Raw genomic sequence first — 72,089 nt, forward strand, 5'->3', positions numbered from 1 at the left:
GATATGAGTAGTATATTTTAGGATTCTATAGTCTATTTAATATAAGCTATATATCATTTAATCTAGTTGGAGTTTTAAAAATTTACTTGAAGCTAAAAGTATCCTGATATTCACTGATTTAAAATATCTTTGTAACATGCTAAATTCTTGCTTTTAAAATTCTTGAGTCTGTTTCTAAACTCCCTCATTTCATCCCATCTTACTTCATTCCACCCCATTCTGTTCCATTGTATTACATTCCATTGGTGTATTTGTCTTTCTGTTCCATACCAGAGCATCTACTTTAATTACTGTGGGGTTTTAACTCACTTTCACAAATGGTGAGTCACGTTCATTCTCAATTCTCTTTGGACAAATTATTTCTTAAAATCATTTTATTAAATGTTAAAAATGCTCTGAGATTATGACTGGGATTCTTTGACATTTAGTTATTTCGGTGCAAATTAACATTTTAAAAGATTAAGTCTCCCAATGCAGAAACATGAATTGTTACTCTAAAAATCCAAATCTTCATCTTTTTTATAAAACTTAAAGTGTTTAGTTTTCCACCTCACACCGGTCACAATGGCCATCATTAAAAAGTCTACAAATAACAAAATCTGGAGAAGGTGGGGATAAAAGGTAACCCTCCTACACTGCTGGTGGGAATGTAAGTTGGTACAGCCACTGTGGAAAACAGTATGGAGGTTCCTCAGAAAACTAAAAATAGAATTACCATATGATCCAGCAATCCCACTCCTGGGTATATACCCAGACAAAACAATAATTCAAAAAGATATATGCACCCCTACATTCACAGCAGCACTATTCACAACAGCCAAAATACGGAAACAACCTAAATGTCCATCAATAGATGAAGGGATAAAGAATATGTGGTACACATATACAATGGAATACTACTCAGCCATAAAAAAGAATGAAATAATGCCATTTGCAGCAACATGGATGCAACTAGAGATTAGCATACTAAGTGAAGAAAGTCAGAAAGAGAAAGACAAATACCATATGATATCACTTATGTCTGGAATCTATAATATGGCACAAATGAACCTGTCTGTAAAACAGAAACAGACTCACAGACATAGAGATCAGACTTTTCTTTTAAACCTCTTTATTGGAGTATAATTGCTTTACAATGGTGTGTTACATTCTGCTTTATAGCAAAGTGAATCAGCTATACATATACATATATCCCCATATCTCTCCCCTCTTGCGTCTCCCTCCCACCCTCCCTATCCCACACCTCTAGGTGGACACAAGCACTGAGCTGATCTCCCTGTGCCATGTGGCTGCTTCCCACTAGCCATCTATTTTACATTTGGTAGTATATATATGTCTACGCCACTCTCTCATTTTGTCCCAGCTTACCCTTCCCACTCCCTGTGTCCTCAAGTCCATTCTCTACATCTGCGTCTTTATTCTTGTCCTGTCCCTAGGTTCTTCAGAACCATTTCTTTTTTTTTTTTTAGATTCTATATATATGCGTTAGCATATGGTATTTGTTTTTCTCTTTCTCACTTACTTCACTCTGTATGACAGACTCTAGGTCCATCCACCTCACTACAAATAACTCAATTTCGTTTCTTTATATGGCTGAGTAATATTTCATTGTATATATGTGCCACATCTTCTTTATCCATTCATCTGTCAATGGACACTTAGGTTGCTTCCATGTCCTGGCTACTGTAAATAGTGCTGCATGAACATTGTGGTACATGACTCTTTTTGAATTATGGTTTTCTCAGGGTATAGGCCCAGTAGTGGGATTGCTGTGTCATATGGTAGTTCTATTTTTAGTTTTTTAAGGAATCTTCATACTGTTCTCCATAGTGGCTGTATCAATTTACATTCCCATCAACAGTGCAAGAGGGTTCCCTTTTCTCCACACCCTCTCCAGCATTTATTGTTAGTAGATTTTTTGATGATGGCCATTCTGACCAGTGTGAGGTGACACCTCATTGTAGTTTTGATTTGCATTTCTCTAATGATTAGTGATGTTGAATAACCTTTCATGTGTTTGTTGGCAATCAGTATATCTTCTTTGGAGAAATGTCTATTTAGGTCTTCTGACCATTTTTGGATTGGGTTGTTTTCTTGTAAATTTTGGAGGTTAATCCTTTGTCAGTTGCTTCATTTGCAAATATTTTCTCCCATTCTGAGGGTTGTCTTTTCATCTTGTTTATGATTTCCTTTGCTGTGCAAAAGCTTTTTAAGTTTCATTAGGTCCCATTTGTTTATTTTTTGTTAATTTCCATTTCTCTAGGAGGTGGGTCAAAAAGGATCTTGCTGTGATTTATGTCACAGAGTGTTCTGCCTATGTTTTCCTTTAAGAGTTTTATAGTGTCTGGACTTACATTTATGTCTTTAATCCACTTTGAGTTTATTTTTGTGTATGGTGTTAAGGAGTGTTCTAATTTCATTTTTTATATGTAGCTGTCCAGTTTTCCCAGCACTACTTATTGAAGAGGCTGTCTTTTCTCCATTGTATACTCTTGCCTCCTTTATCAAAGATAAGGTGACCGTATGTGTGTGGGTTTATCTCTGGGCTTTCTATCCTATTCCACTGATCTATATTTCTGTTTTTGTGCCAGTACAGTACTGTCTTGATTACTGTAGCTTTGTAGTATAGTCTGAAGTCCGGGAGCCTGATTCCTCCAGCTCCGTTTTTCGTTCTCAAGATTGCTTTGGCTATTCGGGGTTTTTTGTGTTTCCATACAAATTGTGACATTTTTTGTTCTAGTTCTGTGAAAAATGCCATTGGTAGTTTGATAGGGATTGCACTGAATCTGTAGATTGCTTTGGGTAGTATAGTCATTTTCACAGTGTTGATTCTTCCAATCCAAGAACATGGTATATCTCTCCATCTGTTTGTATCATCTTTAATTTCTTTCATAAGTGTCTTATAGTTTTCTGCATACAGGTATTTTGTCTCCTTAGGTAGGTTTATTCCAAGGTATTTTATTCTTTTTGTTGCAGTGGTAAATGGGTATGTTTCCTTAATTTCTCTTTCAGATTTTTCATCATTAGTGTATAGGAATGCAAGAGATTTCTGTGCATTAATTTTGTATCCTGCTACTTTACCAAATTCATTGATTAGCTCTAGTAGTTTTCTGGTAGCATCTTTAGGATTCTCTATGTATAGCATCATCTCAACTGCAAACAGTGACACTTTTACTTCTTTTCCGATTTGGATTCCTTTTATTTCTTTTTCTTCTCTGATTGCTGTGGCTAAAACTTCCAAAACTATGTTGAATAATAGTGGTGAGAGTGGGCAACCTTGTCTTGTTCCTGATCTTAGTGGAAATGGTTTCAGTTTTTCACCATTGAGAACGATGTTGAATGTGGGTTTGTCATATATGGCCTTTATTATGTTGAGGTAAGTTCCCTCTATGCCTACTTTCTGGAGAGTTTTTATCATAAATGGGTGTTGAATTTTGTCGAAAGCTTTTTCTGCATCTATTGAGATTATCATATAGTTTTTATCCTTCAATTTGTTAATATGGTGTGCATACTGATTGATTTGCATACATTGAAGAATCCTTGTATTCCTGGGATAAATCCCACTTGATTATGGTGTATGATCCTTTTAACGTGCTGCTGGATTCGGTTTGTTAGTATTTTGTTGAGGATTTTTGCATTTATGTTCATCAGTGATATTGGCCTGTAGTTTTCTTTTTTTGCAACATCTTTGTCTGGCTTTGGTATCAGGGTGATGGTGGCCTCATAGAATGAGTTTGCGAGTGTTCCTCCCTCTGCTACATTTTGGAAGAGTTTGAGAAGGACAGGTGTTAGCTCTTCTCTAAATGTTTGATAGAATTCGCCTGTGAAGCCATCTGGTCCTGGGCTTTTGTATGTTGGAAGATTTTTTATCACAGTTTCAATATCAGTGCTTGTGATTGGACTCTATATTTTCTGTTTCTTCCTGGTTCAGTCTCGGAAGGTTGTGCTTTTTTAAGAATTTGTCCATTTCTTCCAGGTTGTCCATTTTGTTGGCATATTTTGCTTGTAGTAATCTCTCATGATCTTTTGTATTTCTGCAGTGTCAGTTTTTACTTCTCCTTTTTCATTTCTAATTCCATGGATTTGAGTCTTCTCCTTTTTTTTCTTGATGAGTCTGGCTAATGGTTTATCAATTTTGTTTATCTTCTCAAAGAACCAGCTTTTAGTTTTATTGTTCTTTGCTATTGTTTCCTTCATTTCTTTTTTATTTATTTCTGATTTTTATGATTTCTTTCCTTCGCTAACTTTGGGGTTTTTTTTTTGTTCTTCTTTCTCTAATTGCTTTAGGTGTAAGGTTAGGTTGTTTATTTGAGATTTTTCTCGTTTCTTGAGGTAGGATTGTATTGCTATAAACTTCCCTCTTAGAACTGCTTTTGCTGCATCCCATAGGTTTTGGGCCATCGTGTTTTCATTGTCATTTGTTTCTAGGTATTTTTTGATTTCCTCCTTGATTTCTTCAGTGATCTCTTGGTTATCTAGTAGCATATTGTTTAGCTTCCATGTGTTTGTATTTTTTACAGTTTTTTTCCTGTAATTGATATCTAGTCTCATAGCATTGTGGTCGGAAAAGATACTTGATACAATCTCAATTTTCTTAAATTTAGCAAGGCTTGATTTGTGACCCAAGACATGATCTATCCTGGAGAATGTTCCATGAGACTTGAGAAGAAAGTGTATTCTGTTGTTTTTGGATGGAATGTTCTATAAATATAAATTAAGTCCATCTTGTTTAATGTATCATTTAAAGCTTGTGTTTCCTTATTTATTTTCATTTTGGTTGATCTGTCCATTGGTGAAAGTGGGGTGTTAAAGTCCCCTACTATTATTGTGTTACTGTTGATTTCCCCTTTTATGGCTGTTAGCATTTGCCTCGTGTATTGAGGTGCTCCTATGTTGGGTGCATAAATACTTACAATTGTTATACAGTCTTCTTGGATTGATCCCTTGATCATTATGTAGTGTCTTTCTTTGTCTCTTGTAATAGTGTTTATTTTAGTCTACTTTGCCTGATATGAGGATTGCTACTCCAGCTTTCTTTTGATTTCCATTTGCATGGAATATCTTTTTCCATCCCCTCACTTTGTCTGTATGTGTCCCTAGGTCTGAAGTGGGTCCCTTCTAGACAGCATATATACGGGTCTTGTTTTTGTATCCATTCAGCCAGTCTATGTCTTTTGGTTGGAGCATTTAATCCATTTGCATTTAAGGTAATTATTGGTATGTTCCTATTACCATTTTCTTAATTGTTTTAGGTTTGTTATTGTATGTCTTTTCCTTCTCTTGTGTTTCCTGTCTAGAGAAGTTCCTTTAGCATTTGTTGTAAAGCTTGTTTGGTGGTGCTGAATTCTCTTAGCTTTTGCTTGTCTGTAAAGGTTTTAATTTCTTCGTCAAAGCTGAATGAGATCCTTGCTGGGTAGAGTAATCTTGGTTGTAGATTTTTCTCTTTCATCACTTTAAATATGTCCTGCCACTCCCTTCTGGCTTGCACACTTTCTGCTGAAAGATCAGCTGTTAAATTTATGGGGATTCCCTTGTATGTTATTTGTTGCTTTTCCCTTTCTGCTTTTAATATTTTTTCTTTGTATTTAATTTTTGATAGTTTGATTAATATGTGTCTTGGCGTGTTTCTCCTTGGATTTATCCTGTATGGAACTCTGTGTGCTTCCTGGCCTTGATTAACTATTTCCTTTCCCATATTAGGGAACTTTTCAACTATAATCTCTTCAAACATTTTCTCAGTCCCTTTCTTTTTCTCTTCTTCTTCTGGGACCCCTATAATTTGAATGTTGGTGCATTTAATGTTGTCCCAGAGGTCTCTGAGACTGTCCTCAATTCTTTTCATTCTTTTTCTTTATTCTGCTCTGTGGTAGTTATTTCCACTATTTTATCTTCCAGGTCACTTATCCGTTCTTCTGCCTCAGTTATTCTGCTGTTGATTCCTTCTAGAGAAATTTTAATTTCATTTATTGTGTTGTTCATCATTGTTTGTTTGCTCTTTAGTTCTTCTAGGTCGTTGTTAAACGTTTCTTGTATTTTCTCCATTCTGTTTCCAAGATTTTGGATCATCTTTACTACCATTACTCTGAATTCTTTTTCAGGTAGACTGCCTATTTCCTCTTCATTTGTTTGGTCTGGTGGGTTTTTACCTTGTTTCTTCATCTGCTGCATATTTCTCTGTCTTCTCATTTTGCTTAACTCACTGTGTTTGGGGTCTCCTTTTTGCAGGCTGCAGGTTCGTGTTCCCGTTGTTTTTGCTGTCTGCCCCCAGTGGGTAAGGTTGGTTCAGTGAGTTGTGTAGGCTTCCTGGTGGAGGGGACTGGTGCCTGTGTTCTGGTAGATGAGGCTGGATCTTGTCTTTCTGGTGGACAGGACCGCGTCTGGTGATGTGTTTTGGGGTGTCTGTGAATTTACTATGATTTTAGGAAGCCTGTCTGCTAATGGGTGGGGTTGTGTTCGTGTCTTGCTAGTTGTTTGGCATGGGGTGTCTAGCACTGGAGCTTGCTGGTTGTTGAGTGGAGCTGGGTCTTAGCATTGAGATGGAGATCTCTGGGAGAGCTCTCGCCAACAGATATTACGTGGGGCCAGGAGGTCTCTGGTGGTCCAATGTCCTGAACTCGGCTCTCCCACCTCAGAGGCTCAGGCCTGATACCTGGCTGGAGCACCAAGACCCTGTCAGCCACACGGCTTGGAGGGCTTGTACCCAAACAGCATTACAACAGCAACTTTAAAGTCCTCTCTGCTTAGATAGCCTTTGTTATCTTCATTGCATGCTTTAAATACTTCTTGTCCTCTGAGAGGCTGGCTTCCCCCACCCGTAGCCGGGCCCTGGAGAAAAACATCGTGACCACCACACAGGAGTCAGGATGCCTGAACTCGTCACCTCTGTAGCCTGAGCCCTGCTTGCAGTGACTGCCTACCAAGCTTCCCCGAGATCAGACTTGTGGTTGCCAAGAGGGAGGGGGGAGGGAGAGGGATGCACTGGGAGTTTGGGGTTGGTAGATGCAAACTATTATATATAGGATGGATAAACAACAAGGTCCTACTGTATAGCACAGGGAACTATATTCATTCTCCTGGGATAAACCATAATGGAAAAGAATGTGAAAAAAAGAATGTCTATATGTGTATAAATGAGTCACTTTGCTGTGAGGCAGAGATTGGCACAGCATTGTTTATCAACTATACTTCAGTTAAAAAAAGTGTTTAGTTTCTACATAGGGCTCTTATTCTTTCTTTTTCATCCTATTTCTAGACATCATATATATTTTTGTTGCTCTTGTCAATGTGATATTCTTTCCCACATCATTGGATATTGTTGGTATGTAGCAAAACTAAATTTTCTTTAATGTGATTACAGTGAAAATACCCACAGGACTTTTTCATTAAAAATGACAAAACCATTCTATAATTCATATGGAAGAGCAAAGAGCTGAAAATAGCTAAGACAATTTAGAAGAAGAATAAGAAGACTGGGAGTATTATGGTACCAGATGACAAGATTTAAAAAGTTATAATTATTTAAACAGTGTGATAACATGCAGTAATAGATAAGCTGACCCACAAAACCAGAATAGAGGACCTAGACTCTCACATAGATGGAAAATTTAGGTATGACAGAGATTAATTTATTGCAGATTAATAAATGGCGCTTGGACAATCTGTTTTCCATATGAAACAAAAATGAAATTGGATCCTTTTTTCATAGCATATATCTAAAAACTTAAATGAAAAGAGCAAGACTTATTTTGATTGTGATGTTTTGCATTTGTATCCATAAATTCGATTGGCTTCCAGTTTTCCTCTTTCATAGTTTTTCTTACTTTGATATCAAGTTTATACTAGTTTTATAAAATTAATCGTGGCATGTTCCCTCAATTTATATTCTCTGGAAAAGTTTTCGTTTGGATTAAATGTTCCTCACAGATTTTTTCTCATAAGTTGATCTTGCTGGTAAAACTATCTGGTCCAGGTGGGATTATGTATCAATATGTGCACACACACACATATGTAATTATTATCTCCATTTACAAATTATTTATATTGTAACAGAATTATTATCTCCATTTACAAATGATGAACCTGAGGCACGGAAAGATTAGGTAAGTTGCTCAAGGTCACACAGCTGGGAAGTGGTAATCTGGGACTGGAACTCAGCCCTCTGGTTTAACAAGCACTTCCGAATTTGAATGACTAATTCCATTTATTTAATGGTTATGGGTTTCTTATGCTGGGGTCACTAAAAGCAAAACCTGAGACAGGGATTTGGTCTCCTGCAATTTATTTGAGGAAAAACCTCAAAGGATGGTTGGGAAGCAGGATTGGGAAGGAGAAGAACCTGGCAAGGAGGTGATCTCAGATGAAGTCCAGCCTTGCCTTGATCCCCAGAGGAGGGGTATAGAGAGAATAATATTCTCCATAGAATTGCCCCCCCTTTTTTTTTTTTTTTTTTTTTTAAGAATTGTCCCTCCTTGATGCAAGGGGCTGGCCTTTTGTATCCTTGCTTCAGTCAGTTATAGGCTACAGGCAGAGGAGGAAGGGCTATGTTTTCTGACCCTGATCTGGGAGTGATTCTGGGAGGCGGAGGGAAGCTGTAAAAATTTAGCAGTTAACAGAGCAGCAGGCGATGAGTGCACTGGTCAGGGAAAAGGAATCTGGGCACCGAAACAGTTTCTGTCCAGTTGAAGCTATTCAGATTTTATACTTCTTCTTGAGTCAGATTTGGAAGGTTATGTTTTTCTAAGAAATTATCCAGTTTTTCCCCTAAATTTATAAATTTTTTGGCGTAGGATTATTCGTATTATTTTTGTTTATTATTTTAAAAACAGCTTATTGAGATATAATTAGCATATGATACATTGTATATAAAGTATACACTTGGATAATTTTGACATACGTGTAACACCTGTGAATCATCACCACATCAAGAGAATAAACATTTTTACCACCACCAAGTTTGCCCACATCCTTTGTAATCTCTCCCCTCAGTCCCTGGCAACCACTGATTTGCTTTTTATGACTACACATTAATTTGCATTTTCTAGAGTTTTATATAAATGAAGTTACAGAGTATGTACTCTTTTGTGTCCACCCCCTTTCCCTCAGCATAACCATTTAGAGAGTCATCCAGGTTGTTTCTTGTATCCATACTTCATCCCTTTTTATTGCTGAGTAGTAGTCCACTGTGTGGATATACCGTAATTGTTTATCCACTCATCTGTTTGAGGTACATTTGAGTTATTTCTAGTTTCTAGTACAAAGAAAGCTGCTACAAACATTCACGTACAAGCTTTTGTACAGTCACATACTTCCTTTTTTCGTTTGTAAATACCTGGGAGTGGGGTGTCTGAATCATATGGTAGGTATACGTTTAAATTTTTAAGAACCTACCAAACTGTTTTCCAAAGTGATTGTACTATTTTACATTCCTATAAAGTGTATGAGAGTTACAGTTTTTCCATCTTTTCACCAACTCTTAGTCAGTCATTTTAATTTTAGTTATTCTAATAGGTGTGTAGTGGTATTTAGTGGTATCTCATTGTGGTTTTAATCTGGACTTTCCTAAGGACTTAATAATGCTGAGCATCTCTTCATGTGCTTCTTGACATCCATATATCTTCTTGGTGAAGTATCTGTTCAAATCTTTTGCCCATCTGAAAAATTAGGTTGCTTTCTTATTGTTGAATTTTGAGAGTTCTTCATTTATTCTGGATACATCCTTTATCAGTATATGCTTTGTAAAGATTTTCTCCCAGTGGCTTATTTTTCACTCTCTTAACAGAGTCTTTTGAAGAATCTTTTAAAATTTAAAAAAACTTTTGTGAAGTCAAATTTATCAATTTATTCTTTTATTACAGATTGTAGGATCTAATTTAAGAAATCTCTGCCTAATCTAAGGTCATAAAGATTTTGCCCTGTGTTTTCCTTTTGACCTTTATGTTTTGCATTTAGGTGTACAATTCATTTGAGTTATTTTGGTATATGGTGTGAGATTGGATCCACGTCCTTTAAAACAAGGTGTTTTCTTTTGCATATGAATATCCAATTTTTCCAGCACCATTTATTGAAAAAGCTGTCATTTCTCCATTGAATTACTGCCTTTGTGCCTTTGTAGTAAATCAGCTGCCCATATATATGGTTAGGCTAATTTCTGCAGGTTTTTAAAAAATTAATTAATATTATTTTTTGGCTGCGTTGGGTCTTCATTGTTGCTCACAGGCTTTCTGTAGTTGCAGTGAGAGGGGGCTACTCTTTGTTGCGGTGTGCGGGTATCTCATTGCGGTGGCTGCTCTTGTTGCGGAGCACGGGCTCTAGGCACACAGGCTTCAGTACTTGTGGCATGTGGGCTCAGTAGTTGTGGCTCATGGGCTCTAGAGCACAGGCTCAGTAGTTGTGGCGCACGGGCTTAGTTGCTCTGCGGCATGTGGGATCTTCCTGAACCAGGGCTCAAACCCGTGTCCCCTGCATTGGCAGGCGGATTCTTCACTGCACCACCAGGGAAGTCCCTGCAGGCGTCTTTATAGAAATTAACAAACTGATTCTAAAATTCATTTGGAGGGACTGCCCTGGTGGTCCAGTGGTTAAGACTCCGTGCTTCCACTGCAGGGGGCACGGGTTTGATCCCTGGTCGGGGAACTAAGATCCTGCATGCAACTCGGTGCAGCCAAAAAAAAAAAAAAGTCAATTGATTAGTAACTGTAATTCCATTGGCAAACTTAATTATTCTTTGCCATGTAACAAAATATAAAAAATAAAATAAATTTCACTTGGAAATGCAAAGGACCTATAATAGCCAATACAACGTCTTTTTCTTAATATTTATTTATTTATTTATTGTCTGCTTTGGGTCTTAGTTGTAGCATGCGGGATCTTCATTGAGGCATGTGGGATCTTCCATTGCAGCACGTGGGCTCTTCGTTGTGGTGCGTGGACTTCTCTCTAGTTGTGGCATGCAGGCTTCTCTCTAGTTGTGGCATGTGGGTTTTCTCTCTCTAGTTGTGGCACGTGGGCTCCAGGGAGCATGGGCTCTGTAGTTTGCGGTATGCAGGCTCTCTCATTGAGGTGCGAGAGCTCAGTAGTTGTGGCGCATGGGCTTAGTTGCTCTGCAGCATGTGGGATCTTAGTTCCCTGACCAGGAATCGAACACGCGCCCCCTGCATTGGAAGGCAGATTCTTCACCACTGGACCACCAGGGAAGTCCCACCAATACAACTCTGAAAAAGAACAGCAGAGTTGGAGGACTGGCATGACGTGATTTCAAGATTTTTTCTAAAGTCACAGCAATCAAGACAGCATGATATTGGCACAAATAAGGACAAACAGATCAATGGAACCAATTAGAGAGATCAGAAATCAACCCATGCATATGTGGACTAGAATATTGCTCAGCAATAAAAAGGAATGAACTACTGACATACACTTCAGCATGAATGCATCCTAAAATAATTGTGTTGAGTTTAAGAAGCTACACTAAAAAGAGTGCTTTTGTATGATTTCACTTATATAAAATTCTAGAAAATGCTAATGAATGTATTGTGATAGAAAGCAAATCAGTGGTTATGGGGATGAATGGGGAGGTTAGGGAGGTATGAGAGGGATGGATTAAAAAGGGCATGAGAAAACTTTTGGGGGAGATGGATATGTTCACTATCATGATTACGACAATGGTTTCACAGGTGTATACATATGTGACAACTTATCAAACTGTACACTTTAAATAGATGCAGGCTGTTGTATGTCAGTTATACCTCAATTTTTAGCAAAGTTCCATAAGGAGCTCTCCTGATATAGAAGAATAAAAGAATGATTATATAAAGTGAGAAGGTAAGACAACACAGGCTGTAAGAGGAGTGTATTAGTCAGGTTCTCCAGAGACGCAGAACCAATAGGATATTGTACATACACACAAACACACACATATGGAATTATATATATTATATATATCAATAGTATATATATATAAACATGGAATGTATAGGATATATGATATACATGAGGCATATATGAGATATCTATCTATCTAAAGATTTATTATAAGGAATTGAAGTATGGAGGCTGGCAAGTCCACAATCTGCAGGGTGGGCTGGCAGGCTGGAGAACCAGCAGAGTGGACGTTCCAGTTCAAGTCTGAAAGCTGTCTGCTGGAAAATTCCTCTCGTTCAGGGGAAGGTCAACCACTTGGTCTATTCAGGCCTTCAACTGATTGAACGAGGCCCACTCACATCCTGGAGCGTAATTGGCTCTATTTAAACTGCACTGATCCCAACGTTAATTTCATGCAAACGCATGTTACAGGAACACCCAGAATAATGTCTGACCAAATATCTGGGTGCCCCATGGCCCAGCCACATTGACTCATTACAAGTAGGTAGAGGTTTTGTGGATGGTGTGTGGGACAGGGTCCCCAGATAGAGCTGGCAGACCCTTCCAGGTGTACAAACAACACAAGCAAATCACAGAGTTGGAAATGACTGTCACAGGACATGGGCTCCAAACAGAGACTAGCACAGAGGTGATGGTCCGGACCAACTGGTATAATTAGGATCAGGAGGGAGGGTGATATTTCTGTGAAGCCAATTGCATGTGGTCGGTGTGGGTGATGCCTGGCAGCTTCTGAGAAAGAAAGTGATATCATGCGCCCCCAACACCCCTCTTCAGGCTCTGTTTTCTGCCCACTCTTCCTGTGTGACTGTAAACATTCAAATTAAACATTTTCAGAATTGGCAAATGCCCTCATGGGAAAAGTAGCATTTGGGAACGTCTCTGTCTCCAGGTGACTATTTTCCCTTCAATTTTGGCTTGATAATTCTTTACAATCTTGTCAGCTCTTTGATGCTTTCTAGAAAACATTTAAAGTTGTATTTTTAGTTGTTTTCGGGGGAACTTAGGTTCAAATGATCTAACCTGCCTTTACCAGACACTGAGTCTTTGTTATGTTTTTTTATTATTTTTTACTGTAATGCAATAGATATAGATAGTATTCACTCATATTCAGTCCTCCTCTCCTTCTGGACACATGGGAGACAAATCTTCCCATTCACCTTGTCATTGAGCAAGGCCGTGAGATAACTGAGGAAAACAGGCTGTGAGTGGGATTAGTGTATGTGTCTCTTCTGTGCTACAAACACCAAAAAATTTGAGAAAAGCTATTTCAAAGCATCCTCCTGATCCTATGCTTCCAGAACACACAATTATACAGCCAGTTTATTGATAATCATACAAAGATTATTTTATTCTAAGCATTGCCTTCAAAAGCACTTCATGGAATTTCCCTTTCCCATTCCTTCTTGACATTTTAGGTAAATCCTATAGCTTTCTAGCTGCCTTGGGGTAATGAAGAATCCAGTCCCATTCTACTTCAGTTTAAAAAATCTCAAACTCTATAGAGCCAATGCGAAGAATGGAAATTGACTCATAAAAGGGGCAAGACTTAAGAAAGGCTAAGTGGCCAAGTTCACTGCCAAAATCATGTCATAGGAAACTTCCGCTCAGGATGAACTTCTGCTCCTGGGCACTTACTTGCTCTCACACCCCTGGAGTCTCCATCCTACCACTGCCATCAATAATCTTTGACGTCTCCATGTCTTCAGATACCCCCTCAAGATTTCAGATGCAAGAGCCTCTGGTTGGCGGAGCCTGGGTCACATGCCCACATGTCTTGGGACCTAAAAGCAGGGAGAGAGGGAATATCTGGCCCTTTTGGTGCTGTGACGCGAGGTGTTGTGTGTCGTCTTTCTCTGGTTTGTTTGGGGAAAGCCTGGTATTGGCTATAGTTCCGTGGCAACATAAGTGGTTTGCAAACTTTCTATTTGCCTCAGTCAGTCCACAGTGACTACATTGCTTTCTTTCCTCACCATCAATTACATGTAGAAGGCATGGATAAAAATGGATTTTGTTTCAAAATGCTAAGAGCATGCTGGGCAGTGGTCCTGTTGTATGCAACCATGAAAAATCCTGCTTCAGGGGACAGATGGGTCCACCTTACAATGCCTATGTCATTATAAGACACTTACTCTCTTTTTAAACCTTTTAAATTGTGAAAGAAAACACACACACAGAACATAAGTGTGCAATTCAACAAAGAGTCACAATGGGAACATTTCTGAGTCCGTCCCTTGGGTACCCCTCATATTCTGACTTTCATATTTCCTATTCTTATCCTTGTATTTCTTTTTCTTGCCTTATTTTACTGCTTAGAATTTCTGGAACAATGTTAAATAGCAGGCTTTCATGTCGTATTTCCAATTTCAAAGGGAAGGATTTTATTGTTTAGTCATTAACCATGAGGTTGGCTCTTATTTTTTAATAGATATTTTTATAGACATTGAAGGAAGTTATCTATTATTTCTGGTTTGCTAAGAGTTTTTATTGTGAGTGGATGTCATGCTTTTTTTATCATGCTTTTTCGGAATCTATTAAGATATTCATTTTTAATTTACTGTTTTAAAAGGCCTTTACAAAAGGCAGCCATGAAAGTGGACAGGTAATGGTTTTGCTTTTGTTTTCCAAGTTTCCCTACTTTTGGAAGTTTCTACCATATATCATGGAAAACAAAGCTTGGAAGGAAGCTTAAAGGTCATCAACCATTACACTCCATCGCTCAGTTCACAAATCTTCTCTACAACATTCCAAGAGGTTGGCTGTTTATACAGTCTCTGCTTAAATATTTTAAGGGATGAAAGAAATTATCTCTGCTCATCAATTTTTGGAAAGCTCTGGTTGCCAGAAAGTCATTTCTTATGTTAGCTGAAATGTACCTCAATGTCAGATTCATCCCAAGTCTGGCAGATGGAATATGCAGGACAGATGTACCCCGAGGAATGGGTAGAGCAGTGTGTGTGGTGAAAAGCGCGTGGCCTTTAGAATTAGGCAGACCTGGGTTCAATTGCTAGCTTAGCCATCAACAAGCTGAGCGAATTTGGGCACTATGGCAGATTGTGTAATGATCACAGATTCCCGCCACCCTAGTATGCTTCTCCTTTGAATGTGACTTTGCAGCTCCTCCAATCCAGAGACGGATGGAGTCTATTTCTTCACCTCGAATCTGGGCTGGCCTTGGGACGTGCTTTGACCAACAGAATGTGGCAAAAGTGATATTGGTCAAATTCTGGAACGTAGTGAGCAGTGGGGGGGGGGGGGGTGCAGGGAGGGCACGGGGAGAAGGGCCAGGCTGTGTCAGGCTCTCTTGAGATGCTGCCCTGAGCCTGCCATATAAGGAAATCATCTAGCCTACAGGAGGTGAGAGGATGCATGGAGAATTAAGGTGCCCCAGTCAACAGACTATACCAGTTGCCAGACATGTAGGTGGGACCATCTTGGATTTCCCAGCCCTGAAGCCCAAGCAAAACCAGCTAAAGAACTGCGCAGCCGACCTACAAAATCATGAGAAATTATGTCATTGTTCATTTAAGCCACTGAGTAGTTACACGGCAAAGGCTTACTGAGACAAATGTTATTCAAACAGCCAGAGTTTGTTTCTTCATTGTTACAAGGGAAAACAATAATAATTCTTTCCATGGTTGTGAGTGAGGATTAATTAGTGTAAAATATGTAAAAGTGTATAAGGAGCCAGCACTGTGCTGGTTCATTGTAACTGCTAAATAAGGGTAGCTGCTACGATTGCTGTTATGCAAACTTTTAAAGCTAACACTCTCTTCCTTCTTAGTTTCTACTCTTCCAGGTTAAATACTGTTTCCTTTGACTTTACCTTGTTTGAGAAGCCTTCCTGGCAATTTATTATACTGCTCCCCTCCTAATTACCTCCTATACCCCCTATTTTATTAATGTCCCTCTTAAAACAGAACAATAGATGTGATCTGATCATTGCCTGTTACTGGGCAGGCAGTTCCTTTTAGTAATAGTGACTTCCACACAATAGGTGCTAAAACAATGCTGTTTTTTTAATTAACTCAGCCCAAGTCAGGGCTCCTTTTTTAGTTCATCCGTTTCCACTGTCTTTTATTCAGCTAACTGTTGATTATCAGTCTTCAACTGCTCTGACTTGAGCTACTGCCAAGCCAAGTTTCTCGTCCCTGAGAGTATGCAGGTATTTTCTTGGAACTAAATGTAGGATTTAACATTTAACCTGGTGAAATTTCTTTTGTTAACCTTAGCTGAGTACTCCAGCTGGCCAAGGTAATCTTGGTCTTACATCTGTCATTTGTTTCTCTTGGAACTAAATGTAGGATTTAACATTTAACCTGGTGAAATTTCTTTTGTTAACCTTAGCTGAGTACTCCAGCTGGCCAAGGTAATCTTGGTCTTACATCTGTCATTTGTTTCTCCACTTGGTGCATCAAGATTAGATGATTACTACTTACATGTTTTCTACCAGTTACTGAAAAATAATGTTTAACAGGACAGAGCCATGGAAAGAACCTCAAAGCACACTATATACCTTGCTAAGTCTGGTACAGAGCCAGTAAATATTAATAATTACATTATGCATGCATGTTATTTAACAGCCAACAGACTGCTTTCATATCAATTAGCACCTTAATCCAACATCAAGTATGCCCAGTGACAGGACACTTCGGTCTTATCCACGTGGAGACCTATATAGGCAGTAAAATTATTTGCTAAAATCAAGATACACCTCACCTAATGATGTTCTGAAAAAAATTCTTTACTGAGTAGCGAGACTACAATCGTTTTTTTCTTTTTGTCTTTACTTGATCATAGTGAATATAAAACGCTGTAGTAATGATTATATAAAGTATCTTCTTAGGTCAATGGTAATAGATAAGACAGTAAATTAATTTATCTGCTTTCAGCGCTTTTGAGAAGTCAAAGGGAAAAAAAAATTGTTTTGTCCCAGAAGAACCTTCAACTTATCCTGACAACCAAGAGATACCTGAAATCCCTGAGTGAGAGACCTGTATTCATATCTTCAGGAAGCTTCAGGAAGCTTTATGTGTGAGCATGCCTGCCAGTTTTCCCCAGATGTAATTCTGGGGTTTTACTTACTCTCACCAACCACCCCCCTGCCCCGTGGCATACTTTTTCACTTTGGGAAGGGGATGGGAATGAGAAAGGGGGTGTTAATTGGGTCCCCAGAGTTTGCATATCTTTCCTCTAGCCTTCCTTGCTACTGTGGATAGTAAGTTTGGGCACACCCAGTTCTAGACCAGGAGACTGATTCTCCAGAGAAGCGCGAGACAAGTTACAGAGCCAGTCAGAAGCAGAGCCTGTACCTTGTAAAACCCCATGGGCTTCGAGCTGCTGCGGCCAGAGAGGATGGACTGCGTGGACCTGGGCCAATTCCGGGGAATACTCAAGCCTGCGGGTCCCAGAGGATGCAGAAAACGTCTGTCGGGGATGTTGGCAGAGGGCCCTTCCGGGGAGGTTCGCACTCGGGGGTGGCCGTCCCGCCTCACCTTCGCCGAGACGCCCCAGAAGAACAGCGCGGGGCGGGGGAGGGGGCGTGTCCCCTTCGCCAGCCCAGCCAGCGCGCAGGCGCAGCGGGCAGAAGGGGCGGGGGGAGGCCGCGGTGCTGTCTGGCCTCGGTCCCGGGACCACCCCCGAGCGCGCGGCTGCGCGCTGAGCTTCCCGCCCTCCCGGAAGCGCAGCGCCCGGTTAGCGCCACGTCTGTCTCTGCGTCTTATCCCTGGTCCCCCAGCCACCGTCCCACCCGCGAGGAGCGCACGCCCGAGCCGCGGCCCACGGGGCTGGACCGGGAGCATCATGGGCAGCGTGGCCTCGCGCTCCGCCTGCGCGCTGCCCCTTCTGCTGCTGCTGCTGCTGCTTCTCCAGGCGGAGCGGCTGCGGGGCGCGGAGCTCACCTTCGAGCTACCTGACAACGCCAAGCAGTGTTTCCACGAGGACGTGGAGCAGGGCGTGAAGTTCTCCCTGGATTACCAGGTGAGGCCCTGGCGCCCGGCAGCGCCTCCTCTCCCCCTTCCAGGTCTCCATTGGTCACTGGTGCGCCCCAGGCTGGAGTGGCTGGAATTAGCCAAAGAGGCTGAAGGGGGCGGGAATGACCAGAGACCAGCTGACTTCCCCGCGAGGAAGTCAGAGCCCACTCGAGACAGGCCCGACTAACCAGGGAGGGAGGTAGCGCCGCAGGTGTGGATGCCGGGGGGCGGGTCCTCCATCCTGGGGAGTTGTCCTCAGTGACCTGCAGGCCCCTTGACTCTAAGGAATGCCATGTCTGATTAGCTGGACACAGGCTCTCTGCCCCAAGTTTTTTGGACCAGTTTGTCCCCGCCTGTACTGAAAAATGGCAGCGAGAGGAAATGGGTTCTTGGTTTTATTTTTCCCTCTCTCCAGTGTTTGAAGTCAGGTTGGGGTGAGCGCGGCAAGTGATGAGAAATGGCGCTTTGGAAAGGTGTCAGCGCAGGCTCTGAGCCCTGGCAGTGTTTCCAAGGAGTGGTGTTGTGGCTGCTGCCATATGACTCAGAAAAGCTCCTAGCTCCTGCACTCCTGGCTCCTTTGAGAGATCTCATGGCTCACAGTTCAGGGGAGCAGGTCTTGAGTGAGAGATCTGCTCCTAAGGTTTAGTGAGCAGATCTAAGAGTAGGGAGCTGGGTGGGAATCATACCCAGACCCGCGTCTGCTTGTGGACACATACGGACAGGCATTACAGAGATGAGTTGGCACGGGAAGCAGGCGTAGGGGCAGGCCATATGGTGGGCGCTCTCTGATCAAAGCCACTAAAAGAGGCGTGTGCTTGGGGACAGCACTATGTGCGGTGACCTCCGAGTCACTGATGTGGCCACTTTCACATGTCCGTGGACAGTGTGGAAATTGCAGCTGGGCTAACAGGGGTAACCTAGATACAGTCACCAAAACGTGGTCGTTGTGAGGATGGAGGGGCCTGAGAGGTCATCTGGTCCCTGCCAGGTCAGGAACCCCTGTTAGAGCAGGTTCAGCATAAGTTTACACACCCCCAGCATTAGGAAGCTCACTAATCACAAAGCAAATTCTTCCATCTGGACCAAAGGAAATTTTAACATTCGGAAGCAGATGGCGGCCATTGACTGTGTTCTTTGACGGACCTTAGTTGTAGTCATTGACCACCTCTGTGACTTTTGCCCTTTGCAGGTCTTGTCTTTCCTGTGTTGACACAGAGAGTTTGAACTAATGATTCCTGAGGACTCTCCCACCTCTGGTAATCACTGATTCTGTGAAGGCTTCAGTCTATATGTGCTTTCCCCTTGCATTCCATCAGCAATAATATTAACGTTTACCAGACACGTTCAGCAGTTTACTTAAGCTTGGAGCCTCAGTTACCTCTTCTGTAAAATGGGAAGGATTAGGCTCTTTGCACTCTTGCAGAGCAAAACTTTTGGAGTCAGGCAGACATGGATTCGAGTCTTAGCTCTGTCGCTTTCAAGCGGCATGACCATGGCCAGTGAACTTCAACTCTCTCAGCCTCAGTGTCATCCTCTGTTAATTGGGGAGTGTCAGCCTTTAGAAGCCTGTGAAGATTAAATGAAAAAAATGTTGGTGACGTGTAATCACAGTGCCTGGTCGGCCTTTGGTAAGTGGTGTTTGCCCCTCTGGTAACAGCACACTGTGGGTGTCTTTTGCGGTTGTCAGGTCATCACTGGAGGCCACTACGACGTTGACTGCTATGTGGAGGACCCCCTGGGGAACACCATCTACAGGGAGACCAAGAAGCAGTATGACAGCTTCACACACCAGGCTGAGGTCAAGGGCATTTATCAGTTTTGCTTCAGTAATGAGTTTTCCACCTTCTCTCACAAGACCGTCTACTTTGACTTTCAAGTGGGCGACGAGCCCCCCATTCTCCCAGACATGGGGAACAGAGTCACGGCTCTCACCCAGGTGAGTGGACACTAACAGGCTGAGATGAACCCCCTCCCCCCAGCCTGCTCCTTCCCGTCTGTGCCCGTCTTGGCTGATGAGTAGTCGCCAGCTATCCAGCTCCAGTCTGAAGTCTCAGTATCGACTCTGCCCCTCTGTTCACATCCAGTCCTACAAGACCCTATGTTCTCCTTTTGGTCTTCCTCTCCATTCTTTAACTGGATCCCTGCAATACTTTCCTCTGGTATTCCTGCGTTCCCATTTAGTCTTTGACACAGCACCAGTTTCAAAGTACACATAGCATATGCCTCTCTGCTGATATGATGTATCTACATGAGAAAGACTAGTCCTACTTTGTGTGGTATATATTAGTTAGGGTAACAACGGCTGGTTGCTATAACAAGTAAATCCCAAATATCAATGGCTTAGCACAATGAAAGTTTTTTTTTTTCTCACTCAAATAATAATCCAGAGAGTGGGGATAGGGGTGGAGGACTTTCCTCCATGGAGTGACTCAGGAAACCAGGCTCCTTCTTTCTGATGTCCCTTAGGGCTTCAGAGTCCTCTGTTTCTAGCCACCAAAAGAAGGAGAGAATGATAAAGTCCCATCTGCTTCTTAAAAGCCCTGGCCCAGAAGTGACGCCATCACACCCACTCATATCTCATTGTTGAGAAATGGTCCTGTGAACAGTCTGGATGAAACGAAGGCGGCACATACAGTTCAGTTGGGCAGTCACCTCCTAGCAACAAACTTCACAATCTGGAAGAGAAACGGTGACACTTTTGGAGGACAGATCGTCATCTCTGTCACCCATGGCTGTCACAGTTAACTATCATCCGACCCCAGCCTCCTCCATCAGTCTTCCCTCCTGCTATTTAAGCTTCTCCCTCCCTCCCATATGCAGGCTCTGAGGCTAGGACTCTATATTACCTCTGAATCCCCAGCGCCCCAGTGTCTGGGGTGTGGCATAGAATAAGAGCTCACCAAATAGTTGTCAAGTGACTGAGTGGCAGGACCCAGGGAAACCTGCAAGACAGGAATGACCCTCTGTGGCTGCACCTGTTCCAGAACCAAAGCCAGAGCATCTGCCTCTCCAGCAATGCCAGATTAACTTCTGGGCTGCCCTCCAAGGTGACCACAGGCTCCATTCCTCTGTGGCTTTGACCATGCGCTCATTCTCTGAGCAGTTGGAGGTTAGCACTGCACTGTCCAGTCAGTAACAGCTATCTACATATGGCTGTTGACAATTAATTGAAATTAAATTAAAAATTCCCTTCCTTGTTTGCTCTATACCAACATTTGTAGTGCTCAGTAGTCACAAGTGGCTGGTGCCCACGCATGGAGAGTTCCACTGGACAGCAGTGCGTTTGAACTTAGCGGCGTGACTGCTGATAGGAGGTCCAGCCCAGGGTGTGTCTTATGTGTAAGATCTTTCATAACCTGTCCTCTCAGGAGGTCTGTTGGTCATTGATGAAATAGCTTCTGTTTTGAAGATTTTGTGAGTCTCCTGAAGCTGAGCTGAAGGATTTCTCTCTCTAAGCAGTGGAAAAGAAACCAGTAGAGAAAAGGCTTTGTGGATTAGCGCACTAGAGACGTTCTTTCCTGGAGCCTTAGAATTAGAGTTTGGTTTTGTTGCAGGAAGGAGTGATTGCACTTCCCCTCTTCTGCATCTGGGAACCTCATCCTTCCTTCTGCCCGGCCGCAAAAGAGCTCTTTCCTTCTCCTTCTGTACCTCTGACCCCCCTGCCTGGTCTGTGCCTGTCGCAGACGCCTCCCGCTCGCCTGTGGTGGGCCCGCGCTCAGTCTGTACACTGTACCCGGTGGTGGGAGTATGAGGAGGTCAGAGGGCGCTGTCCCGGCTGTCAGGAGCCCTGCGTGGAATGCGACCCTGTAAACCAGGGAGCTCCAGGATGCTCTGATCAGAGCTGAGATTTAAGGATGAGGGTTGTCAGGGGATGGACCAATTGACTCTTCCAGGAGGGTCAGGGAAGTCTTCACAGGGAGAGTTTTAGCTTAAAGCGACACTGTGGGTGCTTGCCTAGGAGTGTGTCTGGCACGGGAGGAGGAAAGGCCTCCTGGGTGGGGAGAACAGCATGTGCAGGTATTCAGGGCATCACTTTACTTTCCTCACCGGCCCTGATCTTATTTTGCTTGGCATGGATCCCCTTTCTACCTGCAGCTGTCTTCTCTCTTCCCCTGAGGCTTCGTCCGGCTCAGTGCTGGGCCAGAGGCTGTGTGTTCTGGCACCAGTAGCAGCCCTAGGGTGAAAGAATAGGATGCAGAGTGACCGAGTCCCGGGCCAGGGCTCCAGGCCAGAGGGACTTGTCTTTGGCCTGAGTTCCAGCATGACCAGGCTCCTGGCAGAGGACATGGGCTAGGGATGCTGCTGAGGGAGGCCAAGCTTGAGGTGCCCTGGGCGTCCTGGGAGTCTGGGCAGATCCTAGCGGAGGCTGAAGGTTCCTGACAGAGGTCCAAGGTCCGGGGCTGACTCAGTGGTGGTCGAGGGAAGATTAAAGGTTTTCCTAACTCTACTCTGAGGCCAGCTCCTGCGACGCTGCCTTTGAGCTCTTGAAGAATTTAAAGAGCCAAGTGCGGACTTCCCTGGCAGTGCAGTGGTTAAGACTCCGCGCTTCCCTTGCAGGGGGTGCGAGTTCGATCCCTGGTTGGGGGAACTAAGATCCCGTGTGCTGCACGGCCAAAAAATAAAATAAAGAGCCAAGTGCTTCTATCCGTGGAGGTCCTGATGAGGTGAGGCTGCAGGAATTTGCTGGTGGTTACAGAGTGAAGACCTGGGCATCAGCAGGTGGTAGAGACGGGATGGGATGTGGGCATGGGATGGAGGAAAGGGATGGTCCTGGGAGGGAGACAGGTCAGGGTGTCTCCAGAGACTACCTGTCATGATGGAGCGGTGCCCACAATCCCCGTGGGGCTCCCGGACACTGGGAACCAGCCAGAGATGGAGGTCTCAGTGGGGTGAAGGTCGCACTGCAGGAGAGCTGGGGACCCATGGCCCTGTGAAAACAGGGCTCTTTGCAACAGAAGGGCCTCTGCTGGCTTCCTGCTGGGTAGGAAGCAGGCTGGCTGGGTTGCCTAACTGAAATTTTGTGGGAACAAGCTGAAGTGGTATTTTAGACTAATGCCAACGGCAGATCCCAGTGGACGGGGAAGTAGCATGTTTTTATGGTAAGGGGATGCTTCCAGGTGTCTGAATCTTGGTGATGTGTTGCCCTGGGGTCTCCTGTGAGGCCCGTGCCAGGTTCTAAAGGTGTCTTCTGGTTTTAGACGCCAGGAAAGCCGTAGAGTACCACCTCCTGCTCTGTTACCTCCTGAGAACTGGCTTCCTTCCCTGTCACTGATCGGATCTGAGGTTGTTCCTGTAAAGACCTCAGGCCCTCTTCATAGATGTGCAGTGCTGGTCTCTGGCTGGTGACATCTGATTCACGTCTTTGAAGTGATGCCTTACATGGCATATCTGATGTGTCCTTTGCCCGGGGTGTCAGCACCCATGGTTTCTGTGTCCTCCTCCGTTTCTCTTCCCCTCCACCCCCCCACCCCCACCCCGACTCCTTCTCCAGTGATTCTGGACCCTGGGAGGAGGCTGGAGGTACCAGCCTGTACTGCTGAACGCCTGGGCTAGGGCTCAGGGGTCCCAGGAGCTCCCAGTTCAAGTGAATGTAATGTACATCTTGAGTTTCTGAATGAGCTTGTGATGGAAATAAACACGGAGGGTGGAATTCTAGCCTGGAATACCAGTGAGCCCTTCCCTAGTGTTTAAAAACAAAGCCTCTGTGTATTTATACATTCTGAACATGTGTGTATGTATGTCTATGTGTATACATGCATATGCATGCATATACACACGGGCATGCACGTGCATGTATACACATGTATATGTGTATCTCTGTCCATCCCACTAATTTTAAGAATGATCTTCTCTACCTTGTTACCAAGTCCCCTAAATCGCTCCCAGATCCGCTCTTCGTCCTCCACTTGGTGACCTTCTTAATTGAGGGTCTCGTCTTTTCTTCCCAGCAGAATTGCAGCCACCAAAGTGGTTTCCCCGCCACCAATCCCCCTCTGCATCATGGCTGGCAGGGAGGTTCTCTTAAAGTGGGATCCTTGCCTTGCCATTCTTATGCTCACAGAGCTTCGTGTTAAAGTCTTGACTCAAGGCCTTTACCGTGAGCTTCCACCTACCCATGACTTGCTTTCCACATATCCCCGATGGGATGCACATACTGGGCCCTGCATGTGCTCTTTGCCATGCTTTTCTTTCCTTTTTTTAAAAAATAAATTTATTTATTTAATTTTGGCTGCGTTGGGTCTTCGTTGCTGCGCGCGGGCTTTCTCTAGTTGCAGCGAGTGGGGGCTACTCTTCCTGGTGGTGCGCGGGCTTCTCATTGCAGTGGATTCTCTTGTTCCGGAGCACGGGCTGTAGGCACGCAGGCTTCAGTAGTTGTGGCATGCAGGCTCAGTAGTTGTGGCTCACGGGCTGTAGAGCGCAGGCTCAGTAGTTGTGGTGCACAGACTTAGTTGCTCTGCAGCATGTGGGATCTTCCCCGACCAGGGCTCGAACCCGTGTCCGCTGCATTGGCAGGCAGATACTTAACCATTGTGCCACCAGGGAAGCCCTGCCATGCTTTTCCTATGTGGAATGCGTTCCCCTCATCCTCTGCCTGGTGACATGCTGCCCATCTGTCAAGGTTCAGTTTGTCTCTTCCCTGTGTCAGGTACGCCTCCATCTCTGGCAGGATTAGCAGCTTTCTCTGAGGTGTTCCCATAACTCCGCTCACCCCTCTGTTGTTAGCTCTTTTGGCATTGCATGAAGCTGATTACATTCTCTAAATTATGACCTTCTTGAGACCCCGGACTGTGTCTGACTCTGATTTCATCTCTCAGTTCCCAGGACCCAACACAATGTCTGGAAGGCGAGTAGGCACTTAATAAATAAACATTTGAAAGAATGAATTAGTGTAGTTTGGGCTCTCAAAGAAAATCGAGTATGATTTGGAATTCCTGTAGTGTCATTTTGAGAGGTGTCTCTCCTGAGTTCCCCAGCCCTACCTTCAATAGCCGTGGTCTTCTGAAGATCACCAGGGTGCTGTAAATATAGAACTAATTGGACTTAGCAGATCTTCCTGTGTCCTGGTCATGGGGAGTGACCGGAAGGGCACAGTAGGGAAGCGTCTAGGAAGGCCATACCTTGCTTCCACTTTGGCACAGGTTTGCGTAGGTTAAGCCTGACTCCACTCTGTGACCTCTTTCCTAGTTCCTTCACAGTTTAGTCCCCTTTCTTCCTCTGTGACAGTTGACATGCCTTCATCAACTCTGGAAGCATTACCAGGAGAGCTAGGGGGAGCAAGCCTACAAATGCCACCATCGTGTCCAGTGCAGAGGTCTGTGCCCTGAGAGGTCTCCTCTGGTGGTTGGCATCTGAAGTCAGTTGTCACTTAGGAGTCCCCTTTGGAATCAACTTCTTGATGTCAGGAACCCTTCTCAGGATCATTTGTCTATTTCTCAACATCACACATCTGTAGGTACAGACATACCTTGTTTTACTGCACTTCACAGGTGCTGTATTTTTTACAATTGAAGGTTTTTGGCAACGCTGTGTTGTCAGATGATGGATAGCATTTTTTAGCAATAAAGTATTTTCTAATTAAGGTATGTACATTGATTTTTTTTTTAGACATAATGCTATTATACTCTTAATACACTACAGTATAGTGTAAACGTAACTTTTATATGCACTGGGAAACCAAAAAATCCCTGTGACTCACTTTATCGTGACATTTGCTTTATTGTGGTGGTCTGGAACCACACCCGCAGTATCTCCGAGGTATCCCTCTACACCCTACCTACCAGACATGGGGAAGGTGAAGAAGCCCCATGCTAACTCCAGTCGCCAGAGAAGACCGTAATATAGCCCAAATAATAGGGCACGCGGGTGTCACTGAGAAAGCAGGATCAAGATTCCCCTTGGGGGAAAAAGTGAAGCACAAATGACCTTGTTCTTTACAGCGGATTCTGCCCCTTGACACTAATTCCATCTCGTACACGGTAACCTTGTCAATTTTCCCTCCACGTGACATTTCACCACCTCTTCCCTATAGATCAGAATGAGGGGGTCATCCAGCATGTGCAGAGGAAACCCACACCCCTAGGAGGTAGACCAGTTGTCAGACAGAAGATGCTGCCTTGTCAACACAGAGGCTAAAGGGAAGCTTTTCTCTTTCCTCATGTAGTCTAGTTTAGCTCCTAGAACAGCCCAGAGTCAAGAATATCTATGAAGCAAGTAAGGGCAACATCTTTTTTTGGTCATGGTCTCCCCTTTGCTTTCCAGAAACTGTTCAATTTGTGAGAGAAATGAGGGTTTCACGGGGGTCCATCAAGGTGGTGACACAATGGTTTGGTCCCTTCTAGCTTCTTATGTTGAGCTTTATAAGTAGTTCACCTTTGGAATTTGGGAAACAAACGTCTGTTGGATGCTTATGAACTTCCATAGCGCAAGAACTTATTGTTGGGATAGAATTTGCTGGGTTGTGGATAAAATGATTGCTTTAGAGGTTGCCTGTGAGTAAGAACACATGTTCTTTCACAGGCATAATATCTTAGTTTTCTATTGCTGAGTCAATAATTACTACTAATGGCTGAAAACAACAGCCATTCATTATCTCACAGTTCTGTAGGCTCTGAGCCTGGGCCAGCTCGGCTGGATTCTCTGCTCAGGGTCTCAAGGCTGAAATCAGGTTGGGTTGGCCTCTTCTCTTGCGGCTCTGGGGAGGAATCTGCTCTCACACTCTTTCAGGTGGTTGGCAGAATTTATTTCCTTGTAGCTGTAGGACTGAGGTTCCCGTTTCCTTGTTGGCTGTTGTGCTGTCCACTCCTAGAGGCCTTTTTCTGGTCCTTGCATGTGACCTTCTCTATCTTGAGAGCCAGCAACGGTGCACTGAATTCTTTTGAATCCAGCCTCTCTGACTTTTCCTTCAGCCACCAGCTGGAGAAAGCTCCCTGCTCTGAAGGGCTCCTGTGATTCGGTCAGGCCCACTGGATGGTCTCCCTCTCTTAAGGCCAACTGTGACATATAACATAATCACAGGAGTGGCAGCTCATCATATTCACAGCTTCCTGGGACTGGAGTAGGGGACCTTGGTAGTGGGGGTGGGACATATTCAGAATTCGGCAAGCTACACATAATATTTTAGCAGGTAAAGGAAGTTGTGAAGTAGTATGCGTTATGTGTGAGTATATGCATGTGTGTGCACATTCATGTGCACGCATGTCTGTCTTTGCACATGTTTGTGTGTGTGGGTCTATGTACATGAGAAATGTATGTCTTCATGTGTTTGTGTATACATAGAAGTGTAGGCAGCAAATTTAATAGAATGAACAGTAGATTCAGAGTCCAACACAATTGTGGTTTACTTCACGCCCTGCCGTTCATTAGCTGTGTGACCTTGGGCAAGTCATGTAGCCTCTCTGAGCCTCAATTTCCTCGTCAGTATATGCAGTAAGCAGTCAATCCTCCTTAAAATTGGGAGTAATGATCCCTGCCTGTCAGGGGTATGGTGAGTATTAAATAAGAACACAGGGCAGTATTTGAAAGCATAGGCTCAGGACTCAGACAGTTGAGGTTAAATCCTGACTCTGCCATCTACTAACTGTGTGACTCCGAACAAGTTACTTAACCTCTCTGAGCCTCAGTTAGGCTTATTATGAATACAACCGTGTCAAATCCTTAGCATAGACACATAGTTAGCATTCAGTAGAAATTACCTAGGATGTTGAAGATCACATTTGCTGTGTGTGTGCTGGATCCTGTTCTTCTTTTCTGAGGGTTCACAATGACTGCTTTTCTCTTCCTGCCTAGATGGAGTCCGCCTGTGTGACCATCCACGAGGCTCTGAAGACGGTGATTGACTCTCAGACGCATTACCGGCTCCGGGAGGCCCAGGACAGAGCCCGGGCCGAAGATCTGAATAGCCGAGTCTCTTACTGGTCTGTTGGTGAGACGATCGCGCTGTTCGTGGTCAGCTTCAGCCAGGTGCTGCTGCTTAAAAGCTTCTTCACAGAAAAACGACCCGTCAGCAGGATGGTCCACTCCTAGTTGGGGCACTCTGCTCCCAGGCCCCTCACACCCCAGGACGGAGCAGCTCCCTTTGGTCACAGGCTCCTGGGGCTGGTGGGTGCAACCCAGGAGCTGCCTGGAGAAGAGCACAGGGTAACATGCTCTCACCTTGCCTTCTATTCAGATGCTTGGTCCTTATACTCCAGCAGCCAAAGCTCATAGAGCCCAGTAAGTGGAAGGCATCCAGCTGCATTATGTGTGCGACACTGAATGCAGAAAGGGTGCAATCAGGCTAGGGATTGGCCAGTGTGGGAGGGCAGGCAGGCAGCCATCCAATGGCCTGGCTCGTATGAGGAACCCCAAGGGCCCAGGCCTCCAGGGGGCAGCTCAGGGCTCTCTTTTTGCTCCACGACGCATGGCCCATTTGGCTTGTGTGTCCTATCCCGTGTGGAGGAGACAGGGCCCTGTCTGGCCTTTCCTCACATGGAGCTCTCTGTACCTGTGGAAACCAGACCTTGAAGCGGCTTTGCAGAAATCCCCATCCCAGGTGAGCCATGGAATCAGCCATGCAAGCAAGAACAAAATGGTAGCTGGGTGCCTTGGTTGGCTGTGTATCTCCTAGGAGGCAGGACTCTGGCTAATAAAAACTGTCTGTGAGCACCATGGAGACTTGTGCCATTATTTCTTTGCTCTAAAGGAGCTCATGGCTTAATGGGGAGCATTGGTGTGCATATAAATAATTACAGCATAATAGAGCAAGTGATGCCTCAGAGATGTGTATGTGTAGGCATTTGTGGAGGGAGTAGTAAATAACTCTCAGCTGAATGAAAACAGTGAAATAGGGAGTTGGTTATTTTGTGTTCTCAGACCCTAGTGCTTACTGTCAACAACTGAGTCATCATTTAATCCAAATAGAGGGGCTAAGAACAGAAAAAGAAAAGACTGAGCAATGATGAGTGGCTGTCCCAAGGCCATTTCCACAGCAGCTACAGTGGTCTCTTTAAAACTTAAGTCAGACCCTGTCACTCCTGCTCAAAACCTTCCCAAGGCTCTGCATGTCATTCACAGTTCATGAAAGTCCTCACCGTGATCTTGAAGTCCTGCATCTGGTGCCCCAGCCTCTGGCCCTGGAAATCCCCTAACCTACTCCCTCCACTCACTTCTCCCATGTCTTCCAGGTCCTGCTGTTCCTATCACACCAGGCCATGCTTCTGCCCCAGGGCCTTTGCACAGGTTGTTTCCTCTGTTATAACACCCTCTCCCTGATACCTGCATGACCTGCTCCATCATTTCCTCCTAACCAATGTCACCTTGTCAGTGAGGTCTCTCCTAACCACTCTATTTAAGATGGCATCATCTCACCTGTCCCTGGCCCTCTGTGTCTCTGTCTCTGCTTTACTTCTCTGTATGTCATTTATCACCATTGACAGATATGTTTACTTGTTTGTTTATTGTCTAGATGTAAATTCCATGAAGGTAGGGACTTTGTTCACTGCTGTATTCTTAGTGTATAGAATAATGCCTGATATATACTAAGCTCTTAATAGATATTAGTTATTAGATGAACAGCCTTGCCCATTAGTAAGAAATTAATGCATACTGATCAAGTGTCTGTGTAGTAGGTCTTGAGGGAAGATGCTATGATGTCTGTCCTAAAAAAACCTACCAAGAAATCTGAAATCCTCAGCTGTCTAGCATGCGTTAATAGTGCATTGTAGGGAACAATAAACAATCCCATGAGAAAGAAACTCCATAAGCCTTACTTAGCTTGATTGAAACATAAATCCTACTTATACCTGTTCATAGAGTTTTGATGGTATTTCTTCTCTTTTAAAGTTAAGTACCAAGTATATATAAAAGATATTTTATGAAATATGTTTGCAGTATAGTGAAAAACAATACAGCACATCCTTATGTGCCACTACCTGGATTAAGCAATATAATGTGACTGTTTCCGCTTAGAAGCTGACATTCTGTGCCTGCCTCTCCTGCATTTTGCCTTGGGGCTACCATGGCCCCCCTTCCTTTGCCATGATTTGAGTGGCAGCAGCCAGACCGCAGGTGCCTGTGTAGGGCACGACCAGGGCAGAGCAAAGGCCCTGTCCCTGGGTGGTGAGCGGTGGTTGACCAGCTGCCCCAGGGCATCTACCTGTCCTCCCCTCCCTAAGACCCATGGCTGGTGGATTAAAAACTAAGTCCACTCTCTCATCCCAAGGCTGTTCTTTCTGAGTGTTTAAAGTGAACATTAAGGGACTTCCCTGGTGGTCCAGTGGTAAAGAATCCGCCTTCCAATGCAGGGGATGTCGGTTCAATCCCTGGTTGGGGAACTAAGATCCCACATACCACGGGGCAACTGAGCCCGCGCACCACAACTGCTGAGCTCACGCGCCTCAATGAGAGGGCCCGCATGTGCAAACTACAGAGCCCACATGCTCTAGAGCCTGTGCACCACAACTAGAGAGAGAAAAAAACCCACACACCACAACTTGAGAGGAGCCCACGCACCGCAACGAAGAGCCTGCAAGCCACAACTAACCCAATGCAGCCAACAATAAAATAAAAATTAATTAATTAATTAACTAAAAATTATAAAAAAATAAAGTGAACATTGAACAACAAGGCTGGCAAGTATTAGCAAATGAGGGTTACCCATTGTGATTCTCCATCCTGGGGCTTCCTCCCCCACCACCTCATTAAATCCTCTGCAGAGACACCAGCTAGGTCCTAGACTTTAGCCCTTGTCAATACACATTCCCAGACCCCAGGGGAACATGAATACCGAGGCAGAAACAACCAGACCCCCAAGGATACCAGAAAGATAGAACACCTTGACCACCATTCAAACATGTCATTTGAAGCAAAGTTGTTGGAAAGTGTGGACCCCAATTTTTAAGTAACATAATAAATATACTCTAAATGAGAAAATGTTAATAATATTTAGCTGTAGCAAGAAGTTGTAATAAAGATCCAAGTGGAAATGTTACGGATGAGAAATATAAAAGTAGAAATGAAGACTACTCCAGAGGAAATAAAAGCATGACATAGAGCTGATCTGTATGAAAAACCATCCTAGATGGCAGCAGGAAAAAAGGAGAAAATATTAAAAGAAAAAAAAAAAAAAGCTAAGAGATAGGAAAGGTGAAAATAGAGAAGAGATGGATAATAGGTGAACCTGAAGTAGAAAAAATATATTTGAAGAAATAATAAAAATACATTTATTGGAATGAAAGAAAGAGGAAAGATCTCAGAGCAAAAGCCTCACAGACTGACAAACAGGGTTGAGGATTGACCAGGTGAACCCCCATATGGACACTAATGACATTTAAGAATACCAAAGGCAAAGAGAGAATTCCAAATGCCTCCAGAGAGAAAGAACAAATCCTCTGTCAATCAGACTTAAATTAGATTTCTCAATAGCAACATTGCATGCAAGAAGAAAATGAGGGCACATTTTTTAAATAGAAAAAGCAAGAATACAATAACCCTGGAGTTCAGCCAAATTGTAAACACGAAAACCCACTGAGAAATCTCAAGCACATAGGATCACAGCAGAGGAGAAGAGAACTAAACCTCAGAGGCAGCTGTAAAACATATGAGAACTGATATTTATCGTCTAAAAGTCTTGGGCCAGAGTAAAGGAGGAAAGAAAATACATGCCAATCAAGTACTGCCATTCTGAACAAGGTCCAGAGAGTTTAAGATGCAGGCAGAGAGATAAAGAGAATGAGGGTATACTAAAAGTTCTTGTCTCGTTTGGGAAAAGATACTGATATTGATGATTTTAAGAAATCAATAGAGGGCTTCCCTCGTGGTGCAGTGGTTAAGAATCTGCCTGCCAATGCAGGGGACACAGGTTCGAGCCCTGGTCCAGGAAGATCCCACATGCCATGGAGCAACTGAGTCCGCGAGCCACAACTACTAAAGCCCGTGCACCTAGAACTGGTGCTCTGCAACAAAGAGAAGCTACCTCAGTGAGAAGCCCGCACACAGAAACGAAGACCCAGTGCAGCCCAAAATAAATAAATTAAATAAATTTAAAAAATAAATAAATAAAAATAAACTCAAAATGGATTAGAGACCTAAATGTAAGACCGGACACTAGAAAACTCTTAGAGGAAAACATAGGAAGAACACTCTTTGATATAAATCACAGCAAGATCTTTTTTGATCCACCTCATAGAGTAATGGAAATAAAAACAAAAATAAACAAATGGGACCTAATGAAACTTAAAAACTTTTGCACAGCAAAGGAAAGCATAAACAAGACGAAAAGACAACCCTCAGAATGGGAGAAAATATTTGCAAATGAAGCAACTGACAAAGGATTAATCTCCAAAATTTACAAGCAACTCATGCAGCTCAATATCAAAAAAACAAACAATCCAATCCAAAAATGGGCAGAAGACCTAAATAGACATTTCTCCAAAGAAGATACACAGATTGCCAACAAACACATGAAAGAATGCTCAACATCATTAATCATTAGGCAAATGCAAATCAAAACTACAATGAGGTATCACCTCACACCGGCCAGAATGGCCATCATCAAAAAATCTACTAACAATAAATGCTGGAGAGGGTGTGGAGAAAAGGGAACCCTCTTGCACTGTTGGTGGGAATGTAAATTGATACAGCCACTATGGAGAACAGTATGGAGGTTCCTTAAAAAACTAAAAATAGAACTACCATACGACCCAGCAATCCCACTACTGGGCATATACCCTGAGAAAACCATAATTTAAAAAGAGTCATGTACCACAATGTTCATTGCAGCTCTATTTACAATAGCCAGGACATGGAAGCAACCTAAGTGTCCATCGACAGATGAATGGATAAAGAAGATGTGGCACCTATATACAATGGAATATTAGCCATAAAAAGAAACAAAATTGAATTATTTGTAGTGAGGTGGATGGACCTAGAGTCTGTCATACAAAGTGAAGTAAGTCAGAAAGAGAAAAACAAATACCATATGCTAACACATATATATGGAATCTAAAAAAAAAAAAAAAAAATGGTCATGAAGAACCTAGGGGCAAGACAGGAATAAAGACACAGACCTACTAGAAAATGGACTTGAGGATATGGGGAGGGGGAAGGGTAAGCTGGGACAAAGTGAGAGAGTGGCATGGACATATATACACTACCAAACGTGAAATAGATAGCTAGTGGGAAGCAGCCGCATAGCACAGGGAGATCAGCTCGGTACTTTGTGATCACCTAGAGGGGTGGGATAGGGAGGGTGGGAGGGAGGGAGATGCAAGAGGGAAGAAATATGGGAACATATGTATATGTATAACTGATTCACTTTGTTATAAAGCAGAAACTAACACACCATTGGAAAGCAATTATACTCCAATATAGATGTTTAAAAAAAAAAAAAAAAAGAACAAGTGCTGATGCCCTAGGTCAGAAGTGGGATGTCCCAGCTCCAGCAGAGAAAGCAAATTCCTCTGCCTTTTTCTATTCAGGCCCTCAATGGATTGGATGATGCCCACCACATTGGCAGACAGTCTTCTTTACTCAGTCTACCTATTCAAATGCTAATCTCTTCCCGAGATACGCTCGCAGACACACCCACAAATAATATGTTACCTGCTCTCTGGGTATCTCTTAGCCCAGTCAAGCTGACATATTAAATTAACTATCACACCTGGGTTGGAAATATTCCCTTCCCTGAACTTCAGCTCTAACAGGCAGATGTGAAAAAGTCAAAAAAAAAAAAAAAAAAAAAAAAATAGAGCCCCGCCCTTGGCTGGCTTGTCAGCTGGACTTCAGGCGCTTCCTACACTTTGAGCGGTTGGCAAACCACATTATAACTCTGGGTGGATCGGATCCTGAAAATTCTACCTACCAGAGTGGATTGATTGGTTTATAGAATCGAGGGACATGGACATTTCCACCAACTTCTGAGTATCGAGGCACGATTAGTGGTCACCACAAGTTGCTTTGGGAGTCTGTCATCAAAGCAGAGGGCTGGCAAGCTCTGTTAGATATTCCATCCAGGCTGTGGTGGACCCTGGAGGACCACGCCTTACTATTACCAAGGCTGTATCTTGATTGACTGGAATCCAAAGTATCTACCCCTGTTAGCTGCTCTCTCTTGCAAGGTGTATTAGTTTGCTGGAGCTGCTGTAACAAACACCACAGGCTGGGTGGTGTAAACAACAGATTTATTTTCTCACTGTTTTGGAGGCTGGAGGTCTGAGATCAAGGTGTCAGCAGGGTTGGTTCTTTCTGAGGCCTCTCTCTCTGTCTTATAAATGGCCATCTTTTCCTTGTGTCTTCACACAGTCCTTCTGTGCATGTCTGTGTCTAAATTTCCTCTTATAAGGACGCCAATCATATTGGATTAGGGTCCACCTCAGTGATCTCATTTTAACTTAGTTACATCTTTAAAGGCCTTGTCTCCAAATAGAGTTTCATTCTGAGATATTGGAGGTTAGGACATAAATATGAATTTGGGGGAGATGCAATTCAGCTCATAACAGAAGGAACTGGATAAATCCAACTCTTTTAATTTTTGCTACTTTAAAAAAATTAAATTACGTTCTTTTCAGAACCTCTATTTTGTCAAGATTAGATACATTTCATAGCTTGAATCAGGTACTTTTTTCCCAGCTTCTTTTATGAGATATTGGTCGTACTCCAGTCTCATCGGGAACATGCACAGGAGATGCCTGGAGTGTAGAACGGTTTGGTAGCAATCGCGTCCTGACTCTGCCATCTGGGAGCTGTGCAAGGGTGAGCAAATCCCATGGTGTCCCCCCTCAGAGCCTCCGCGTTCTCATTTGTGATACAATGTGATATTAAGGGACATGGAGAATGATGTTCATTGCAGCGTTGTGTGTGGTGATAAAACATTGGGTATAAACCAAGTGTCCATCAGCAGGAAAAGAGAGAAGCAAAATGTAGTATGTTTATATGTGAGAATACTTTACAACGGTTAGAAATAAATGGAATAGCTCCCTATACAGCAACATGAAATGGTATTGAAAACATACTGTTGAGTGAAAAAAGAAGTTGGAAAATTGTTCAGTGTGATACTACTTATGTATCACTAAAAACACACAGAAAATAGTATTCTGTATGGCTTATGGAAACATGAATTTATGTCTATGTGTATTAAATATACTATAAATGTACATACTAAGATGATAAAGACACCCACTGAATACAAAGTTGTAAAAAAAAAAATGGTTACCTTTGGGAATGGAGGATGGGAAATGGGGATGGGGAGGGATGGAGGGGGGATTTCTATTTTATCTTGGGGTATTCCTTTTTCCTTTTTTTAAATTAAAAAATCTCAAGTATATATGACAAAATATTAGCATTTGTTAATTCTGGGTGGCACATATGTGGGGTGTTTGTTATATTACCTTTTGTACTTTTCTGTATTACAAATTTCAAAAGCAAAGTAAATACAAAGATGGTAATAGTACTTACTTCACCTCTTAAGGCTATCGCAAGGTTTCCATAAGAGTGTTTGTGAAAATTCTTTGCAAAATGAAAAGCTCTCTACAAATATTAGGTTTTATAGCTAATCTGTTCCATTCGCTGTTGATTCTGTTAACTTCCATTTCAAAAGTCCACATGGTCTGATAGCTTCAGCCTTTGGGTGGTGTTGGCAGTGATTATGGTAGTGGTCATGATGGAGGTGACAGTGGTGGTGGTGACGATGCTGGTGGTGGTGAGGGTGGCGTGTGTAAGGAGTAAAGTCAGATCTGTGATCCAGTTCTGTGCCTCACCACGCACTGCCACAAAATATAATACACTTCTGGGCAGAGTGTCTTACTTCTAAGGAAAGAGTAAAGTCTACAGAGGCAAACTGCATGAATGTGTATCTCCCACTACTCCAAGCAAACACTGCTCAACGTACTGTATTTAGCACTGTATTTTTTTTTTTTCCTGTAAATACCAAATGAATTCCATCTTTTTCTTAGAACTGCAGCAATATGAGGAATGACCACAAGAGGGCAATAGAGAAGCATCAATAAAGCTTACTTTTGCTTGGAGGGTTGGGCTGGTTAGTCACTGCTTCGGAGCAGAGACAGGTGTGCTGCCGAGGAACTCAGTTTGTGGGAATTATTCAGGGCTATTCAATGCATCACAGAATGTCATGGAATTTAAGAGTCATTGAGAACTACCTAGTTCAACTTCCTCAGCCACAGCCAACATCTTGACTGCAACTTTATGAGACTCATCTAAGGAGATGAGGAGCTGTAGGCTGGAGGATAAAGTTTTAAAGGAGTTTTGCTTTAAAGATTTGCTGTGTTTGAGCTGTAGCCAGAAGGAGATGTGGAGTAGATTGTTTTTAAAGAGGGTGGGTAGTGCAACATATGGGAATCTCATGGAAATGCTCAAGTAGAGAGAGAAAAGGGGGAATATTAAAGAGAGAGAGAGGGAAAGCTACAAATTGAGATGAAAAAGACTACCAACTCAATGGAAAAAAATGCGTCAAGTGTCCAGAAAAAAATCTTTAATTACTAGTGCTTCAAAATAGATTCCTTCTCCTCTCTTTCCGAATAAAATACTTCATAAAATTAAATGGGGAAATCGGGTTTAAAAAATCCTCTTTGACGCACATTTATGTGGCACAGACCATTGGTTCCATTTTTGGACAATCAATAGACATTCCCTTGACCCGGCTTCACCCGCATTGCTGGCTCTCCAGAAAGCACAGGTCAGCATTCAAATTAGCTCTGGTACTTGGTGAACATTCAAGGCTCTCTACTCACCTGTCACAAGTCTATGGTTATTTTTTTGGAGACAAACTCTGTCCAGTCCCAGAATGTAAGGTGTCCGGTGGTCAACCCCAAACAGGGCTGTCAATATGATTTCAGATACAGCAAAGCAGGGGGATGCTTACGAGGTTTACTCATGTGCCATGTTCCTTTGAAAATTGATTTTTTTTAATGCACTTAAGCCTTCAAAATAAAATAAAAGTCATAAATTAAAAATAATCTTTATTTGTAGCCAAGACGATTCTATATGTGGAAACCCCAAGGTAATTAATTAAAAATCTATTAGAACTAACAAGAGTACAGTAAGGAGGCTGGTTAAAAATATATACAAAGTCAATATTTTCATGCAAACCAAGAGCTGGTTAGAAAATTTAATAGAAAAAAAATCCCATTTACTATAACAACACAATTATATATATTTTACCGCTAGAGGAAAGAGCTTTCTTAAATGTGCAGGAATATTATGAAGAAAATAACTTCCTTGAGTTATAAAGCATTATCCACAGTACGGTGCCATTTGGGGTTAAAATATGCAAACACACACACAACATACACTCACGTTCTTGCATAGATAAAAATCCAAGAAAGAATATCATCAAAATTTCACCATGTATTTTTTTTCTTGATGGCAGATCAAGTGTGATATGTAGGGTTTTTTTTTAATATTTTAATTTTATTGGAGTATAGTTGATTTACAATGTTGTGTTAGTTTCAGGTGTACAGCAAAGTGATTCAGTTATACATATACATATATTCATTCTTTTTTAGATTCTTTTCTCATATAGGTTATCGCAGAATATTGGGTAGAGTTCCCTGTGCTATACAGTAGGTCCTTGTTGGTTATCTATTTTTTATATAGTGGGGTATGTATGTTAATCCCAAGCTCTGGATTTATACCTCCCCCCAGGTTTCCCCTCTGGTAACCATAAGTTTGTTTTCAATATCTATAAGTCTGCTTCTGTTTTGTAAGTAAGTTCATTTGTATCTTTTTAAAATTAGATTCTACATATAATTGATATCATATGATATGTGTCTTTCTCTGTCTGACTTACTTCACTTAGTATGATAATCTCTAGTTGCATCCATGTTGCTGCAAATGGCATTATTTCAATCTTTTTATGGCTTAGTAATATTCCACTGAATATATGTACCACATCTTCTTTATCCACTCATCTGTCGATGGACATTTAGTTGCTTCCATGTCTTGGCTATTGTAAATAGTGCTGCAGTGTGATTTGTAGATTTTATTTTGGGTTTTGCTTATCTATGTTTTCTACTGAAAAAAAAAAAACTGAACACATATTCTATAATAAAACAAAATCTAACAAAGAAAGAAGCCACACTACCTTCAGCAAAATGGTGCCACTCCTTCATTTTTATTGATTCTTCTCATTGTGCAACGGTTGACCTCTTCGGGAGGACTGAGTGACCCCAGCTTTCCCATCACAAGCAGGGCTCCAGTCCTGGGAGTGGCTGGAGTTTCAAACCAGACCTCCATCATAACCAGTTATCTGACATGGCTCGACCACTCCAAGCACCCTTGCCTGGCTTGGTACACACACTGCGACCCTCCTCACAGGGACAGCAGATTAGAGAGTGGGAGAAGAACAAGTGCCAGTCTTCGCCCCTTGGTTCAGGTCTGGCTCAGCATCTGGGGTGGACATGCTGGCAGATGTGAACCTTCAAGAAATCCAGCTTCAAGGAGTCAGCCTTGACCTTCACCTGCCTGGCTTGTCCTCCGTTTCTCTGAGCCCGTCCTTTACCTTTTCCATCTGTGATTTTCTGGGAGTCAGCTGCTGCCCACTTTACAGCTAGTTTTTAATGGATTGACTGATGAAAAGTTCAAGAAAGTGCAATTTGATCTTAAATTTTAAAGTGAGAGGTTTAATTTTAGATGTTTTGGCCCGAGCAAACATCATTATTGTAAATTAAATGTCAGAGATGTCAGCAAAATAACAGTTTTCTCATCCAGCTCTTTGTCATTACTGGCAGAGCTGGCCTTAATGGAACATTCTGATGATCTGTTTGCTCACCCCCCGGCACGTGTCTGGTGTGGCAAGTACACAGGAAGAGACCATCTCTAGACCTAGAATCAGTGTGGGTCTGTGTGATGCTTTCCTGCAGGGATGCGGCAATTCAACAGAATCTTGTTAGACTGGGGAGGAAAAACAATCTGCTCTGAAGAGTTCAAAGTGTTCTCCAGCCCCAAATGTTCCCCCACTAGAACGAGCCCTTCATTCATTGAATAACAGGGTGGGATTTTTGTCCGCTTTCATTAGTGATGTATTTCCAGTGCTTTAGAACAGTGTTGGCATGTAATAGGTGCTCAGTATACACTTAGTGAATGAAGGAAGGAATAAATGAATGAAAAAATGTTTATTTAACACCTATTATGTGCTAGACACTGTTTAGGACTTGGATCACACCAGTGAATATCTGCAGTTGTGAACTGACAGCCAAAGCCCCTTCTGTCAGGAGTTTCCAGAAGGGAAGATGAATGATAAACAAATAAGTGTATACCGTCTCAGATGGAGAACCAAAAAAAGCAGGATAAAGGGATAGAGAAGGTCAGCAGATGGTGGCGGGCTAGAAAAGGAGATCAGGAAAGGCCACTCTAAAAAATACAATTTAAAGTGCTCATCTCCCTTACCTTGCATTTCCACTTTTAGAAATTTATCCTACAGAATCTCAGCAGCGCACAGAGATCTATATGGAGATTCTCACTGCAGCATTCTTTATAACTTCCTTAAACTAGGAACAACGCAAATATCCATCAATAAGTTAAATAAGTTATGATATATCAACACTATGGATTACTAAGCAGACATTCAAAAAAAGGGACATTTATATATGTTGACATAGACAAAATGTACTGAATACATTAAGTAAAGCAGAAAAGCAAATCTCAGAATAGAATGTATAATATGAGCTCTCTTTTATGAAAAAATGTATGTATCTATATGCACATTTGTAAATAAATATACAAACATATACAAATATGTGTATGTTTATTTATGGATAAAAATGTTTGAAAGGATACACCAGCTTAATAGCGAATGCCTCTGGGGAAGGGAGATCTATTTTCCATGTTATACTCTTCTATATTTAAAAAAAAAACATGCATTAGTTTTAGAATTTAAAAAGTTTTTTGTCTTTTTTTTTTAAACAAAAAACAAAACACACTCTTCTTGAACTAATGTTGTACCTCCTTCTCCTTAGGGTCCTTCTGTATGTGAGTGTGTCTTCATACCCCTCCCCGACCCAGCTCCTGGGGCATTCAGAGCCCGCTCTGATTTCAGTTGATATCTGAGCCAGTAAGAAAAGCACTGGCCTGGAAATCAGGAACCATGGGCTCTACTTCTTCATAATGATGGGAAACCATTGCAAAAGCCACTTCCCCTCCTGAGTCTCAGTTTCCCCATCTGGAAAACGGATGTGCTGGTCTATAGCATCGCTGAAGTCCCTCCATGCTGTCATACCCTAGGATTCTTGGATCCTGTGATTGTAAGTCCAAATGTCATGAAAATTCTGTATCAACATCCTTCTTGGGAGATGAAACACTTTGTTAAGCTACTGGTCAGTCCCAGTTTCTACCTGAGCACAGGTTGTTTTCCCAGATAAAGCAGACTGCAGACCCCTAAGGGAAGGGGCATGTGAAGGGTGCCTGTTTATGTGAGGAAGACCAGAACATGGGGACAGACCTGGGGGAACAGGCTTGCCCACTGTCCTCCATCGGGGGCCCAGGGCACTGGAGAGTGGGCTGAGGGGTGCCCGACTGGGAAAGGCTGTGCTGGAAGAAGGTGGCCTGTCTTGGAAGCCCTGCCATCAGCGAGGAGAGGTGGAGGCATTGAGGCGTGACGGACAGAGGGCAGGACTTGAAGTTAGCACCCTTGGGTGTGACACCCATCTTGCCACTTCAAAGCATAAAACTTTAGGTGACTCACTCTTTCTTTCTGGGGTTTCAGGTATCAGACCTACAGGGTATGTCTAGGCAAATGGTCCACCAATGGGCCTGACTGAAGAAAGTTCCATTTTGTTGGCCACGAATTGCAGTTTAGACTGAGCAGGCTGAGAGTGACCAGTACCTGGCTGGGGTGGAAGGTGGCAGGGATGGAATGTGTCTTTTATGACAGCCACCTGAAGGAGCCAGCTTCAAGGTCAGGAGGTCAAGGACAAAGGCATCCCCTGGCCTGGCCCAGAAAAGGTCATGGGTCCACACCAGGCCCTCTGACCACTGCCTCCCCACTCCATCAGCGGGAGTTATATTCAGCTAAGAAGAATTACTTTCAAAGATCCCAACATTTCCTTATCTGCCAAAGCTAAGAAGGAAACTTCTCAGGAAGTAGGCCAGCTCTGTGCAGCTTTCCCTGGGTGTAAGCTATTTGCATCTTAATTAATTAATTAATTAATTAATTAAAATTTTTATTTATTTATTTTTTTTATGGCTGTGTTGGGTCTTCGTTTCTGTGCGAGGGCTTTCTCCAGTCGCGGCAAGCGGGGGCCACTCTTCATCGCGGTGCGCGGGCCTCTCACCATCACGGCCTCTCTTGTTGCGGAGCACAGGCTCCAGACGCGCAGGCTCAGTAATTGTGGCTCACGGGCTTAGTTGCTCCGCGGCATGTGGGATCTTCCCAGACCAGGGCTCGAACCCGTGTCCCCTGCATTAGCAGGCAGATTCTCAACCACTGCGCCAACAGGGAAGCCCCAAGCTATTTGCATCTTGAAGGAGCAGTTTGCTGAAAACTTTTTAGGTAAGTGAGTAACAGATAGCGGGGCAGGAGGGCTGTGATCTGAACAGGTCCCTGAAGGTCAGTCTGGATAAATCGGGGGAGCAGAGAGAAGGGGAGATTGGGGGGGGCTTTTCTTCCCACCTTGTCTGGACCACACACCATCTCTGCACTTACTAGGGGTACAGGGGCTGGAACCCGAGAGTGAAAGCAGCAGTCCCACTTGTGGCAGGAGATAAGCCATGGACGCTCCAGAGAGAGGTTCTTGGACAAATAGGATTATGCCCAGGAGGAGGAGACAACGTGGGTGAGGAAGCTTATGTAGCCAGAAGGAAAAAAAAGCAATTCAGAACCAAAACACTGTATTTGCATCTGTACACTTAGAAGTGGCATAATTTATTTAAAGGTGATGGATCCTTATACAGAAAAATCACCTAATGGACCTCTGAGTTGAAGAGGAGGCTTCCCTTCCACTGGGCATGAGGGGAAAGAAAAGAGGAATAAATGGCTTCCTAAATAAAGGATACAGAGTTTGAGGGCTGTTTTCTGGCAGCTGGAATGACTGAGGGGATTTCAAGCACAGAAAAGAGAGAGAAGGGGAAATGAGAAGACGCGTGTATCAAAAAGGTGATAGTCAGCTGATCATACCCAGCAAGAGAAATACATGAGTACATACATGTGAAGACCTTATTATAATACCTGGAAGGCCAGGAGCCCTCAGGAGTGGCTGTTATTTCCCCTTAGGTGCACACAGAGCAGGTCTCTTCCTTACGATTCAGGAAGGCCCATCAGAGGAATATTCGATACATTTTTAGGACATTAAAGTCTAGTGTTGGATTTAATCTGTTGCCTGTACTTTGCTGTAATCTCCCTCCATTACTCCAAACCTTTAGCAAAATCTGGTAAAGCCAACCAGTGATGGTTATTGAGACTGCACGAAAGTGGAGTTAGGAGCTGGAGCCAGGGTAGGGGGTGGTGAGTGGGGAGAGAGGAAGGTAACTCCAGAATCTGAGAACAAGAGTCCAGAGAAAGTAACAGGCTGCAAGTAGGACCAACCGGAGTATTGAATCCACTTGGAAATGCCTGGGACCATTGGGGTGGGGCTGCGCTGGGCGGGATCCACACAGAACACGGGATGGGATTTGAGGCATCTTATATGGATGCTACAGTAGTGGGTCCAATATAGATGCTAAAGTAGAGGGTCCAATATGGATGCTAGAGGGTCCAATATGGATGCTACAGTAGAGGGTCCAATATTTAAAGTGTACATCTTAATGAGCTGTGACATATGCATACATCCATAAAACTATCACCATAGTCAAGCAAATGCACATAAAATCACCTCAAAATTTCTTCGTGTTCCTTTTGAGTATTTCCCACCTCTTTTGCCCTCTTATCCCAGACAACCACTGTTCTGATTTTTACCACTAGAGATTAGGTTGTATTTTTAGGAATTTTATTAAAAAATTAATAATGCAGTATTTATTCTTTTTTATCTGGTTTCTTTCACACAGCATACTTATTTTGTGATATATCCGCGTGGCTGTATGTGTTACTAGTTTATTCCTTTTCATTGCAGTAATTTTTCCGTTTTATGAATATACCATTATCTATTCCTTTAAGTGTTGATTGACATTTGGTTTGTTTCCAGTTTGGGGATATTACAAATAAATCTTCTATGAGCATTACAAAAAATAAATAAATAAAGTAGAGGGTCCAGGTTTGCATGGGCTGTACTTGATCATGCTGTCTGAAGAACCAGGGTTGTTTAGGTGGGTAAACAGGATCTTCTGGCGCACACAGTTACTTTTTTATTTTTTTTGATAAAGGACGTTCCTGAAACATAAGAAAGAGGCCTGCTCTGTACAGACCTAAGGGCAGAAGAAAAGGGACAATAACAGCTACTACTGAGGGCGTTTGATATTCCAGGCATCATAATAAGGGCTTTACATGTTTTTATTCATTTATTCCTCACAGGGACATACTGTGGCGTAACACTGCAACATGGGCATCTTTGCACATCAGTAATTCAGAGCATCCCAAATGCAGTGCTTTAACTGGGTTATAGATGTCCTGGGACATAGGTGTCTAGAGGGCCAGAGCTGCAAGCTGGTTGTCCACTTAGCCCCATACAATATTATACAATATTTTCATTTTCTATGTGTGCTGTGAAGTGAAAAACAGTACAGAAGCACTAAATTAGACAGTATTCTACAGAATCATGTACAATAAATGTATAATACTCCATATAAATATATGTAATTGAGATTTTTAACCAGTTCTCTGCGTTCAGGTTCCAATTCTGTCATTTGCCAGTGGTGTAGATTCAGCCTGAGTTCCTTCATCTGTGAAATAAGGACACTAAATTTTATCTCATATAAGTTTTGTGAGAATTAAATGAGGTAATCCAGGTGAAAGTATTTAATTTTAAATCATAAAACTATTTAAACATTCAATTATAGTTATAATTTATACATATTTTGCCTTAATAGCTATTAAATTGATGACCCCAAGTTATCTCAAGAGAATCAGGTGAAGCACTTAGAACTAAAAGGAGATTTCAAAATGTGTCCTGTTATAAAATAAATACACCAAACCTAATTATTTTCCTTTATAAGAGCATTAATAACTTGAATAATATAAAGAATAAAAGATCTCATGAATTATTGAAAAATAGATACCATAGGAATTAATAAAACATTCTAGGGTCTATGAGAAGGAAAACAAGGTCATGAACAATGACTTACAGAAGTAGAATGACATTATTTATAGGTCCTGGATTGCAAAACCAGTCAATTTATCAGAATTAGTTAATACATTTACTATAATTCCAATTCCAATTTCAGTGGGATTTTTGGGAGGGAAATTTACCAAACGATTTAAAGTTGATATAAAATATTTATTTATGCATATAAATGGTTGTAAAAATTAAAAAGGGGGAAGGATATGGGACTTCCCTAGCAGTCCAGTGGTTAAGACACTGAGCTTCCAATGCAGGGGGCACGGGTTCGATCCCTGGTGGGGGAACTAAGATCCCACATGCTGCTCCTCACAGCCAAAAAAAAAAAAAAATTTAAATTAAATAAAAACACAGCATTCTTTAAAAAAAGGCAGGGGGGAAGATAATGTGTATCACCAGACAATATAGTATTTCAAAGTTATAGTATGAAAATTATGTGATCAGGTGCAGATTGATCAATGAAATAGAATATTCCAGATCCAGATCAGGTATATATAAAAATTCATTAGATGACAAAAGTAGCATTTTATGTTGAAGAGGAAGAACTTGTCAATAAACAGATTAGGAATAACCAGATAACTATTTGAAAAAATAGTTAGATTTTGTGATCTCCTCCCATACATTAACATAAATTTCAGGTGGATTTAAATGTAAAAAACCCCTCAAACAAACCCTTAAAATCACTAGAAGGAAATATAATTACTTACATAACTTTTATTTTAGAAAGGACTTTTTACTCATAAAACAAAGGTAAAAATTATAAAAGAAAAGGTTGATAGACCCAGCTAATAACTCGTTCAACTTTTGTGTGTCAGATACCAAATATGACAAATAACAAGCTAGGAAAAATGCTTGCAAACTGTATCACAAAGAAATGGTCAATAACTTTAATATGTAAGGAATGCTTACAATTTCCTTTTTAAAACTCCAAGTGGAAAATGACAGCCAAAGGCAGGGAAAAAAATCATTCACAAACTACAAATGGCCAATAAATATATGAAAAGGATTTCACCCTCTCTAACAATATATATTCATACTAAAAGAATAAGATAGTTTACAACTGGGTAGTAAAAACAATAATTTAAAAAGCAAATTCTCAATTTTCTTCAGTTGTAATGTAAAGCAAAAGCACATTTGACTCTTTTTGTCCTGTGAGCACCTTTCCATCATGCATGTCTTTGGGAAGCCTAGTCACTGAGATCCCAAAGCTACTTGAATGTTAGGCACATAGCCTGGGGCTGACTTGCAAATCTAATTCTCCAGGGGGATGGTTAATGTCCCATTGGCTGTATGACTTTGAGGAAGGAGTCACAGGACCCTTGGCACTGAGCAATCCAGCAGCCCTTTGTGTATTTAACAGGATGTACTTTAAGATGCATTTTTTTCTTTCACTGATTGCCAAGTGAAGGGGTTTGAACTCAGAGGGTGCTAACTTCCAAGTCAGTGGCAGAGATTAACGATGGCTGCATTATTGTTTTCAAAAGGCACAGAACAGTTTCAATTCCGCTTTCTATGCTCCCTCAAGATGAACGGATTCTTTAATACTTCCACTAAGAAAAAGCTGGAGATGAATCTGTGCCTTGTAAATTGTGGAGAGACGGGTAGAATTGTTCACTGATCACCCTCAGAGCCCTCCTCAGGTTGTCTGGAAGTGGGCTACCTGGGACTGAAGGTCACCTGCTGCCAGCTGAGAGAGGCTGGGCGTACACTTAGTTTCCCATGGAACTAGAGACTCCTGTGCCCCTGAAGCTAGAGCGCCACTTCTTACAAAGTCGCCAAGTTCTAGCATCTGGTGTGTAAACTCGGACAGCATGACACCCGTGCACTGGCGTTTCCTCTCTCAGCATGTCAGGCTGCTTTCGTGCCGGCACTGTGCAGATGAGGTAACCAAGGCAGGGCTTGCCCTTGGAGCATACTGTGGTTTGCCCGACGTGCTCTGCCCCTTTGTACTTCTCCGTGGATGAGGACAGAGCAGGGGACTGTATGCCTCAGCATACTAGCTTATATGTTTCCCCAATAAAACCCGTTCCTTACACCCATTCATGTATAAGGTGGCCTTTGGCCTCACCTGTCTCCACATGAATGGACCTTCTTTAAGTCAGTTTAATTCATTCCAAAGTAGGCCTCAGCACCCTGAGCATTCAGAATGGACTTAATACTTGGGTGATTCGCATCTTTTAGTTCACAGAGATAGTGGTTGTTAAAAGCCATGATTAGCCCTCGGTCCTAGAGAAAGAAATAGGGAGTGTCTTCATGCATATTAATGATTTTTGGTAATGATCGAATGACTTATTATTGCTTTCATTCCTGTGTTTGTTGGGTAAGTGGATAAAAATAAAACCTTCCAGGTTGTCAAGTTCCTAAACGAGTCATTTGGTAGAGCCTCTTGGCACCAATTACCTGGTCTGGAGAGCTGAGAGGGAATTTCAATATCGCAATATGTCTAGGAAAAAAAAAAATCCCTCATTGGTCCTTAACTTTCCAGGGTTATCCTGGAGTTCTGGAGTTCTTTACCTTATTCTGAATTGTAAGCCCAAATACTAAACATTCAAAAATAAAATATATGAATATGTAGAACCAGACCCCATGTTACACTGGAGGGGCAAGTGTTGCACCAGCAGTTTTGAGAATCTGTTAGCTCCAAAAACCATGAGGTGACCATGACAGACCTGGCTCAGTGCTGCTGTTGGTGACAATGACAAGGAAAAAAAGTGGCATTGGAGCGTTTTTCTCTGGTATGAGTAACTGGTATTAGGAAAGAAGCCCCAAAATGCACAGGTTTTCACTCAAAATAGGTAGGTGAACAACAATAGCAGTTAAGGGTGCTCTAGTGGACATCCATTGTTTTTCCTTGCTCGGCTCCATTTTCCCTAATTCTGGTCAGAGCTCCTCTAGCTTTTCTTGGGAATCATCCTTTTCCTTTTCCCATTCTCTGTGTGGTTCAACTAGAGCTGATTGCAGCCCAAGCTCCATTTTTAACTGACCCAGGCTGCTAGGTCCTGGATTAGTCATGCAAAATTAAAATATAGGGTGTTCCATTCTTCCTTCTGGGTGGAGGATTGGGGTGGAGACCTAGAGCCATCTTTAACTGAATGCACCTCATCTGGTACCCGACATAGTCCAATATTATGCAAGTATAGTACGAGAATAGAGCTAGTCAGCAGTTGACTAGATATGACAGAAAATTGAATTAGTGAGGTGGACATGACTTCAGCACTCAGATGGAGTGGATAAAGGAGATTAAAAACAAGAAAAACTGTTGAGAAATAAGAGGAGAGGTAAGAGGACAGTTCCAGGTGATTTGAAACAAGCATTGTGTAATTCCTCCCATACACCTACCTCTTTTTTGTAGTGTGGTGGTAACACATCAATAAGCTATTAACCTTGGTTCTTAGCCAATGCTTGTTTAATTGCCTAGACTACCTGGTGACCACAAGGGAACTGGGGGTGTCTCAGTTGAGAGTGTAAGAAAGAGTCGATTATAGGGTTTGGGCTTGTGGTAGGTGATCTGGGGGAGAGGTTAGGGAGAGGAGGTCGCTCTGGGTTAGATGCTGTGTGGAAGTGGGGTAATTCCATGACTGGGTGTCTTAACAAATCTGATCTAGAAGGAGGGACGAGCAGGGTGAGGCCCAAATTGTCCTTGGTAAAGAAGCAGCAGATGCTCACATCAGCCAGAATGGGGATGTTTGCTCACTTTGTGGTTTGAACAGTGCTCCTGTGTTGGCCAAGTTCACCCATGATGGTGGAGCGGTCGTGTTTTCGTCTTGCCCCAGCTTGGCCAGAGTGATGGCCTTGTCTGCTGTGGGTGTTCTGTGAAAGGGTTCATGTTCACAGGAGACCTCCGAGGCCCGCTCCTGGCTGCCAGGGGCTGCTGGTCTCTGTCTCAGGAGGAAGGGAGATGACTTTTTCCCCCCTGCATCTGAAATCACCACCGGCAAGTGGCAACAGCAGCCCCCAGGCAGCGAAGGCTCCTGGGTTCTGCTCAAGCAGTGGCACAGAGCCTGGGCTCCGCTCCAGCAAAAGTGACATCTGGTAACTGTAGTCTCCTAGTTGCCTGCAGCCTCCACGGGCGAGCGGACCCCCGACATTCAGCAAACTGGTGCAGGAGCTCCATCAGCCTCCGTGAAGGACTCTGGAGGAAGACTGTCCCTGTTTTTGCTTCCCCAGTCAGACAGGTTCAACCTCAGCTTTCTCTCTTTGCTTCTCCATCCCTTCTGACCCTCCGAAATTGCTGGAGTGGTTCTAGTTTTCCTAACTGAACACTGATTGATAAATTTCCCTTTATAAGCAGGCCTGCTCTTCAATGTCAAATGTCTACCTCTGCTTTTCTCACCTCCTAAGTGACAGAATTGAATGATTAATGAAGTATTTTTCAAACGGAGGCCATGGATCCTGAGGAATCCACAAGCATCTTGAGACTGGGAGTTCTGAAATGGGAGGAAGGTTGGGGGAGCCCTTTGGCTCAGGGTGGCTCTGTGAAGAAAACCGTCAGCTTCGTGAACGCCTTCTGTCCGTGTGGCTTGCTTTGGCGTGGACACAGGTCTGGCTTTTCTCTTTGGGGTGTTTTCTATCACCTGAAAGTACAAGCAGCCCTGCACTGGTCAGAGCTCAGTCACAGGGGGTGTGAAAGGCATCTGATTGCAGAGTTTTCCCAGCCAGTTCCTGCAGACAGGCAGACAAGCTATTAATAGTTTGCTGGTAATCGCGCTGAAACTATATGAGTTGGGTTCTCTTGAAACTGCCTTACGTTGTAAACTCTAAAACATTTGAGACTGTATCTTTAAAAGATGTGCCAGATAGGCCCCACTTCAGGAAAACCAAATACACACAGAAATGTGTATTCTTAAAGGGACTCATTAGGCTGCAGATTTAAAAAATGAGCTTACTAAGTAGGTTTAGAAGATGATGTGATGTATACAAATGCATTTTAAGTCTAAACCTTTAGAGACACGGTTATGTTGAAGAAATCCATATAACATGCTTTCTGATGACATCGGTTAGGGGCTGGTGACTTTGGGTGACAGAAGTGGTGAAGATGCAGCCTCAGGTGATTAGGGAAATTATGAGGGCAATAGGAGGCACATTGGCCAGCAGGAAAGCATGGAGGCATCCTGAGGTGGAAACCTCTGTCGGGGTGGAGAATTTGTGACGTGGGAGTGAGTGGTTGAGAGAGGGTGAAGGACAGATGTGTGGAATTGAATGAAATAGACTCTTTGTTCTGGAGGCTCTCACCTTTTCTGCAGAGCTTTCTGTAGTCCTCCACATCTCTGGGTTTTCTGTCCCTTCCCTCCCTAACCCCGACTGCTCTTCAATCCTGAGCTGGTTAGTTAGAGTTGAGTAAGAATCCTTTAGAATTCTCCTTTCTTATCCGTGCCCCTACTGTACCCATAATGTGCTCAAGCCTTTTCAAGTGGACTTTCAGGTTATGTCCAAAACATGAGCTTTCCCCTTGTTTGTCTGATCAGCTTGAAAGGACGTATCCACTGTTTCTTGATTTATTTATATGGGATTCTTCAGACCCAGCTCACAGCCTGCCTTAGATCAATCAAATGAGTGGTGGTGGAAGGGAATGGAGCCCTTGTGTTTCTGATGTTTGCAGATTCTTTTTAAGATTTTTCTTTTTTCTTTTTTCTTTTTTGATGTGGACCAATTTCAAAGTCTTTATTGAATTTGTTACAATATTACTTCTATTTTATGTTTTGTTTTTTTGGCCCCGAGGCATGTGGGATCTTAGTTCCTTGGCCAGGGATTGAACCCGCACCCCCTGCACTGGAAGGCGAAGTCTTAAACACTGGACCACCAGGGAAGTCTCTGCAGATTCTTTTTAAATTTTACACCTGCAAACAAGCTTGTACTAGTTATTCTCTTGCTACACAATGAATCTGTGTTTTGTAAACACCACTAATCATGCAGATAAGACCAGTCATGGGCTGTTTTATCTTTTATTAGTAGAACCTTCCAGTAAAGGATGGAAAGGGCTGCATTTTCAACGAGATTATACCAGATTATACCGGTCTGGGAGCTTTGTCAAGAACTGTCCATCAAGACATCTTAAATCTCTTTGGTTTCCCTCTTGGGCTATTTTCTTTGGCTGCTCAATTGTCTTCAACTGCAAAAGGTTATAAATACGGTTTAATGCAAGCAAGCCCACCTTCCGATGAATTCCCCATGCCTCCCAATAGTACTTAATCATCTGTCCCTTTCACTGCTGCAAATGAACAGAAGATGAAGTATTGGTGTGAGGACAAACTCAGCATACAAAGCAAGGTTAGGCAGCCTCTTTGAGCTGCCCTGCCTCTGGGGTTCATGGGCTATAGAGTTGGTTTGAGGCCTTTCCTGCCTGACGTAAGATGACCTTTTAGGATCCCTTAGGCAGCTAGACATTGCTTGAAGCTTAGGTGGATTCAGTTAAAAATTCCCACACAGAAAATTGAGTAGAACCAAGATGGAAACTGATGAAATGCAAATACATTCTCTCCTATCCCCAACCTCTCTCGGCCATATGCCTGTCCAAGTACCTGCCTGATTAACAAGGATTTGGGGGTTTAGGGATATTTCTGGATGAAGCATGGCTAATTTTGAGGGTCTTCTCATTTAGGCTGATTTGCAAATGAACCAAGGTCAACAGGTGGATCAGACCAACCCCGCTTTGGGCCATACCTCCTTTATCAAGTTGCCTCCCAGATACTGAGCCCCGAGAAACAGGGTCTAGGGGATGTTTCAAACTGAACTGACCAAAGCTCTTTGTTCCTGGAGAGAGCATCATCTCCAAAGCCCTGCCCTTCTCCCTGCCCTGGTTGCTGGGCAGGGAGACCAGGCAGACATATGAAGGTCTCTTTTTCTCCTTCCTTAAGCCTTCGCACCAGAGCCGGCCCTAAATTGCTAATCTGATGTCACTCCCATGCTGGATTCACCCATGGCTTTTCATGGCCTTCAGAATTCCATATAGCCCTATAAAAATGTCTAATCCTCAGGGTATCAAGAGCCTCATGTAAAGGGCCCATATTAGGAGCCTAGTAAATAACAGGCAGGCTGACATCCCTCTGGCCTTTTCATCCTTGTCAAGTCAGATGCAATTCCCCAGTCCTTTGGTGCTGGGCCCTGAGGAGGGAGAGGGAGAGAGGCTGTTTGTCCCTCATTCTCCAGGCCACCAAGTAGCACAATATCCCACCTCTGCTCAGTCTCTCCCTGCTTAGATAAGAGCAGACATTCCCTGGGTCTCCACCGCTCTCCTCTTGGGTGATCCCGGGGCCTCTGTGTGCGCTGCTTGGCAAAAGAGGGTAGTGTGTTGGGCCAAAGCCACCACCACAGGAGGACGGAGGGGACATGCTTTTAGGTGGCATCAGAAGCCATGCAGAGAAGGAAGGTGGGTGGCTGATTGCCAGACCCATTCTGTTCTCACCCCCACACCCAAGGTAAAAAGTAGAAATATGGCAGCCAGGGTAAACCAGGTTAGAGTTAGGGTTATCTCATTCAATTAGTTGCCCTTCTACCAGACCTCCTCTGACGGTCACTTCCAAGTTCAGGGACTCACAGTCTTAAAACTTAGTCTATTTGCTTAACAGAAAATGTTTCTTCCATTAAATTAAAGTATAGCACCCTGTAATTTCTGTGCATCAAGACCTCTATTTGATCACTTCTGGAGTCCTTGGGTAATTTTAACAATAGCAGAGACAGAGGCCATTTGGAGATAGATTTTATTGGTCATTTTGCTTATTACAGTTCAAGGAAGTTATACAATGTCAAAGATTTTGTAAATTCCAGAATTACAATAACACCCCAGTGCAACCCACTTCTTTCTCACCCCAGTTTGACCCTGCAATGACCCATGTGTTTGAATGGCAGTGGTGGAGGGAATTTATCAGGAAACTTCAGTTTGTCAGGGCTGCTTACAGACTGAGGCACCCAGATTAAAACACACTGGTGCAGCGGTGATCTGACCAGCACAGACAGATCCCAAACAATCCCTCCTTTGTTCTGGAACCAAGGCTTCCATGAATGTCTCTAAAATAGCATTAACCTTTTTGTGGTCTCACTGAAGTGTTGACATATTGAGTTAATGTCAACCATAACCTCAGAATATCTTTTGTTTACCATTTTTATGGTTGTTGTTATTTATTCATTTTCATTATTTTTTAGGGTATGTGCAGATGTTGTTCCCCCTTCCTGGCCTCAGCCAGCTGGCCTAGATGGGATCACTGTTATAGTTTTTGCAGAACTTCAGGACTGCCATTCAGAAAAGCCACAGGTCCCTTGGCCAGTCCAAGTATGAATTGTATTCAGTGGCTCCTCTGATCAATGGAAGTTGAGATGGGGGCTGTACATCCAGCTACTGGTGGGTCTTCATGAGGCTGAGAAAGCCTGGGAGTGACCATTGGCAGAGCCACTTTGGGGAGAATTAGAGAGATATTACAGAGTAAAGATCACAGCTGCCATTAAAAAGTACAGAATGTCTCGATAAACATGATAACTCTTTTCTTTACGATTTTAAGTTGGGCCATTTTCTTGTTTACACAGGCCCATTTTCTAAGGTGGAGTGGATGTGCCATCTGAGGTATTCAAATAGCAACTCCAAATGGATTAAAGACTTAAATATGGGCTTCCCTGGTGGTGCAGTGGTTAAGAATCCGCCTGCCATTGCAGGGGACATGGGTTCGAGCCCTGGTCCAGGAAGATCCCACATGCCGCGGAGCAACTAAGCCCGTGCGCCACAACTACTGAGCCTGTGCTCTAGAGCCCACGAGCCACAACTACTGAAGCCCGCATGCCTAGAGCCCATGCTCCGCAACAGGAGAAGCCACCGCAGTGAGAAGCCCGCGCACCTTGAGGAAGAGTAGCTCTCACTCACCGCAACTAGAGGAAGCCCGCACACAGCAACGAAGATGCGACGCAGCCAAAAATAAATAAAATAAATTAATAATAATAATATAAAAAGACTTAAATATAAGACCCGAAACCATAAAACCCCTTTTTCCGTAGGGAAAAAGTTCCTTGACTTTGGTTTGGCAATGATTTTTTTTGGCATGACACCAAAAGCACAGGTTAAAAAAAAAGCAAAAATAAACAAGTGGGACTACATCACATTAAAAAGCTCTGTACAGCAAAGGGAACAATCAACAAAGTGCAAAGACAATCTACAGAATGGGAGAAAATATTTGTAAATCACATATCCGATAAAGGGGTAGTATCCAAAATACACAAGGAACTCATACAACTCAATAGCAAAAGGACAAATAACCCAAATGAAAAATGGGCAAAGGACCCTGAATAGATATTTTTCCAAAGAAGACATATAAATGGCCAATAGGTATATGAAAATGTGCTTAAGATCACTTATCATTAGGGAAATGCACATCAAAACTGCAAGATATCACCTCACACCTGTTAGAATGGTTATTATTAAAAAGATAAGAAATAACAAGTGTTGGTGAGAATGTGGAAGAAAAGGAACCTTGTTCACTGTTGGGAATGTAAGTTGGTGCAGCCAGTATGGAAAACAGTATGGAAGTTCCTCAAAAAATTAAAAATAGAACTACCTTTTTGTAAATGGATGTTACCCTTTCATCAAAGTTATTCCTTATTTAAATTTCTGGGAGGAATAACTAAAAAGCTTTCTCAATTTGTATTAAGTGATGATGTCACCCCTTCACTTACAGGCACCTTATTTAATCAGAAAGAATTGGGAAAATTGAAATTTTAATTTCAATATAATTTTGTCAACACAATATTAGTTTATAAAATGTCTTTACTATTTTACCTGCTTTATTTTATTTTATTTTTTTAACATCTTTATTGGAGTATAATTGCTTTACAATGTAGTGTTAGTTTCTGCTGTATAACAAAGTGAACCAGCTATATGTATACATATATCCCCATATCCCCTCCCTCTTGCATCTCCCTCCCACCCTCCCTATCCCACCCCTCTAGGTCGTCACAGAGCACCAAGATGATCTCCCTGTGCGATGCAGCTTCTTCCCACTAGCTATCTATTTTACATTTGGTAGTGTATATATGTCAGTACTACTCTCTCACTTATTCCCAGCTTACCCTTCCCCCTCCCCGTGTCCTCAAGTCCATTCTCTACATCTGCGTCTTTATTCCTGTCCTGCCCCTAGGTTCATCAGAACCTTTTTTTTTTTTTTAGATTCCATATATATGTGTTAGCATACGGTATTTGTTTTTCTCTTTCTGACTTACTTCACTCTGTATGACAGACTCTAGGTCCATCCACCTCATTACAAATAACTCAATTTTGTTTCTTTTTATGGCTGAGTAATACTCCGTTGTATATATGTGCCACATCTTCTTTATCCATTCATATGTTGATGGACACTTAGGTTGCTTCCATGTCCTGGCTATTGTAAATAGTGCTGCAGTGAACATTTTGGTACATGTCTCTTTTTGAATTATGGTTTTCTCAGGGTATATGTCCAGGAGTGGGATTGCTGGGTCGTATGGTAGTTCTATTTTTAGTTTTTTAAGGAACCTCCATACCGTTCTCCATAGTGGCTGTATCAATTTACATTCCCACCAACAGTGCAAGAGGGTTCCCTTTTCTCCACACCCTCTCCAGCATTTATTGTTTGTAGATTTTTTGATGATGGCCATTCTGACTGGTGTGAGGTGATACCTCATTGTAGTCTTGATTTGCATTTCTCTAATGATTAGTGATGTTGAGCATCCTTTCATGTGTTTGTTGGCAATCTGTATATCTTCTTTGGAGAAATGTCTGTTTAGGTCTTCTGCCCATTTTTGGATTGTTACCTGCTTTATAAATATTTTAATTTTGGTGGAAACCTTGAGACTTCAGATTTAGTGTATTAAGTTGATGGAAAATATTTGCCATATAACCAAAATAGCAAAGTCAGTCCTTGTTGGCAAACCAGTTAGTCAAATCAAGCTTACTTTCTTTATTTAATAAAATTAGAGAACGCCAACTTCATTTTTCGATGTGTTTTAAAGAACATTATTTTTAAAAGAACAATAGAAAGAACTTAAACAGCACATCTAGTGGGATATATTACCAAAAGCAATCAATAACAAAGTGATATATATATCTAATATAATTATTACTCTTTATTTACTAATATGCAATGTAAAGTGTAGTTAAAATATTGTAATTTTTGAAGCAAGGCATATGAAGCATGGTATTTGCAAAGTATGTGCTTGTATATTGAACACTGGTGTCGAGCTTTTTGAAATTATTAAATAAGAATCATGTATAAAAATCAGAAATGATTATGTTAGGTGTCACGAGCAAACTTTTTTTATGTATTTAATGAAAGTGTGAGCATAAATCAACCTGACAACTGGCACACAATTTTGTTTTTTGTTAAAAGGAGATAGAAAAATATTAAACACTTTATGAAATGAAATAACACAATGTCGGACTCTAATTGGAATAAATATTTTGTGATATGATGTGTTAAAATAGGCTTTCACTACCTTATAGAATGAAGCGCACCAAATCTGAAAAATCACAAAATGTTTTTATCTGCAGGGTGGCGTTAGTGGATATTGAAAAATTCTGGTAGCTCAGAAAGCATTCTAGTCATGCCTAAAAGAATCAGCATCACTAAGCTGCCCCTGTCCTTCAGACATAAATATATCTGAAAATAATCATTTACCATTAAATACTGGGAGGAAACACATTTTCTGGGGCTCTTTGTTCTGTTCTCAGGGGATCCTTTATTGGACAGTATTTGGGGGATGGAAGAGGTGAAACCCCTCTCACTGCCTCACTCTGCAATATATCCCATTTCAGAGCATCCTAACACAGGCTGACACATCTGGGTTCTAATGCTTTACTTCACCCTCATAGAAATGCCTCCAAGACCTGCAGACAGAGACTGGGCCCTAGACAAGCCCACTGTGCTTTGATTAAAGGAGCTGTTCCCAAGGCAGTATTTTAAATTGTCTCTTTGACACCCGCAGTTTTTTACAGCTTGGCGCAATGTACAGTTGTAAGATTAAGGATGGGCGAAGGCGTTCCTTTCTTTTTTGTCAAAAAGGCCACTGTGAAAGGGAAGCTGGGAAAGGAAAAATCTCCATGGTCATTCCGACCTGTTCTCAGGCAGATTTTAGGAATGGGAGTTGAGGCATCTAGAAATTGATCCCCTTTTAACTCTCTGTGCAAGGAGGATCCTTGCCAAGTCTCTCCTCCCCCTCCTTCTCTTCCCCCTCCCCCTCCCCCTCCCCTATTCCTCCAAATATCCCTCCTCCTCCTCCTCCCCCACTTTTTCTAAAATAAGAGAAAATCTCATTTTATAACTTAAAGGTCACTTATATAGGCCAAGGGTGACTAAGGCATCCTTAAGGAGACTTCAGTCTTAGAAATCAGTTCTGAGAGACTTGAATGTTCCTTTTACATATAAATTTGAACTCATTAAGCCGCCTCAGCTTAACACACAACTGAAACTATTGAAAATAATTTCTAATAGACTACAACCTCTTAATTCCAGGATAAGACAGACAATGCATTAATAAAAAAAAATGTGTATATATTTCACTCAATCGAGGATACATGAATTTTCAGATCTTAAAGCAGAGTATATTCTTTTTTTTCTTCTAGAATCTTTATGGTTTCATATTTTGCACTTTTTTAAATTAATTTTTATTGGAATATAGTTGCTTTACAATGTCGTGTCACTTTCTGCTGTACAGCAAAGTGAATCAGCTATACGTATACATATATCCCCTTTTTTTGGATTTCCTTCCCATTTAGGTCACCACAGAGCATTGAGTAGAGTTCCCTGTGCTATACAGTAGGTTCTCATTAGTTATCTATTTTATACATATTAGTGTATATATGTCAATCCTAATCTCCCAATTCATCCCAACCTCCCTCCCCCCTTGGTATCCATATGTTTGTTCTCTACGTCTGTGTCTCTATTTCAAGCAGAGTATATTCTTATAATTTCCTTTTTAAACATGATTGATACATGATTTAAACATGCTCTTATAATTTCCTTTTTAAACCAACCAACAACTTAACAAATGGAAGAAGGAAAAGAGAAATCTATAACGTATATTAAGCTTTTGCTCTCATTAGCCAAACAAACATCAAATGAATGTGCTTTTACCACATCTGCTTAACTTGGAAGACTCACTATTTTGCTCACTCTTGCTCTGGAAGTTTTATATTTTTTATTTTTATTTTTTGCAAAGTCTTCTTTTATCACGGTTTGAGGCTCACTGGCTTAATTGCCCCATGGGAGGCAGTTCCCACTGCCGGGTGGCCGCATCCCCGAGTTGCTGGTGAGCTTTAAGGAGGGGAAGAAACCAGGGCAGGTCTGTAACCTCGACAGCCTTGACCCAATGGCCTGAGCCAAGGCAAAGTGCACACAAACCTCATGAACCCAAAAGGAAAACAGCCACCACAGACAGAAGCTACGGTGAACGTCTCTGAGCCTCATTTTCTGCTCACTTCAGCACGCACGGCTCAGGAGATGCACGCTTAGCAGAATACGATGAAGCTTAAAAGGTCTTCTGGAGTAGGGAGCAGGGAGCAGGGAGCAAGTGATCTGTGGAAACAGTCCACATTTTTTTCCCCATGGGGAGGCCCTGTGCCGTTAGCTCCTGACCAACTCACTTGGGTAGTAGCTTTTGTCTAGAACAATTGCGGGCTGTCACAGAGGGTCTGTTCCCTGCACCAGGGGGCCCAGGCTGGGAGGCCAGATTTGGTACCTCGCCCGAACCGTTCGGAGAGGACAAGTGATGCCACGGCCACTCTGACCTGGACGCACCGTGATGGAGCTCCTTGCTGTCCCTGACGGGGTGACGAGCACTTTCCTTTGCCTGATTCTGTCACTGCTTAAAAGGCTGTATGTGCGGTGTGATTGCAAAGTCAGCCCTGACTCCCTGCTCACCGACATCAGAGGTGCCCCTCCTGTCCCCACAGCCCCTGTCCCCTCCCCGCCAGAGCTTACGGGGCTGTCGATGCTGAGGGGCAGCCTGTGAAGTCAGGAACATTGTCCCCAAACGTGACCAGTTCTGCCACTAGCCGGGAAGTGAGTTAAGTCTTCTGTGCCTCAGTTTCCTCATCCGTAAAACTATTTGCATTGAGTTCAATGTAGCTGCTTTAGAGGAGCTTCTATCCGCAACACCTCCCCCGAGGATTAAGACTTGGATTTCTCTGGACTTTACCTGAAGGGATCCCCTCCCTTCTTAGTTTTGTGCTCTGCAGTTGGTGACGTGAAACTCACTCAAACCTCCTGGTAGCTCTCAGCAGTCTGAGCCCAGGAACAGACGGAAACCGAGACTACGATGCAAGCTCCCGTGGAGGCTGTGGGCGCTCTACACGGCTGGCTTCTGACTCTGTCCTCAGGAGCCAGAATGAAATGATCAGCTATGCCGGGCATCGCTCCTGGAAGGAACTTCTTTCTAGGAAGGCCCTAAGCTGAACCTCCAACATTTCCTCTCTGATCTGCCTTACTGAAAAAAATAGCTGCGACTAGCCCTAGCTTCTCTTGGTTGACAGCAGTACCTGCTTGCAGCTGTGTCTGCTGATGCCCACAGGGAGAGGACCAGGCCAGAAGATAGCTAAATGCTGGTGCAAAGGGATGAGCCATCCTGCCAGCGGACGCCTGGTCTGCACTGGCAACGTGCACCCCAAATTGCCAGAGGCTGGTGTGGTCTGTCATCTGCTTCTCACAGTTCCTCTTGGTACTTGGCTGTTTTGGTTTGAGACCGGCTGGGACCTGGGACCCTTTGCTGCAGTGCTGGCACCTGGACACACCTCTCCTCCAGCAACAAAATACAAGGAAACTGTAAGGGACTAAAAATAACTGCGTGCATGCGCACTTGGGGCAGATTCTGGACAAAAGATACAAAAGACCAAAAAACCCAACTGCCATTTCTGAAGAGCCCGGAGCAAAAGCAGGGTACTGTGCATGCCCCCTGCACACAACACCACCTGAGGGGTGGGCAAAACGCCTAAGCCACCCCTCCGGCCTGACCCCTGGACACACCCCTACCCTCACCCCATATAAGGAGCAAGCTCGCCCCCCCTCAGCTAGTGAGCAAGCAAGGGATCCTGTTGTTTGTTCTCGCTCCCCGCTGCTGCAACCGGGGGCCCCAATAAAGCCTTGCCTGAATTTCTTGTCTGGCCTCTGATCAATTTCTATTGACTGGGGAAGGCCAAGAACGTTGGATGGTATCAGATTTACAAGGTGGTTGACTCTGACCGCGCCCCCTCTGCTCCCTGCTGGAAATCCTTACTTTTACTCTTTCTTATGTCCTCCACTTCACTGAATTTCTACCATCACTGCTATTGGCTTCACCAGCCATCTATCCTGCCTGATCCCCTATTCCTGGAATTTTGATCAGATCCTCTGCTTATGGAGTAGTGTTTTTAGACACAGAGGCTGGGAGCTTCCTTTAGATTGTATTTCATGAGTGTCTCATATGCTTGTTCCTAACAAAAGAGTATGTTCTTTATTCCCATTGACCAAAACTCAACTGTAATGACATCAGTATGAACGATTTCCTCTCTGAGGGCCTCAGTGCTCCACCAGTACCAAGACCACCACAAAGAGTTCCAGCGTGATCGCCATCTGGGATTTACCTGTTCTGCCTGTTGATTGCCAGCATGTGCTCCACGGGGCATGGCCCTCTAAGAGTTAGAGCACGAGGCACCAACAGCTCTACTGCCACACCTTGTCCCTCTCACATGCACCGGTCATTGCTGGCCTTGTTATCTGTGCAATCATCTGTCTCCAGGGACAAGCCAGCCACCTGATTTCCAATGTGGCTCACTATTTCCTGGTTTTGGAGACTATTTTCAAGGCTTTCAAAGATCATATCTATTTGACCCATGGTGCCCCCTAAGATGGAGAAAAGATGCACTGAACAGGAGCTCTGAAAGTTTAGGAGGTCTCCAAGACCACTCACAGCTTCAATGATTCACTGGGACTCACAGAACTTAGCAAAGCTGTTTTTCTCATGGTTATACCTATTACAGCAAAGGATACAGATTACAACTGGTAAAGGGAAGAGGCACATAGAGCAGAATGTAAGGGAGACCAGGCCTGGGGTTTCCAGGTGTCCTCTCCCTGTGAAGTCATGTAAATGTGTGACAACATGCATGGAGTATTGCCAGTGAGGGCAGCTCACTTGAGTCTTGGAGACCTGAGTTTTTATTGGGGGGTTGGAGCTGTAGTCATGGCTGACCACTGGTCCAGCCAAACTTAGTCTCTAGCCTCAGAGGTCAAGCTGACATTATGTGGCCCATGGCCCCCACCATGAATCACGTTGTTGGTGTAGACTCTCTGGCTTGGCCCAAGGTAAACAAAACCTCTTTTATCAGGTAGGACATTCCATAGGTTAAAGGTTCCCTCGCAGGAGCTGGGGGCAAAGGGCCAAACCTTTTTTGGGTAAGGTTCATCCTTTACTGCACAAGCATTAAGATCCCAATAATTCCATGGTCCTGTTTTCTGGGAATACTTCAGTCCTGAGGGGAGATTGGAGAAACTCATCTCCCACCATCACAGAGCTCCTGAATGTTCCATCCTGCAAAACCGTGGGAGGAAAATTCCAACGCATATGGTGAGTGGTGGGCTCTGAGCTGGCCCAGGGGTCCTGAGAGCTTCCTATCCACCGCGAGTAGGGTAGAGGTGCCAAGTAACGTACATCTGCACATTTCTCCAACAGCCCCGAACCTCAGGGACCCACTCCAGGCTGCCTTCTTTCTTCTGTTCAGAATTTACTGCCTCCATTCTGGCATCTCCAAGCTTCTGTCCTATTCCATTGTATTTCCAGAGAAAATTCCACATGGGATCTCCTGGGAGGAGGCAGAGGACTGATTCCCAGGGAGACCAAGCCCCTCCCCTTGAAGAGTTGACCATCTAGCAGGAGACACAGTAATGCAAATGAATAATTACAGTACCGTGTGATTAATACTGAATGAAGGACTTGGAGGGAGAGGGAGAGGGAGGACTTGGAGAAAGAGCAGCACGTCTGGGAAAGATGAGGGTGCTTGTACAGCTGGAGGAGAAATGTGTGGCCAGAGACAAGGCTGAAGATGGGGCAGGGGCCAGATCTGGAAGGGCTTCATATGCGATGCCAAGAGGTGCGAGATTTATTCTGAAATTGCCTGGCAATATACCTACTGGGCATAAGGGAAATCAAATGCAACAAAATTCCCTCTTGTCTACTGTGTATAGTGTGCTAGGTGATGAAGTGGTGGGGATACTGTAGCACACAATAACACGAAATAATCAGACCTTTTTGCTGCAAAGGCCCAGTGAGGCAGAGATGGGGAAAGTGGCCCCTGAATAGTGGATCTGCAGAGAGTTAATAGGAGTCATTTTGAATTCATTCAGTCTTTTAAACCTGTTCTCTATTCTCTATTCTACTGTCTCCGATCCCCAGCCCCCTGGTGTATAATATTTTGTGTGCAAATTTCTCTCCCCACCTGGACCTGTAGAACATGGTGATTAAGAATAATGGGTCTGTCATGCAGAGTGAAGTAACTCAGAAAGAGAAAAACAAATATCGCATATTAACGCATATATGTGGAATCTGAAAAAATTGGTTATAGACGATCTTATTTACAAAGCAGAAATAGAGACACAGGCGTAGAGAACAAAAGTATGGATACCAAGGGGGCAGGGGAGGAGTTGGGATGAATTGGGAGAAGGAGATTGACATATACACACTATTGATACTATGTATAAAATAGATAACTAATGAGAATGTACTCTATAGCACAAGGAACTCAATGCCCTGTGGTGAACTAAATGGGAGGGAAATCCAGAAAAGGGGGGATATATATATATGTATAGCTGCTTCACTTTGCTGTACAGTAGAAACTAACACAACATTGTAAAGCAACTATACTCCAAAAAAAAAAATTTAAAAAAAAAAGAATCAATGTTTCAGTTTGAGTCCAAAGTTGGGGAAAAAGCTGATGCCCCAGTTTGAAGGCAGTCAGGCAGGAGGAATTGTCTCTTACTTGGGGGAGAGTCAGGTTTTTTTGTTCTAGGCCTTCAACTGATCGGACGAGGCCCACCCACACCAGGGAGGGCAGTCTGTTTTATTCAGTCTACTGACTGAAATGTTAATCTCATCCAAAAACATTCTCACAGACACACCCAAAAGAACGTTCAACCAAACAACTGGCCACCCTGTGGCCCCGTCCAGTTGACACACAAAATTCATAGTCACACCCACTGTTCTGATGTGCCCCGGACTGAAAGGTTTCCCAAACTGGGACTCCAGGGTTACAACTGGAAAAGTCCTGGCATGAGTTGCCCACCCTACATTGCATGAGTCCAAAAAGGCAAGGAAGAAGAGGAAAGAGAAGTCATGGAGGCGTGGAACCCACATAATGTGTTCAAGAGGCTCAGGAGTTCAAGATCTGGGGGAATGGGGCCGGGAGTGGTGGCAGATAAGAGCAAGAATGGCACCCAGGGCCACACCTTGAAGGGCCTTGAATTTCATGCCAGGCAACGTGTCCTTTATCCAGCATGTAATGAAGGGTTTTAAGCCAGGGTTTTAATCTGATTTGCATTTTAGAAATGTCTCCGACCTGCCTCACTATATTGGGTGGAACACTCCTGGTATTCATTACTCAAATGCCAACCTAAATGGGCTCTGGAAAGGCTAAATAAAAATTGCATCTGTGAGAACTGTCAAATGTAATCCTGCTCTTATCTGCAGTGACAGCTGCAATTGGGGAGTGTGGATCCAAGCCAGCTGGGCTGGTACATGCTTTGGGAGGCTTCGGTCCCTGTGGGAGCAGGGCCTCTCCCACCTTTTGAGCTCCTGTTACAGCCAAGGACCCCTCTCTACCTAGCAACTTGGGTGATTTACAAGGTACACCAGATCAGGAAACTGCTTCCCCTCCCATACCCCCCAACACCAATGGCTTTCCACTGTAGAGTAAGTCCCCTACCTATGAACAAGTTCCGTTCCGAGAGCGCGTTCATAAGTCCAATTTGTTTGTTAAGTCCAACAAAGTTAGCCTAGGTACCCAAATAATGCAATCGGCTATATGGTACTGTACTACAATAGGTTTATAATAATTTTCACACAAATAATACATAAAAAACAAACACAAAAAGTAAAGAAAACATTTTGACTCTTACAGCACAGTACCTTGAAAAGTACAGTAGTACAGTACAACAGCTGGCATCCAGGGGCTGGCATGGAGTGAACAGGCAAGAAGAGTTACTGACTGGAGGAGGGAGAGGAGGTGGGAGATGGTAGAGGTGAAGGATCGTCAGCAACAGGAGATGGAGGGAGAGCTGCAATGTCACTCACGCCTAACGTGGGTGGCACAGGTTCTGGCTCCTTGCTGGATTCAATTCTATCTACCCTCTTGAAAAAATGATCCAGCGATGTCTGGGTAGTAGCTCTTTTTTTCTTGTCATAGATGACATGGTAGCACTGGATTGCATTCTGAATGGCTGCTGCAACCTTCACGTACCATTCTACTTACATGATTGGACATGAGAACACACTTACGCATCTTTGAAAGTTTGCTACTTGAAGGTTTATATGTAGGGGACTTACTGTCCTAGGGATAAAATCCAAACACCTAACCCCACCTCAAAGTCCAGCATGGCTCCTGCTTTTCTCTTTAGCCCATCTCACTGTGCTCCAGGCACAGGAGCCTCCTTTCTCTCTGTGAAACATGCCACACTCCAGCCTCAGGACCTTTGTACCTGCCCTTTCCGTTGCGGGAGCATTTTGCTCTGACTCCTCACAGCACTGGTTCCTTCTAATTCTTTAGGTCTCAGCTTCGATGTCACTTCCACAAAGAGGCCCTCCTTTACCACCTCGTCCAAGTAAGTCACTCTGTTATTCTTTACCATAACATTTGTTTTTTTTTCCTTCCCAGATTCTTTGACAAACTGTAATCATTTCACTTATTACTGTATTTAGTTATTTCTTGTCCATCTCTCCTACTAAATTGAAGGTACCATGAAGGCAGGGATTTGGACTACCTTGTTCACCTTCAAGTTTCCAATACAACATTTCCTGGTGCATAAAGGGATTTGATAAATATTTGCTAATTAAATGAGCAATGCAAAAACAACTTCCAGGGTCTAGAACTGATGCAAACTATCTAATTATCGTTACTGCTAGAATGCCCATCACTAGGCATACTCAAGGCTGGCAGTTGCTACATTTGCCCTTTTACGATTCATCCCTGGGTGAAAAAGCACCAAGAACATCTCAGAGAGTCCCAGAGGTTCCTTAATACACCTTTCAGACCCCACTGTGCAGCCACAACCCTCGTTTCTAGTGTTAATCAGAGACAGTGATCCTGCCAATGTGGTAACTCTTTTCCTTGCCTGCCGGTCTACTGGCCTGAGAAGCCCCACATGACCAGCTGGTAGTCATAGCTTCCAGTGGAATCTGGAACCTTACTGTATTCTTGGCAGAAGTCCTCCCTTGCTGGGAATCACAACCTATGATCCAGCAGAATTTAGAGCTATGGGGACAGAAGCATATGTTTTGCAAGAAAGTCATTGGGAACGATGATAAGAGAGGCCATTGCTACTTCTGCCTCTTGGTTCCCGAACATGAACTTTCTATATTTTGGGGGCATAGCACCAGAATGGCCCTTGGTTCACTGCATGTATTACTCTCTGGAGGAAAGAGCCCTAATTCTCCAGGTGTTGTCCCCAATTTGGCATTTACTCTCAAAAATGCGAACGTGCATTTTCATGTCCAATCACGTAAGTTAGTTCACGAGTCTGGAGTACATTGTCACGTGTGTGCATCCTCTACAAGTGGTTGTGCTTTTGTGTACTTTACTGTACAGTACTGTATAGAGTACAGTAGTACAGTGTCTTTATTTCAAGCCCAGGATGTCTGGAAGCAAGTGTAAAACAGTGGTATACAGCCGATTGTGTTAGTTGGGTACCTAGGCTAACTTTGTTGGACTTACGAACAAATAGGACTTACGAACGTGCTCTCGGAATGGAACTTGTTCATATGTGGGGGACTTACTCTAGTTGGATTCATGTTGATGAGGGAGAGCCCATGCGGTGGTGCCCATTTGTAGCATTTATACCTGCCTCTGTAGTCTCTCCATCCATGAGCCCATTGTCCAAGGTCTGGGATGGTTGAAGAGAGACCTTGGTTGCCATTCACAGGATACAGCAGCCTGTCCCCATGGCAGTTAGCTGAATGCCTCCTCTGCACCGGCTTCATGTAAGACAAATTCTGTACTCTCTATGCTCTTCCCGTATGTCTGTTCTCAGGTCTCTTCCTCAGTCTTTCTGATCTCTGCTCTCCCAATCTTGCTCCTTCCAGACCCCTGACTAATCAGCCAAGCCATTTGCCACTACCCAGAAGTTGGTGTGCACTCTAATTTCAGGCCACTTCTCTGTCTATGCAAAGTTGACGGCCAGGTTTTTTTTTAAGATTTTTTGATGTGGACCATTTTTAAAGTCTTCACTGAATATGTTACAATATTGCTTCTGTTTTATGTTTTGGTTTTTTGGACCCGAGGCATGTGGGATCTTAGCTCCCCAACCAAGGATCGAAGCAGCACCCCCTGCATTGGAAGGCAAAGTCTTAACCACTGGCTCACCAGGGAAGTCCCGATGGCTAGGTTTGATGTGTTCAGCGCTGCTCGCTGGGAGGAATTCCCTTCACGGATGTCCTTCAGCACCACCCTTGAGTGGGGACATTGGTGGCAGCATTCCTGTTTTTGGTTAGTGCCAACATCATAAGTGAGCCAATCCACTTATAAACGAGGGCTGAGTTTTTCTTCCTCCATCAGTTAATCAGTTAACCTCCCCTGCCCCCTGCCCTAGGCCATGGTATCAGTTGAGGAGTTGCATCACAGGTAGGAGACTTGGGGCTTTGGGCTTCCCATCGAGGCCACCTCTGAACCTGTTTGGACTCAATTCTGAATACATAACCTCCATTATGACTCAGCGCAGCCAAAAATACCAGTTTACAATTACTTAGCTCTAACCCCAGAGTCCCTTGCAACCCGTGGTCAGAAACACAGGCACGCCCAGCCGCATGCTAGCCATGTTTTTCCAATGGCAAGTGGCTTCCTGCTGCAGATAGTATGGCCTTGATCTAGAACTCTAGGGCTCTGAGCCACAACTCTCCCATAAGGCTTGCCAGAGAATCCTCAGAGCATTCTTACCCACCACAGTTTCTTCTAGCCCAGTTGGATCTTCCAGTCTTATGGCCTGAGTGATACGGAGCTTGGTGCAAATTGGTGTCAGTGTAAACTGGGACGTATTAGAGAATCCTCTTTCTCACTCTTGCCCTGGTCAAAACTGGAAGCCTTCCAGCATGCCTGAGAAACGGGCTGGAGTAATATTCTCAAGGGCTGGGTATATGCTGCTTTCAAAACCCAAAAAAGCCTACCAAACCTCATTCTCAGTGGTAGAGGGTACAAGGGTTAACAACCTACCTTAGAGGGGAACGCCTGGCAAGGCTCAGACCACAAAATGCCTCGAAACTGCACCAGTGTGACCATCCTCTGAATTTCCATGGATTTTATCTTCCATATTCTGGCAGCACGTGTTTTAAAATATGCACCACTTCCTGCTCATCAGGTCCAGTTAGCCTGACGTCATCCACATAGTGGACCCTCAGGATGTTTTGTGAATGTCAAGACAATCAAGATCTCTGTGGGCTCTATTGCGACAGAGAGCAGGAGGGTTACCATGGGCCCTACAGCGAGGCAGCGAATGTGCACTCTCGTCCTTCCCACAGAAAGGTGAGCTGATTTTTATTCTCTTTACTGATGGGGTTTGAAAGGAACATATGTGCCAGATCAATAACCACGTTCCTAGTGCCCAAAGCTGTGTTTATATCTTCGGGTAAAGATACCACATCCAGAACAGCAGCTGCAATTGGGGCTATCATTTGGCTTGGTTTATAGCAGTCCACCAGCACCTACTAAATCCTTCTATTTTTTGCAAAAGACACATGGATGAATTGAATAACAGAGACATGATGAAAACCACCACCCTTGCATTCTTGGAATCTTGGAGGGTGGCAGTAGTATTTGCCATTTCACCCAGGAGGTGGTATGGCTTCTAATTTGCTGTCTTGGTTGGAGTGAAGGGCTGTTTCAGGGGCTTCTGCTTGTCCTTCCTATTTTATCTCTTCCTCCACAGGTCAGGGAATGAATGAGAAGTTCTGCCAGCTACACAGCATAATTATATACTTGCAACCAGGAAAATAACTGGAGGATAGATCTATGGATACAAGGGATCCACTGTGAGAGAACTTGGGCTCGAGCTCCAACTAATCTCCTAAATCCCTAACTGGGAAGGTGGGGACCCTTGACAGCATTTTGGGTTCCTTACCAGGCTTCCACTGCAAGGAGCCTGGGTTTGATCCCTAAATGGTGAAGATCCTGCATGCTGTGCAGCGTGGCCAAATAAATAAATAAGAATTAAGTAATTAAAAAAAAAAAAGAGTGCACACACAGAATTACTCTGGTAAATAGGCACAAGTCCCTTTGGAGAAAGACTGGGGGAAACGCCTATCTCGCCCCTGACCACGTGGTGCTTGCTATGTGGCAATTCTATCATCTCCATTTACTATTTATGCTGACTGTCACTTCCATCGCCTAGTTCTATGGCAGAATTGTATACCGTCAATCCAGGCTAGCAGATCACAGTGGCCGCCGAGCGTCTCAAAGATGCTTCTGCCGTCAGCAGATTTTTATTGCCTTCTGCACCTTTCCGGGGAAGTCATCACGTGATGGATTCTCAGGTCTTCCACAGTTCATTCCTTTCTCCCAACTCCCCGACCCCTCCTTAGTATGCTGCCCACGCTGATGTAGTACCTCTACTTCATTTCCTGACGGCTATTGTTGTGAGCTATTGAAGCTTCGAGGAATAGCTGATTCACTTTGTTATAAAGCAGAAACTAACACACCATTGTAAAGCAATTATACTCCAATAAAGATGTTAAAAAAAATAAAAAATAAATTAAAAAAAAAAAAAAAGCTTCGAGGAGACATGCCAGCAGCACGTTTGACTTGCTCCCCATGATCTTAGCAGAGTAGTAAACGCTGCTTCGTGGGGTGGTGCCTCTACGCCAACAAATTCCCCCCAGTGCAGCTTTATATTCTCCTCACCCCCTTTCCCTGCCCAAGACCCTGGGCCATTTGCTCCCCCAGTTCCTGCCAGCACGGGTTACCCAGGTCTTGAAATGTCTTGAGGTTGCACACTGTTTCTTCCTGGAGTAGGAACCCTATTTCCCTGTTCTGGCCGTGCTGAAGCCTGGCCTTTGTTATTGGTCTGGAGGCAACGAGGGAAGGAGGGGCAGACCTTGAGGCAGATCTTGGGGAAGCAAATATCATCTTGCAGGGTTTTAGGCTAAAGGTTGACAAACTACAGTCTGCAGGCCAAATCTGGCTCCCCCTCCCTTTTTATGGGCCACGCCTCGTGGCATGTGGGATCTTAGTTCCCCGACCAGGGATCGAACCTGTGCCCCCTGCAGTGGAAGCACAGAGTCTTAACCACTGGACCGCCAGGGAAGTCCTCACCACCTGTTTTTGAAAATAAAGTTTTATTGGAACACCTCCCCGCTCATTTATGTATTGCCTATAGCTGCTCCCAGGCTGAAACAGCAGAGTTGAATAGTTGTGATAGACTCTGGTCTGCAAAGCCTAGAACATTTACTATCTGGTCTTTTACAGAAAAAGTTGGCTAACCCCTGCTTTTTCCTGGAGCCTATAGGTTCCATTAAGGATTTATAATATCTGCCTAATGAAACATAACAAAGAAGAGAGGAATTAGGTGGGCAAGGAAGTGAGCCATGCACGGGTAGAGAACCAGACTGGATTTGTCCGGCCTTCCAGAGATGCCTGTTACTAACTGCGAGACCTGGGGCAGTCACCCAACATCTTGAAGCCTCAGTTTTCTCATTTATAAACCTGAGAGTACTAGTTTCTATGCCTTCTACTTTACAAAGCTGACGTAAAGACCAAATAATATGATGGATATAAAAATCACCTGGAAAACTACAAAGGGCTGGAAAATTTGGAGTTACATTATTTGCTCCTCAAGGTCATGACCTTCAAAGCCACAGCTGGGGAAAAGGTCCTTCATCAGCCTCTTTCCTGTCTGACTGTTTGTGCAGGTCATCTCAGGAGGACCCTCTTGTGCAGGTTTGGTCTTCAGCCCTAATCTCAGGGCTGGAGCCTCAGGTCTTCTGCCAGGCTGGCTCTCACCTTCTGCAGGCTCCCACCTGATGTGTGAACCCCAGAATCTTTTCAGAGACCCACAGGATCTATGATACGGGTGCAGAGGAGGGTTTTGAACTTTAGATACTGACTTGGGGTGGTGGTAGTGATAGGGGGTCTTCAAAGAGGCGCTGCTTGAAACTTTAAAAGGGATTGTAAACAAAATCATTTGAGGAGAGAAAAGAGAAGTGCTCCTAGGAGAGAAACTTCAAGGATGCCTAAATTTCAATGAGCGTAAGGAGGAAAGGATTGAACCAAGGAGCTAGAGAAGGAGTGAAAAGGGAAATTGGAGGTGGGGTGGTGTTCAGAAAGAATGGCACCTGGAAGCCAGAAACCCTGCGTTTAATTCTGGGATTGTCATTTCTCTGTTGTGTGACTCTGGATAAATCACTTGATCTCTCTGGGCTTTGATTTTTCTCAGCTTTAAAATGGAAGTGGTGAGAATTCCTGCCTCCCACGTTTATTGCGAGATTCAGAAGAGAAAGGACTGTAGAAGTACTGCATGTAGGGGCATTTTTAAAAACTTAGCATCTTCCCCAGCACAGGGAAGGAGGATCCGCGGCTTCACTGTACTTACATTTTCATCTTGCTCTCAATCTCCCTTTGGGTCTCTGTAATTCCATTGTCTTAATACAATCTAAATTAGCAAGCTAGGAGAAAACTTCACATAGATCCCCTTGTTAGTACAAGATGTCCTGAATGTCTAGCAACCCATTTCCAACGTTGATGCCTCTTATAATAAGAACAGGTCAAGGAGTTACAGTCTGCAGGTGCAGAAAAGGCTTTTCTGGAGGAGCAAAGGTTTATTTGGTCTCAATTGGGAGGCAGTGTTTTGGAACAGTTCAAGATTTTCAGATATTCAATGCCAAATCCTCTGGCCAAAAGATGTCCTCACAAGTTTCTATAGATAAAACCATTATAGGAAATCAATGTGCTCCTGCATTTTCCAGTATAACTCAGCCATAATGCCCCAGATACAGCCAGGGGAACCCAGAGCCAATGACTGGGCTGGGGTGAGGGGGAACTTAGGCTGCATTTGCAAAGTCAAAAGCACTCCTCAGAGTTCACGAAAATAGGCCCACTCAACAGTTATCTGATTGACATTTATTTCCCTATCTGAGCCCCAGTTTCCTCCTCTGTCAGCTGAGGTCATTAGAATAGATTTCCTACACTTCTCTTTCAGAATATATATCCCGTGCCTTTATTGAACATTCAGCCGAATAAAAGCGCTTTGTCTGAATGTTTTCCTCTGCCTTCTGTTTTATTAGAAAGTTCTGGTTTGCCTTTTAAGAAAAGAATGTCTTTTGTTTGCCTAGGGCTTGCTGACAGCTACATACTGTGGGTGCAAATGTGTTCCAGAGGAGAAGGGGCCAGGGTCTGGTGCAGCAAACAACTCACTGGGTGACTTAAGGTTAAGCATTTTGCTGTTCTGAGCCTCGCTTTCCTTAACTGTAAAATAAGCCATAGGACATACAAGAAGTTGGTAACCTTCGTTGTCCCTAGAGAAGTAAACGGATTAGCTGGGGATCAGTTTTAGGAAATTGTGTGCTGAATTTGCATAAGAGCCATACTCAATCGGATAGGTACTTTTCACAGTACCCATACCTTTTGGACCCTATGAATTTCATACACACACTTATAAATAAACCTGCCTCCCAGGTTTATTGTGAGATTCAGAAGAGAAATTTCACACACATCTCATACACACACTTATACCACCTATTCATTAAACAAATACATGTTTAAAATGAACTAAGTCCATAGACCTAGGGAGTTTGTATATTTCCTTCTGGAAACAGAACATACTATTGTATTTCTTGCCCATGATGCTGTCTGTTGAGAATGGTTTATAACATTCCCTTCATTTACCACCTCATGATTTTATAAACAAGGCATTAAACATGATAGCTCTATAGCAAACCAAGTCAAATGACAAAGAACGCATCCCATTCTAATACAGGTTATTAATAAGTGTGAAAAAGCCTAGTTCTGTCTATGAGAATGAAGCCTCCATTCCCTTTTGCTGGCAGCAGAGAAGAGGAGGGCACTGCCATCAAATTGCATCTTCTTAACTGGCAGGAACCCTCGCAGGGGCGACTGTGATGTGGTCAGGAAGGGACTGCCTGCACCACAGAGAGCCGGGACACCAATTTCCCTGAAATTGCAAGGACATTGGTTTAGTTAACATAATAAATTCCACCACCAACTTAATTTAACAGGAAATGGCTGCTGTTTGGGACCTATGAAATGCTGCCTGATGATTTCCCATAGGCGTTTAAGCTTTAGATTAGGGGGAAAATATAAGATAGATGTGTGACATATATATGTTCTTAGAAATGTATATGTAGGAATGAGGGTACCTGGGATAAAGGAGAAACACAATTATGAAAGTTGGCAGCAACATCTCAGAAGCAATGATTTGCAAGAGACTCAATCTAAATTATAATTTCCCAAGTTGATCACAATAAATTTCCAGAAACAGTTCCTGCCTTTTGAATGCAGAATGTGTTGACAGGAAGATCACGTTGTTACCGTAAGGTGTTTGATGTGAGTCTTGTTGACCTCTGACCTCAAAGCATCCTCTGTGTATTTGTCTTTCAGATTTGAAACCTGAGCTCTGGAAACATGTTGGTTTTTCACACTTGGCAATAGCAAAGGGATTTGCAGAACTCCAGGCGTGATAATTGCGTTTAATCACTTAAAGTGTGCAGGAAGAAACAGTTTCAGAGAGGTTGGATAACTCACCTAGGGTCACACAGCCAACAGGGACAAAGCAAGAACTAGAACTTGTTCAATACACTTGATGGTCCCCAAGAGCTGGCAGCTTCTGAATGGTGAAGGTGTGAACTTCCTGGGTAGGGG

At 43.3% G+C, this 72,089-nt stretch overlaps 1 protein-coding gene and 1 long non-coding RNA gene across 2 annotated transcripts; one reads left to right on the plus strand and one right to left on the minus strand.

Annotated features, from left to right (window-relative positions):
* Positions 1-10,802: 10,802 nt before the first annotated feature.
* On the minus strand, positions 10,803-17,404 carry LOC132359063 (uncharacterized). The gene is made up of 2 exons (XR_009500719.1): positions 17,190-17,404; positions 10,803-11,210 (listed from the first exon to the last, which is right to left on the minus strand). It is a non-coding gene; the product is annotated as an uncharacterized LOC132359063 (long non-coding RNA).
* Positions 17,292-28,496, plus strand: TMED3 (transmembrane p24 trafficking protein 3). Its single transcript, XM_059912306.1, is given in 4 exon segments — positions 17,292-17,348; positions 17,350-17,856; positions 19,537-19,785; positions 27,636-28,496. Coding segments are annotated over 4 exon segments (1,050 nt in total). The 3' UTR covers positions 27,873-28,496.
* Positions 28,497-72,089: the final 43,593 nt, after the last annotated feature.

The sequence above is a fragment of the Balaenoptera ricei genome, chromosome 2 (genome assembly GCF_028023285.1).
Source record: "Balaenoptera ricei isolate mBalRic1 chromosome 2, mBalRic1.hap2, whole genome shotgun sequence".
In the NCBI taxonomy this organism is placed as follows: Eukaryota; Metazoa; Chordata; class Mammalia; order Artiodactyla; family Balaenopteridae; genus Balaenoptera; species Balaenoptera ricei.